A 72089-nucleotide genomic window follows, 5' to 3' on the forward strand; every position below is an offset into this window, starting at 1 on the left:
AAACCAGCGCACCCCCAAAACCGGCCTGAGCCCTTAACACCACCCATTGATCTAGTGATAAATGCTCAAGCGCTACACACGCGGTGACTGGTCAGCATGCACCAAGTGCCGATTACCGCCAGAACCAGTACGCATAGGTGGAAATAAATAATTTATCCACATGTTATGGGCACGCACCAAATCTGAAATTGCCGCCAAGAGGGCGCACTGGCCTGTGCGGTAGTCTCATTTAAGTGCGTGCTGCACATACGTAGAGCCTACCACAGCTTAGTAAAAGGGATCCCTAAATTGTACAAGTTCCTTCAATATAAATAGAATTTCTCAGGGATAGAAGGGATCCCATATTTACTTACAGATTCTTTCAGTTCCATCAGCTTTACACCACAGCATTCAAAGACAACTTCCAACCAATGATATTTTGGAATTTTTTAATAAAATCAATCTACACAAGAAAGTGCCACAAACAAACAAAACCTTTGAATAATTATTGTATACACACAGTTTCATTTATACAAAGGTATTTATGAAAGGACCTCACAAGGGCTATGTATTAATCCTTCCCTCCCAGCAGCGACTGGCAAGAAGTAACATCAAAAGCGTTCAAATCATCTTATGTATAAGCAAAACTGTCAACTAGAGAGCAAAATTACTAATGTAACAACCATAATAAACCAACCTTTTGTTCAAAAAACTGTTAGCGAAGGCACTATACCAAAAAATGAATTAAATAATTAAACAAAGGAGCCTCAATTGTCTAGGGAGAAGTCATGGACTTTTTAATAAACCCCAATTGGGCTAACTATCATAGCCTTCAATATTAGACTGTAAAAACAGTAGTGGAAAAGAACTCCCTGTCAAGGAAGAAAAAGCCACTACTGAAAAAAACAGTCACCATTCATTTAAATAACACAAAGGTAAAGGTAACTTCTCAACTCAGCTTTTCATGAATGATCAAAAATTACTGTTCCACAGGACCGAGCCCAGCATGTATTACTTTGTGCATTTCATCATTTAGGGGCTTTTGCCCTTCCCCAATCTAGAAGTACTGCTGGACTACCACAGGAGCCCAGCGTAGTTCTCACCCCCAGTGCGCACCATTTCTGGCGCTACAGTAATTTTTAGATTTTAATAGTGCCGGAACTTAACCGGTGGTAATCACTGCCCGGTTACTACCGGGTTAGTGCAGGAGCCCTTACCACCATCTCAGTGGGTGGTGGTAAGGGATCCCCACCAAAATGGCCAGCCTTTTACCCGCAGTGGCAAAAGGGGGCCTCAGCGCACGTCAAAAACATGCTAACCTTAGCGCAAGCCCACTTTTACAGCTGCTTAATAAAATGACCCCTTAGCTTGTAAAGGGGTCACTCCAGTTTAGCATGTTGCTGGTCTTTTCTTAATACTTTCACAAATTCAACCAGCAACTCAAGTCCTATACCCAGCTGCTTCAGGAGGAGGAGCGCCACAACAGAACGATAGCCCCAACACGGCGATGAGCTGAACACAAACAACAAAACTCAAATGTCCAAACTACCATGAGATGCCCGAGTGCACCCTGCAAGGTGTTTTTTAATCTGCAGTAAGCACGCATTAGTGTTTACCACAGCTTAGTAAAAGGGCCCCTAAATCTAGAACCAAAATATAATGATCAAACAAAAATATGTACTTAATTTCACAGATCCAGACAGCACTTAAATAATTTGCAGCCATTTTTTTTCTATTGCGAATCAAGGAAACCCAGTTCAGTTCTTGGGCGAGTCATTTAATCCACTGTTGCCTCAGGTACAAACTTGGGGCCCTGTTTACTAGGCCATGCTGTAGTATTTTTAGTGCATGCTAAAAATTAGCACATGCTAATGCTAGAGACACCCATATATTCCTATGGGTGTCTCTAGCATTAACGCACACTAATTTTTAGCATGTGCTAAAAACACTAGTGCACCTTAGTAAACAGGGCCCCTGGATTGTAAGCCCTCTGGGGACAGGGACTTACCTACTATAGCAAAATGTACTCACCTCGAGCTAATACTGAAAATGACATAAGCTAAATCCAAAATTCCCCTATTTTAGAATGACAACATTTATAAAATAAGCTCCCAGAACCAGCCACTGTAGCGTGTAAATGCCACTGCTCACATGCATTTGTGTAATCTGCCCAGACTATGCCCCAGGAACACTTACGCACAGATATACTTCTAGCCACCTATACTGTGAAGCGATTGAGCTTGCTGTCCCTCAACATCCCTACTCGTTCCCTCTATTCGCTGACACATCAACATTTGTTCGTCCCCACAATTAAAGAAGTTGCTCATGCTAAAAAAAGGCATTGTATCTTTTCAATACAAAGCCCCAAGCTCTGGAACCAGCTCCTGGAGCATTTCTGATCTCAACCATCCCTTGACCGGTTTAAGATAGACCTGAAAACTCACCTTTTTCAAGAAGCATTGTGCTGAAACCCGATGCAAGTGCCACATGGCTCTGGATTTGTTCCCCTACCTAGTATGTGCCCATTGCCCCCGCTTTCCTATCATGATTATTGTAGTTCACCCCCCCCCCCCCTTACCCATCTAGGCTATCTTTTCCCTGCTTTCTTTTCAATTTTTTTCTCTATTACTATATAGTCTGCAAGCCGTCAACTTGAAACTTGACCTTGTTTGCATGTAAAACAGCCTTGACATGTGGAAAGCCCTTTGTAAAATTATTCACAAGATAAGCCAAATGCTTTATGTAGCTTCCAGCTTCTGTTTTTATGGGACTGTACATTCACCCTCTCCCATCCCCGAAGCTGCAGCTGCTGCCTACTCTTTCCCTGAAGCAAGCAATGCTAATTCAGGCTGTTGTATCACTTTATCACGCTGCCACCCAAGCTAAGTCACTTCATATTACTTCTTCATGTGTATGACTAAAGACAACATTTATTTAAAGAGTCAACACTGATAAAATGGAAACAAATGAGCTTGGTTTTCAGTCGTGCCATGGCAGCGAAAATATGCAGGCCGAAGCACAAAGAATCAACTAAATCTCTTCCAGAGGGTCCCATTGTTGCAAGCTGCAGATCTAGGCTGCGGTATCAAAGACAAATGAAAGGCAAGTGGAGGAGTCAAGCAGAGACGTACGGTACAAAGGCCCTTTTATAAAAATGATGTTTCAATAAATGTTGTTTTTAATTGAAATCAGTTTGTCATTTTTGCAAGCTTTTCTGCTGTGCTGTTGCAGCACAGGAGGAAAATTAAAGTTAACAGGCCTGGTCCGCCCTGCTGAGCTCCACTAATTCTCTGCAACTGTGCAGAAACATCAGTCATTGTTGTGTGTGCCACACTAATCCGAGTGACAAAGAATACACTTCTCTGCCTATCGGGGAAACTCACTAATCATCCGCAAAAGATGCAATTTAACCAGAGTTGCTTCCACCCTGCATGACTATTTATTACTTATTATTTATTAGAATTTACTCATCATCTTTTTGAAGAGATTCACCCAAGGCACTGTACAGCAAGTGTAACCCAGCAATAAATATTCCAATAACAGTACACGTTACAGCATAGAATGCTACTTATTATGTCAACAGAAAGCATAATAAAAAATTCTAATAGACAGCAAAGGGAGCAAGGCGAAGTAGAACATATAGACGCATAGCGCTAGCTCAAGGGATTGTGGCGCCCTGAACCAACTTACTTTGGTCCTCCCTCCCTCCCCTACTCCCTCCAGTTTCTCTTCCCTTCTTCCCTCAATCCCTGGTTCAATCTCTCTCCCCCCTCTGCTGTCCCCCTCCCCATGGGTCCAGTACCATTCCCTCTCTCCCCCCCACATAGTCCTGTAAGCTGTTTGTGGGATGCCAGTAGCAGCTGCATGAAGGTAGGCTGCCTTTGGCCAAACCCTGGGTCTTCCCTCTGCCCTCTGACACAGCAGAGGGAAGATCCAGGGGCTGGTCATAAGCATTCTGTGTTCATGCTGCTGCTGGCAACCCACGTAACGTTTACAGGACCATGGTGGGGGGGGGAGAGAGAGGAGAGGGAGTGATGCTGGACCAGCGTGGAGCGAGGGCAGAGGAAGGAGAGAGAGACCATACTGGGGGATAGGGAGAGAAGGGGAGAGAGACTGGACTGAAGGAGAGGGGTTGAGAAGGTTGAATCATTAGACCAGCTGAGGCCCTGGCAATGATGTCAGAAGCTGGAGATTTTGGCATCCTTTATCACTGGTGCCCTGAGCCAGTGCTTAACTGGTCCAATAGTTAAGCCAGCCTGGTAGACAGATAAAATAGAGAAACATAGGTTAGGTAGTTTATAGTTTATTTAGACTTTCTATACCGCCCATACTGACATGTAGAACAGGGTGGCGTAGAATTTGTAAATAAAAATGTATATAGAAAAAGAAAGGAAAAGAAACTACAATAATTATAGAACAGAAAAGAACATTCTTACTAAAGATAAAGAACAGTCAATAACCAAATAGAATGCATTTTTAAAGCATCAGTTTAAGGAAACCTGTCAGGGATGGTCAGCCAGTAGAGAGAAAGTGACAATTATTACCAGCCATCTATGGATCAAAGGCATGCTCGAATAGCCATGTTTTTATAGTTCACTTGAATTCTTTAATGGTAGTAACAGTGCGAATACATAACAGTAAATCCTTCCATGAAGCAGAGGCAGTGAAATAGAAAGCACTTTTCCTAATAGTCTCAAGGCGAGCCTGTTTTGGTCCTGGAAGGATCAATCGGTAGTCATTGATAGAGTGTAAAACTCTTGTTGGGTTGTATGGGATTGTAAGAGATGCTAAATAATCTGGGGCATCCAGCTTAAATGCCTTAAAAGTAAGTAGTAATAATTAGTAAATGGGTAACCAATGCTTTTCTTTAAACATAAGTAGTAGTAGTAGTAGTAACATGATCAGATTTTTTTTTAGGATATAATAACTTTATAGCAATATTTTGAATCAATTGCAGTTTCTTTAACTGTGAAAGAGGTAGACCTGAATACATGATGTTACAGTAATCAAGTTTGGCAATAAGTAAGGACAAGATGAGACTATGAAATATATCTTGGTCAAAGAGGTGCCTGAATGAACGCAATTGGCACAATGTGAAAAAAAGCTCTTGCATAATTGAGAGATTTGCAAGGCAAATGGTAATTTGGAGTCTAACCAAACCCCTGGATACTTGAACGAGTCGACTGGAGTAACAACACTACCAAAAAGTGAAATAGTAATGGATGGCTTAGAGAGATGACCAGTAATCCAGGACACTACTGTTTGCCTTTGTTTAGTACCAATCTATGCTCGAATAACCACGCACCAACAGCGTCTAATGAATCTTGAAGAGGTCCGATGGAGGGAGTAAGGGTTTGTAGGATAGATCATAAGAATGTCATCTGCATAGAAATATGTAGATACTAGTAAAAAAGGCCCGTTTCCGAAACCAATGAAACGGGCGCTAGCATGTGGTTTTTTTGTGTGTGTGTATGTGTCACAGAGTTATTTTGTGTGTGTGTGTGTGTGTGTGTGTGTGTGTGTGTGTGTGTGTGAGGGTGGGGTGTGTGTGCAGGTTGTTGATGTGTGTCTTTTTTTTGTTTTGTTTTTTTGCTTGGGGGGTTGGGGGATGTGCTGTGCTGGCAAAGTGGGATGGATTGGTGTGTGGCTTTGAGGGTTTGTGTCTGTTGTATTGTGTGTGTGTGGTTTTGTCTGTCAAGGAGGTTTGTGGAGGGGGGTCTTTCTGTTGGTGAAATGTAAATGTGGTTGTAGGGGGGTCAGCCTTTGCTGAGTGGTGGATTGTTTTTTCCGTTTTTTTCTTTTTGTGTTGTGCTGAGGCAGCAGTGTTGTTTTAGATGGGCGGAAGGTAGAGGAGCACTTTCTTGGTCTGTCGGTATTTTTTGACCTTTTCAGGGCTGCTGTAGGGGAACACTGGAAGAGAAATGTGCTGTGGGAAGCATTTCCGTTGGGCTGGGGTTCTGGGCATCCTGGAGGTGGGAGATGACTTGCCTGAGGACGGGGATGGTTGTTTTAAGTTGGCGGAAGGGAGAGGAGCACGGTCTCGGGCCATCGGGTGGTGATCCGGTATGTTCGGTCCATTTCAGGCCGGCTGCAGGGGAATGCTGGAACATGCGCTGCGGGAAGCTGCGCCGTCTTTTTCCGGGTACTCGGGGAATCCCCGAGGTGGGAGACGGCTTGCCTGAGGCTGGGGATGGTTGGGCACGGCCGCTTTGGCAAAAGGGGAAGAGGAAGGGGGTGGGGAGTTACCTGTAGCTGCGTGAGAAACCATGTATTCTTTGTTTGTTTTGTATTATTAGTTTGCATTTCTGTTAAAGAAAGAGTGGATGCCTTTTGAATGATGGAGGTGGTGCGTCGGTGTGCGGTTGTATCGTTAGTTTGGCAGCCAGTCTCCAGCGATTCCTAGGCAGGGAAGGAGTACTCCTCCCCCTTCCTTGGTCGCTGTTTGCTGCTGGCTGGGTCGTGGGTAATCCTTCCAGCTGGACCACAGCTTGTCCTGTTCGCCCACGTCTCAGATGGTGACGGGCACGTTGTTTTCCGGCTCCTCTGACTCCATGTCAAGCGATCCCAAATATAGTCTTTGCTATGGGCCTTCTGGCACTCTTCAGTACTGGCATTAGGCATTTAAAAATTTCTCCCCCCCCCCCCCCCCCCGGTCTATTTTTGCACATACCCACAGCAGGAATATTCTTCTCTCGTTCCAGCGGTGGTTCTGTGCTCTCCGTGCTGCACAGATAATGAGCCATTCTGCTGGTGAATGCTCCTCCCTTATTGTCACGTAGTTTCCTCTGATTGGGCCGTCTTACGTTGCCTAGTGTTGCCTGGGAACGGTGTTGTGATGGTCCTTTGTGTTTCAGAATGTTGAGGGTGTTTTTTCTGATTGGTCCATCATGCGAGGGCGGGGCAGAGAGACATGGTCAGTGTTGTGGTTTCACCACCATGAATCCATGAACCCTTCAGGGAGTGACTGAGTGACTTCAGAACATTGTCTTAGGAACGTTGAGGGTGAGTTTTATTATAGTAGATGCCTCTTGATGTTATGAAGGCAACCAAAGGGCTCACAAACAGATTAAACAGGAAGGGGAGTGGAGTATGGATCCCTGAGGGACTCCACAAGGTAGTGACTGTACATCTGAGGTAGTTTGTGACGAGGCTACTTTAATGTTCGATTTGACAGGAACGAAGAAAATCAAGATAATGCCTTCCCTAAGATCCCTAATGAAGACAGTTGTGAAAGCAACAAACTAGGCCAACTAAGTCAAAGGCGGCTAATATGACACCACCAAAACTACACTATGTATGTAGTGAATTTCACTCAGTATTGCAGTGGTACTATGGTACTATGATGCAGTCAGAAATCGGACTGCTTAGGATGGAGGGCTAATGTATTTTCAGTATAGGAAGTGAATTGCGTACAAACATTTCTTTCTAAGATTTTTGATAGGAAACATAGGTTAGAGACTGGATGGTAATGAGCCGGAATTGTTGGGTTGAATGTAGATTTTTTTCAAAATGGGGTGGACCAGAACGGTTTTCCAAAGTTTAGGTATCTGACCAGTAGTAAGACTATGCGGTCCTTTTACTAAGGTGTGCTGAAAATGGCTTGCGGTAGTGTAGGCGCGGGTTTTGGGCACGCGCCAATCCATTTTTCAGCATGCCTGTAAAAAATTCCTTTTTTATTTTTGCCGAAAATGGACATGCGGCAAAATCAAAATTGCCACGCGTCCATTTTAGGTCTGCGACCTTACTGCCAGCCATTGACCTAGTGGTAAAGTCTTATGCGGTAACCGGGTGGTAATGACCTACGTGCATCAAATGCCACTTGGTGCGCGTCTGAAAAGAAAAATTATTTTTCAGCCACGCGTATCGGACGCACGCCAAAAATGAAATTACCACAAGAGCCACGCAGTAACTGGGCGGTAACTCCAGCATCTCGAATGAGAGGAGCTGGAGAGTGGAAGTAGAGCTGAGGCACCAGTCACTGCATGGTACAGTGAAAGCAAGGGAGAGGCTTTTTTGAGGGAGGGAGCAGGCACCAATGCAACAGGGACCTCCTTTGGTGAAATTGAGTGACATCAAGAGATGGCTGAGGGGAGATATGATAGAGATCTGTAAAATACTGAGTGTAATGCAACAGGTAGATGTGAATAGCGTGTTTACTGTTTCCAAAAAATACAAGGACTAGGGGCATGCAATGAAGCTACTTAGTAGTAAACTTAAAACAAAATCGGAGAAACTATTTCTTCACACAACATGTAATTAAACTCTGGAATTCATTTTCAGAGAATGTGGTAAAAGTAGTTTAGCAGGGTTTAAAAAAGGGTTTGGACACGTTCCTAGAATAAAAGTCCATAAGCCATTATTAAGATGGACTTGAGAAAATCCACTGCTTATTCCTGGGATAAGCAAAATAAAATCTGTTTTACTCTTTTGGGATCTTGCCAGGTATTTGTGACCTGGTTTGGGCACTGTTGGAAACAAGATACTGGGCTTGACGGACCGTCGGTCTGTCCTAGTATGGCAACGCTTATATTCTTGAGTTGTTATCATGGTAGTAGCCTGGTACTAGCTGGTCAAACATCTAGGCCCCAGTGTGCCTAACACCAACCCTGGTACTTCCTGTCCTTAACCGTCCTACTGGTATATACAGTATCATTTCTATAGCTCTGCTTGATGTATGCACATCATTTTGCATCAGCTTAAGAACTCTATTCTAAATATACAGTGCATCAAAGTGGAAAGCACAGAGCTGGGCATTGGCAGTGGATCAGAGAGGCACAGATAAGACTAGTTTGCCCGGTGATCAGAATTCATAAGGAGAGGTATACAGAAAGCAATAAGAGAGGAAAGGTAGTGAAGGGAATGTTGCTACCTTCCCCCCTCCTCCTGTCTTCCTGGTTCATGGGTTGTCTGCTAAGTAGGAGTTGGAGAAAACAAGAAGGGGCAATGGGTTCTGGGGGCAGAGAGAAGGCCTGGGTGGAAGAATCATGGACCTTGGGATGGAAAGCAAAACATGGAGATGGAAGGCTGAGAACCAGTGAAGAAGGGTTCAGACTGCAGGGGCATAGCCACGGATGAGCCTGGGCCCACACAATTTCATCCCGGGCTCACCCAGCAGCAGCTGGCCTGACAAAACAAAAACCCAGCCACTTTTGTTTTACGTGCCAGTTTTTGGAAGACCACCAAACAGAGGTCGCACTCCCTCCTGACCTCCTCCCTCTTCCACTACTGTCGCGATGTGCATCTGGCTGCCTGAGGGCCTGCAGCAATGATGTAATCCTTAGAAAGCAACACGGGACCTCCTAACCACATCGTGCTGACGGCTGTACAGCGTTCCACCCCACTAAGTTACAGACTTCCTGTTCTTGTGAGGGTGGGATGCTGCGGAGTCATCAGCATGGTGCACCTGAGAGGTCCCACACTGTCTTCTAAAGATTACCTCATTGCTGTATCATCAGATGATCCGATAGCAATTGTGAGTAAGGGGCTGATGGGAGCTGCAAGGGAGGGAGCTGCCACAGGGGAAGATTTTGGGAACAAGAAGGGGGAAGACAGAGAAATAAAGAGGTGGGGTGGAGGATATAGGGAATGAATGCTGGACAAGAGAGAAGAAATGGGGGGAGGAGGAATGGATTCTGGACACAGGGAGGAATAGGAACAGGATATAGAGAGGGCATGCTGATTATGAAGGAAGGATATCCGAAATGACTGCTCACAGGGGTTGCTGGATAAGGGAAGGCATAGGGGGAAATTTCAGACCAGGGGAGGGACAGGATACAGGGCAAGCTGGACATGAGGGAAGGAATGGGAGGGAAAGAATGGATGCAGGGAAGGACTGGACACAGAGAGGGGATGATGGATATGAGGGGAAGAATGGGAGAAGATTCTGGACAGGAAAAAACAGGATGCAGGGTATGTTGTACATGAGGGAAGGAATTGGGGGGGGGGGGTAGTTTCTGGACTCAGGGAAGAATAAGAGCAGGGTCACAAAGGTGAGGTTCTAGACACAGGGGGAGGATAAGAGCAAGGACACAGAGGTGAGATGCTGTACATAGGGGAGGATAAGGACAGGGACACAGAAGGGAGATGGATGGCGGACATGGAGAGAGAAGATATGTCAAATGAACAGCTGATACAGGGAAAAAAAAGTTGAGAGAAGACAGAGGAATGCAGAAACCAGAGACTGAGACAACATTAGAAAAATAAAATGATCAGACAACAAAGGTAGAAAGAATTTTGTTTTCTATTTAGTGATTCACTAGAATGTGTCACTTTTTGGAATGTACAAAGCTAGTGTTAGACTGGGCCAGGGCTAAAGTCAGAAATTTGGGAGGGGACCCCTGTTCTCTGTGGCCTGAAGGTCCAGAGCAATTGCCCTGATAGGAACTCTCCCCTCCCCCTCCCCCTAAAGTGCTGGCCCTGACATCTGCTATCTTTACACCAGTACAAGGGGAATTTCTGGTGTTGTTCTGCATTCAAGAGTTTGGATTTGTGGAGATTCAGTTAAATTTTGTCTACATATTTCTATTAATTTATGGCTACCTAGTTTGTATTTGATGAAGTTCTGTCTGGGTTTTGTGTGAGTGACTGAGGCCAGCAGAGTTTCTGTGTAAAGATCTGTGGTAATCTGGCTTGCTCAGTGTTCCCAATAGGTGTACTGATGTTCTAGGGCCCACTGCATATTTATGGTGCTTCCTTTCCCTAGGTCCTTGTTATGTGAGTTTTAGAAGTTATGCCACAATGGTAGATTTGTTCTAGGTCTTAAGTGAATCATGATATGCTGACAAGGTTTATGTTGCTATTACTGAGACTGTATTAGAAACCAATATTTGTACAGCATGTTTTATGGGGGAATGTCCTAGCTCTGCAGTATAACAATTGTTGGAGGAGAGGCCAAGTGATTTTATGAATGCAGAATATATTTTTGGATTTAATACTGTATGGAGAAAGCATTTGTATGTTGAGAGACCAGGGGCGTAGCCAGACACCCAATTTTGGGTGGGCCTGGGCCCAAGATGGGTGAGCAGAACTCCGCCTTGTCCCACAAGTGACTTGGTCACTCCCTCTCTCACCTGCATACCATATGGTCTCTCAAACATCCCCCCCCCCCACATACCTTTTAAATAGATTTTCACCGGCAGTGAGCAGCAACTAATACACACTGCTCATGTTGACCCTACAGCACATATCAGTCGCTACTTGCTGCAGGTGAAGATCTATTTACAAGGTATGCAGGAGGGACAGTTGTTGGGAGTTTTCAGCTGGTGGGGCTTGGGAAGAATGCCTGCCAGCCACATCATAGGTGTGCTGCTACTGGATGGGCCTGGGCCCACCCTTGGCTACGCCACTGTGAGAGACTGTGGACGGAGCTATTGTTCTTTGGGGGCTGAAAAGTGCAAACTGTTGTACTATCCCCTTCCAGCCCTCAATGTGGTCTGTAGGTGCTGAATCCCATACTACTGCCCTCACTTCAGTTATTTGTTGGGAGTGGGCTGGGATGCGACAAGGGGCGGAACAGTGGTGGAGCAGGGTGTTGGCAGGTGCTGGGTTTTATCTTGGAAAACGTCAGCAACACTAGATGAATCTTTCACACAACTGGCGGGGATCTCCAAGCCCCCACCAACTGAAGACATCTGAAGTCCGTCAAACCCTCTGTCAGAAAGCCATGGCACTCAGCGGTGGTGCTCCAAACCGCTAATAGCAGCACCGAAGCATGCATGAGAACTGAAAATGTCTATGGTACTGGTGTCAGTGGCTTGGAGCGCTGCTTTTGACTGCTGTGTTTTTTAAACATGGGTTGGCAGGCTAGAGATCTTCACCAGCTAAAGTATTTAATTTTTAAAGCTCATGGTGGGGGTGGGGGAGGGAAGAGGAAATGCATGCTCACCCAACCCACCCATTGGCCCACCCACAAATTGCCTTCTGGCTATGCCAGTGGTTCAGAGGTATCAACGTGGGAAATGGAAAGATGGGTGAAAAAGAGAGGAAAAATGAAAGAGGGTTGAAGTGTAATCGTTGAAGGGAGAGAGAATTGAAGAAATAACAGAAAGAGACACGAGATTAAAGGAAGATATCTAAGAAAGAGATGTTATGAACTGAGATTGTGAGCCTTCTAGGGACATGGAAGTAGCTACAGTACCTGAATGTAACTCACTGTGAGCTATAAATGAAAAGGTGTGAACTAAATCAAGAAATTAGACGAAGAAAAGAGGCGACAAACAAAGGATAAATGATGAAATGAAAAGAAGATCGAGGAAACAAAGCTAGAAGACACAATGACCCCTGCTTACAAAACCGCTAGTGGCTGGCGGTGCGGTACTGCCGACACAGCCCATTCACTTTGTAAACAGGCGTGAAAGTGATGGTAGAGAAGAGATTGGAATGGGGGATTAATTAATTAATTTATAATTCAGGGTTTCAATCAGTATTTATCTTGATCTGCATATTTCTTGCATAAGATCCCAAAGAAGAGTGCTGTAAATCAGGGGTGGGCAACCACAGATCTTAAGGGCCACAACCTGGTCGGGTTTTCAAAATTTCTGTCATGAATATGCATGAGATTGATTTGCTTGTACTGCTTCCATTGCATTTTCATTGTTGAAATCTTGAATGATTATGCTTGGTTGCCCAACCCTGCTGTAAATAATTCCTAGCCTGTAGTATCTGTAAATAAACTGCTCTGCAAATGCAGGATAAGACCATAGTCCTTCCTTAACTGTCTGAGTATGTTTCACTTATACATTGTGCAGTGCAGATTTTCAATGAAGGTTAGTAAATCTCTCTCACATAACTAATAATTTCTAATAATATGCGGCGAGTAGGGCAGAGAACACATATAGAGGTCCTGTTACTAAGCCACGGTAAAAAGTAGCCTGCGGTAGTGTAGGCGTGTGTATTGGGCAAGCGCGGGCCAGTTTTTACCACATTAATGGGACGGGAAAGCGCCTGCGGTAAAAATGAAACCAGCGCACGCCCAAAACCAGCCTGAGCCCTTAATGCCACCCATTGATCTAGCGGTAAAGGCTCAAGTGCTACATGTGCGGTGACCAGTTGGCACAAACCAAGTGCTGAGTACCGCCAGAACCGGCGCATGTATGAGTAAATAAATAAATAATTCATCCAGGCATCATGGGCATGCGCCAAATCTGAAATTATCACCAGGAGGGCGCGCTGGCCTCATTTTGGCGCACACTGCATGCACGTAGAGCCTACCGCAGCTTAGGAAAAGAGCCCCATAATATTCCTCCCTCACATCTCCTTTATTGTGCAAAGTGGACTTGCGCAGTCTGATAAAATTCCACCTACCCCCAGCCTCCCCACACACAAACTGCAGATCCTTCCATTCCCGCTTTCACTTCTAAATGGTGCCAATTTGTTGGAAAGAGACAATAAAGCGCCACACGCCTTCCACTTACCTCAACACTGCAACTCCAGCATCACTTCCTGCTAGTTTCAGTTTGAATTTGCATAGTAACATAGTAAATGATGGCAGTTGAAGACCTGAACGGTCCATCCAGTCTGCCCAACAAGATAAACTCATTTTACATAGTATGTGATATTTTATATTTATACCCGAGTTTGATTTGTCCTTGCCATTCTCAGGGCACAGACCAAAGAAGTCTGCCCAGCACTGTTCTTGTACTAAAAGTTCTGACGCTAACATAGAAGCCCCTTAAAATTTACACTCCAGCCCACTATATCTATTCAGTTATGATCAGGGTGTAGACCGTAGAAGTCTGCCCAGCACCGGTTTTGCCTCCCAATTACGGGCGTCGCCACCCAATCGCCGCTAAGATTCCGTAGATCCATTTCTTCTAAACAGGATTCCTTTGTGTTTATCCTACGCATGTTTGAATTCCATTACCGTTTTCATCTCCACCACCTCCATTCCATTACCTTTTTCATCTCCATCATTTCTGTAGTGTCAGCATCTAGTGTCTGAGGCTATTATTTATTTTTATTTTATTTATTTATGCATTCTTGTATCCCACTATTTATCCAAAAACAAGTTTCGGTTCAAAGTGCCATACAATGTACATTTTGGTCGAGTTACAATAGTGCTTTAACAATTTGGAGAGGACATCTGAAGTTACCAGCACAACTGTCACACCAAAGGGTAAAAATAGTTTTTGCTGTGAATTCTGAATTCTTTCAAGTATGAAGGTACACTAGACAAATTAAATTTTTGAAATGGTAGGGCAGTCATGAAAGGTTGAGAACCACTGTCATAGCCAATAAAAGCTACAAATAATAGAGAAAAGAAACAGAGAATCAACATTTGAATGTTGCATTTTCAGTCAAAATTCATGGTTGCTTTTTACCGCTAGGCGCTACACCAAACTGTGCATAGTTTCATTTTGAAGTTTGCTGTTGGGTTTGGCATGCACACAGATGGTTGCTTCTACATTATTGCAGATATTTTTTTTGTCACAAAAAATAGTGCCTGTAGATTTATCAAGTACAGTTATAATGTGCTCTTTTCCTCCCCAACCAAAACCTGCTTCCTTTTAATGTGGCTCAGAGTACAGCAATACTTTGAGCAGTATCAAGGGAGAGCTAGTTTCGACAACCAGATTATGTGCAGAGTTGGTCCATCTATTAAGCATTACTAGGCAGTTGCCTAGAGCATCAGTTGGGGGGGGGGGGCAAAAAGCAGGTGCAGACAAAGCAAAACAGGTCATGGCAGCTAAACAAACTCAAACAACAATCAGCTGTAGTTTTATCTGCAGGAAATGGGATAGACAATTTTCAAATAGCCCATTTAGGGGGCTACTGTTAAGACATGTTATTTACCACTAACTTTTGCTATTTTAGCACAGGTCTCATTTTATCCAATGAGATCTAATTTCTAAATAACTGGGTGTGATAATGCGTGAACCGAGTTGGGTAGGAGGCCCTCATAAACATGCAGCCAGACCAAGAGGAAGTGAAACTAAACTCATTTATTAAATCATTACTGCAACCTGTTATCCCACAGTCTCTACACGTATACATATCCACTTGCCATGTTTTACCACATGGGTCTGCTTCCCACCAGACCTCACTAACAGTGTCCTTAGGAAGCTTAAAACTTAACCTAGCCTGTATCAGGTTGGGTAGCTTCTCCACACTCCAGGGCGGCTTCTCTCCTCCCAGGCCTCCCTGAACTGTTCTGGCTCAGGGAATTTAATGCCCTTCTGGCCTGAGCCCCGCCCCTCTGAGGCTCAGCCTCAGCCTCTGCAGACTAGCACCACCTACTGCAAGGTGGTTGAACTGTATCAACAGAGAGGGAGTACTCTTCCCTATACCATCCACTCCCTCACACTGGGGTTGACAGTAAAATAACATATCTTAATGGTAGCCCATATTGATAACTTCCTCCCTTACTTGGGAAAATGACTTTTGAAAATTGCCCTTACTATTTGTATGGGTGTGACATACATACACAAAACACAACAAAGTTTAATATTTAAAAGCATGGTGTACTTCTGGTGGGGCAGATTAGGGCTCTGAGAGTTAATTGGGTTGGAGGGCCTAGAATACCGAGTACCCTTCTACCAGCACTGGTTACGTGTATAAATCACTATTTGCAAAATTATATTTGCAAGGCATAGAGACCAATTTATACACTAAACATGAAACCCCTGCCCAAAGAAAACTGGACCTATATAAGTATTTGATTTTGTCTGGCCACTCTGAGGATCCTGAAAATACCAAACGAGCCATCTGTCTCACATTTCGCCTAAGAGGGATTTCTCTAAAAGTCGCTGCAACCAGCCTCTTTACAAATCTCTGTTGCCTTCTCCTGAGAATGTGAACTTGTAACAATAGATTTCTCACCTTCTTCACCTTAGTTCTTGTTTTACCAAGAGGACGGTTCTCATTACACATTTCTGTGGCAGAAATGAATGCTGCCAGGCATGGCATAGGCATAATCCTAGCAATCTCTGGAATTATAAGTAATAAATTATTCAATCTCATTAATAAAGCATGGATCCGATGCGGAGTATTGATGCAGATAATTGGACAGTGTGCAGAATATCTCAGGGGCAGCCCAGGCAGCTGTGAAAGAGTCGTGCACTTATTAAAGAAAATGATTCTTATTGATTTCTTTTTAACCAAAGCACTAAAAACTACAGACTAATGGCATATGTTCAAAATGCCAAAGAAACGGCAAATATTTTTGGTGTGTTTCAGAATGGGATGCTAAACACCAAGACAAATAAAAGAAGGCTTTTTTTTTTTTCTTAATACAGTATATGGCTTCAGGACAGATAGTTTCATATAGTTTAGTACTATAGGGATCAATGCAATTTGAAGCCAGAGAGGAGACTGACACAAACAGCTATATGAGACTATATGAGAAGATCAGGCAGAGAAAAGCACTGATTTGATTTTATTTATTGATGTGAATGTACTACTCAACATAGCTAGGGTTCTAAAGTGATTTACAATATTAAAGTTACAGTACAAGTCCAAAAACCCAGACTGCTCAGGGATTTTCTGGATTCTCAGGCAGTACTTTTAAAATTAAAATCCAGCGTCTCTTCCCCATCCAGCATCACTCTTTGTCTCTCCTCCCCAAAGGAGGAGGCCCAGGTCCCCAAGACCCCCCCCCCCCCCCGTGACTATGCCTCCCTCACCCCCCTGCACAGTCAAGCATCTCTCCTTCCCCTCCCGGTCCTGCTCATGGCTCTCTCTCACTCCCCCATTGTACAATACCTTTTCAGAAGTCTTCTGTGCTGCAGCTGCAGCACCAGCAGCAGCGATTCTCACAGGTTGCTTCTGGCCTGCACTGGGTCTTTCCCTCTGACCTGTCCCGCCCCTTCTGATACAACTTCCTGTTTTCAGAAGGGCAGGACAGGTCAGACGGAAAGGCCCGGTACAGGCTGGAGGCAGCCTGTGGGTAAGGCTGCCACTGGTACTGCAGCAGGAAGACTTCTGAAAAGGTATTATGCATCGGGAAGTGAGAGAGAACCATGGGTGTACAGCATTTGTAGTCTGGATTCTCCTGGCATCCGGACTTCTACTGTGCAACAAACAATATTAAAATGTAACATAATTACAATTCAAGAATAAATAGCAAATCCAGACTATAACCTAGTAATAGTTTCGCTGTTCAATGTATAACTATTCTTTTGTTTCCTTGGACCGACCACTATCTCATTTCTTTTTTTATATAACACTAATACTATATTACCCAACCACCCTTGTCCAACTTTGCATACCTTTACAAATCTCTCCAAACTAGATACCACGATATTCCTATCTCATTGTGGTCACCTATTAGATAGCGTCTCCTCTTTATCACTGGACAACCAAGTTTCTGTCTGGAACACTCTTACAATCAGCTTTGGACCACATCAGATCATCATCGTTCTCAGCCTTCTATTTGCGTGCACTTCTCCTCATGATCCCCCCCCCCCCCCCCCAATATGTTTTATAAAACACACTTGCCCCACTTATTTGAAGGCTTTCAATCAGGCAGCTTGGATATACAGAGAAACAATCAACGATGCTGGAAAGGAATATTATTCCAAATGTCTTCAGAAACTCAAGAACGCTGCCACTGACTGCCAGACTTGGCAGCAGGGAGTTCTGAGCACCTTTGGAGGAGGTGTTCAGTTGGCAGGACTTTGGTATCCCCACCAACTCAGATATTCATATTTTAAATTGAGTTGGGGGAGGTGGTGAGTGGTAAGAACATTTCATGCCCACCCATTTTTCTGTAGGTCCATCAATATATGCCGTTTGGCTACAGTACTGGTTCACATGCACTTAAAACAGTGTTAAAAGTCAAGCATTACATTATCTGCTGTAGTCTGGATGCCAAGCCTTGAGGCAGTTCCACATTATCCCCATGAGTCAGTCTACAAGTCTGCAGACACGCAAACCCAGAGGGAATGGGGATACCAAAACCAACCTTGGCCAGGAGAGTCATTTTCTCCAGTGACTATCCTGTTTACAGAGGCACGTTTTGGTTGAGAGTGGGAAAGCCTGTACACTGTATTTTTAGCTCTGTTATTTTCCATGAAAACGCAGGTATAAATGTCCCTGTGCACTTTTTTTTCCACAGTAATTTTTAAAGCAAGTCTGCATGTGTTTTCACTTTGGAACTAGAAGCAAAATCCAAGGGTAAAAGTGTCTACGAACTTCATTGCAAAAATGATCATTTGAAAATGGCTCCTTTAGACAATGCTGAGTCGATTCTTCTTGAGGGAAACATAAATGTGAAATATTAATTTCCTACATAGACAATAGGAGCTCTTTTTGAGGTTGCGGTTCAGTAATAAATGGTTCACCTTCTATATGGTGGAACCTGAGCTGTGTGGTCGCTTACATCTGAAAGCTTGAAGCAGGTGGGCCCAGTTCCTGATCTGATATGCTTCATGAGTTTTGCAGATGTCAAAGGGCCTAATGCTGCAGAATTTACCCTTTCTCCAAATATAATTCCTGGAAAATCCCATAATCATGTCTGTAGTACTAAACTGTGCTAAGAAATAGGTCTAGTGTGCCCTTACACAGGCCTTTCCCGTGCATTAAGCTCGTTACTGGGAGAAACTTGACAAGCCAGGTTGTTAATGTAAGTTCTAGTGTTACCATTGAAGATGCCTGTTTTACACAATCTCCAGTTTTGTCTTTTGGCGAATGGCTAGTACCTATAACAGAGACAAAAGTTAGAGGATTATTCTGGCCCCTGTCAGATTAAGATTTACCAGCAACTCAATCTGAAGCTCTTGGTGATCCAGAGTCTCTATTGCCAACCAGCAAAGTAGGCCATGTATGCACAGTAGACAAAATAGAAAGAGTGAAGGGAAAGAGGAGCTGAGAATCTGTCAGATTAAACAAATTTAATACATTCAAGGAACTCATGAGAGCAGACCAGAGTCTGAAATGGAAATTATAATACATATCAGGCCACTCTCAGATCTCAGCCATCCTTCATAACCACCTTAGAATTTACTTTTTGCTTATAGTGGACAATCTAAAATTCCACGGCACTGTAAACATTTGATCTAATTGTTTCTACAGTCCTCATGTGCCTGGGGGATCTGAGTGCAACATGTGTGCAGTCAATGAGGCCTATGACCAAGGAGAAGCGGTCTATGGTGTCAAACTGAGCCATGTTGTTCTGGAGTTGCCTAGGCAGTAGTGGGGAAGGTAATATAGTGTGTGAGGTGTGGGTGAGGAAGGCATCGCGGAACTGGGCAAGACAGTTGAAGATGGTGAGCTGAGTGAGGCCTGCATTGACTGCTAGCACTGACTGGAAAATGCCAGTGGCCAGAAAAGTGAGGAAGGCAGTGACCTTCAGGTGTCCTGGGCTGGAGGACGGTTTGTAGCTGGTTACAGAGGTGCTGTATGGCAGCCCTGTTAAATCAGAACCTAGTAAGGCATTCCTGGTCAGTGTGGTCCAGGAAGCAGGTGTGGGGCCTGAAGACTCTCTGATAGGGGTACTTGTTCGAGGCCTCCCCTCCAAACTCTCATCCTCCTCCAGCAAGGCATGAGCCATCAAAGCATTCAGCGCATCCATGATTGACATGCACGTGTCCCAGCACCACAGGTGCAACCCACTGACCCCTGAAACACCACAGTGCACACCTCCACTTACTGCACCTCGTAAAACCCAGCACACATTCACACCAGCTGTCCAAAACACTCACTCTCCCACAGTGGCGTAGGAAGGGGCGGGGAGGCAGGAGGGGCGGTTCGCCCCGGGTGCACGCGGTCGGGGGGGGGGGGGTGCCGGCCCCGCTGGTCCCCTGCTCTCTCTGCCCCGGAACAGGTTACTTCCTGTTCCGGGGCAGAGAGAGCAGGGAACCAGCGGGGCCCACGCAGCTCCAAGTGACGTGCACTCGGGGCGGATCGGCCCTCCCGCAGGTAAGAATGTGGTCCGGGGGGAGGGGGTTGCAGTCCGGGTGGGTGCGCCGCAGAGGGGGGGGGGTCACGCCGTGCTGCACCCAGGGGGGTGCACAGCGGCGACCCTCCCTGGGTGCCATTAGTCCTCGCTACGGCACTGCTCTCCAACCACCAACAAACAGTCCACGCACACAGAGCACAGTGACAAACTGGGAGTGGACAAACATAAGAACAATAAGAGACAGGACAAACAGGTAGGGAGGTATAATGGGAGGTGTGGGGGGTTTGGGTACAGTGAGAGTTTGGAGAGAGAAGGGGGCAAGATACAGAGGAAGGGATGGGTGTGGCTGGGCAGAGGAAGGGATGGGTGTGGCTGGGGGAATAGCAGGTGTAGGCAAGGAGTTGAGGAAGTGAGACACAGAAGAGACAAAGCAGGAAATGTGAGGGTCGAAAGGTTCAGACTGGGGCAAATACACAAAGCTAATAAAGCACTCAGCAAATCTCCACTATTTCTCACAAATGACCACTTACACCTCTCCATATTCCAGCTCTGCAAAATCACAAATGGGTCTAAAGACAGGTTTAGCCTTACCCTAGACGCTTTTAAAGCAGGTCTAATTCCAGACATTTTTCTTTCCGCCCTCCAGGAAGTTGTGTTGCTATCCGTTATTGGCAAAAAATGTTCATCAAACAACACTGCCCATGTCAACGCCCACAAAACACCCCCTCTGGGAATGTCTTTTTTTTGGCGACCAACAGACTTGGATGGTTTTTTCTTTGATTATGCGCTTTAGACAATTTTTTTCTGTGAGAAATGCGTATATCTGCCTATTATGACATTTTTTGGATGTTATTCTGTTTTGAAAATGAGCCCCTAAATCTCATTGGCTACCAGTTAAGGCAAGAATAGATTTACAAATTTTAACTTTTATTTTATATGGGCTGGCACCAGGAGTTTTGGGGCATGTTGTTAGTGTTTATAGACCCAGGCATAATTTAAGATCTGAGTCTGATTTAAAATTGGTGATCCCTGTATGCATGAACTTGATTTGCATACACTGCCTCCATTATATGCAGATCTCTTTCATGCATATTCATTGTGGATATCCTGAAAACCTGTCTGGCAAGGGGAACACCAGAGCCGGATTTGGGAAACACTGGTCTAGTAGGATGGGGCAGGAGCAGTCCCTTCCACTCCCAACCCATCTGGTTCTGAGTTCAAAATGGCAGTGCTGACTCCCTAGCAGTAGTACCACTAAAGGGGACACACTTCAATTGGGCTACAAAAATTTTAAGAATTTAAGTGGGTCCCCTTTTTCAAACATTTGAAGAATGATCAAGGGTCTGGCAGCAGTGGCGTAGCAAGGGGGGCTGCCACCCGGGGCGGTTCGCCGTTGCACCCCCCCCCCCCCCGGTGCAGCACGATGACACCCTCCCCCGATCCAGTGGCTACCCTCCTCAACTCCGTCCAACCAGCTCCCGTACCCTACCTTTAAAGAAATCTCAGAAGCCGTGGCGAGGCGCAGCGCTTCACACCTGCATGTAAAAGAAGTGTGGATCGTCTCATCAGGCCTTCCCTCACTCTGTCTGTCCCGCCCTTGCGGAAATAGGAAGTTGCATCAGTGGAGGGCGGGACAGACAGAGTGAGGGAAGGCCCGATGAGACGATCCACATTTCTTTTACATGCAGGTGCAAGGCGCTGCTCCTCGCCACGGCTTCCGAGATTTCTTTAAAGGTAGGGTGCGGGAGCTGGTTGGACGGAGCTGAGGGTAGGCACTGGGACTGGGTGTGTTGATGCGCCGAGGGGGGGTGTCATCGTGCTGCACCCGGCAAGGGAAGCTGGCAGGGAGCACCCCCCTTGAGCTGACACCTGGGGCGGACCGCCCCCCCCCCCCCCCCTTGCTACACCACTGTCTGGCAGTTAAAGTTTAATCTCACTATATTAAACTTGGGTTCAAAATAATTTATATAATGGGTGTAAACGGTATGGTCTGAGCACATTTAAAATAATTTAAAACACTTTATAGTATTTTTTTAAAGTGCATACATAAAAATAAAAAAAGATAAATTATTTTGAACCCAAGTTTAATATAGTGAGTTTAAGGTTTAACTTGGTTTGTGGATTTGTTCTTCCTGATTTTTTGTGATTAGTTAAAGTTTAATGCCAAGAAGTGCAGAGTTATGCACTTGAGGTGCAGAAATCCAAAAGAGATGTACCAGATAAGAGGGGAGAGATTGATCAGCTCAGCTCAGGAAAGGGACCTGGGGGAGATGGGGTCCGAGGATCTCAAGGTGATGAAACAATGCGATAAGGTGGCGGCTGTGGCCAGAAGGATGCTAGGCTGCATACAGAAGGGAGAGGGGAGGTCAGAAGAAAGGAGGTGTTGATGTTTCTGTACAAGTCGTTGGTGAGGCCCCACTTGGAGTATTGTGTTCAGTTTTGATGGCTGTATTTTGCTAAGGATGTAAAAAGACTTGAAGCGGTTCAGAGAATTGTGACAAAAATGGTATAGGGTTTGCATAGCAAGATGTATGAGGAGAGACTTACTGACCTCAACATGTATACCCTGGAGGAAAGGAGAAACTGGAGTGATATGATACCGACGTTCAAATATTTGAAAGGTATAAATCCTCAGACAAACATTTTCCACAGACTGGAAGGTGGTAGAACTAGAGGACATGAATTGAGGTTGAAAGAGGGCTGACTCAGGAATCATGTCAGGAAGCACTTTTTCAGTGAGATAGTGGTAGGTACCTGGAATGCCCTTCCATGGAAGGTGGTGGAGATGCAAACGGTAAGAGAATTCAAAAATGCTTGGGATAAACGCAAAGAAATCCTGTCTGGAAGGAATGGATCCAAAGAAGCTTAGCTGGGATTAAGTAGCAACACCACTAATTGGGAAGCAAAGCCAGTGCTGGGCAAGAGTTCTACAGTCTGTGCCCTGATCATGGCTGAATAGATTTGGAAGGGCTGCAATGGAGCTTTGCAGGGGCTTCGACAACTTCAGAAATTTAGAACAAGGGCAGTGCCAGGCTGTGCCCTGAAAATAGCAAGGAGAAATCAGGATCAGGTATACATATGAAGTATCACATCATATGTAATGAGTTTATATTGTTGGGCAGACTGGATGGACTGTACAGGTCTTTATCTGTCGTCATCTACTATGTTACTAATCATTCCCCCCTAAGTTGCTATTCTATAAACATAGTGGTCAAAATCTGTAGGGCATAATTGCAAGGGGGCATGCATGTGGGAGGGGCATGGGTGGATCAGGGCATGCCAAACGTTTACACACTTATCCCTGGATTCTTTATATGGCAATCAAAATTATGCATGCAAATTTAGGCATGTGTCCAATTTATGCATGCAATTTAATTGAGTAACGAGACAATTAGTGCCGCACCTCGATTAGTGCCACACCTCGAATATTGTGCTCAATTCTGGTCGCCGCATCTCAAAAAAGATATAGTGGAATTAGAAAAGGTGCAGAGAAGGGCAACGAAAATGATAAAGTGGATGGACGACTTCCCTATGAGGAAAGGCTAAAGCGGCTAGGGCTCTTCAGCTTGGAGAAAAGGCAGCTGAGGGGAGATATGATAGAGGTCTATAAAATAATGAGTGGAGTTGAATGGGTAGATGTGAAGCGTCTGTTCACGCTTTCCAAAAATACTAGGACTAGGGGGCATGCGATGAAGCTACAATGTAGTAAATTTAAAACGAATTGGAGAAAAATTTTCTTCACTCAACGTGTAATTAAACTCTGGAATTCGTTGCCAGAGAATGTGGTAAAGGCGGTTAGCTTAGTGGAGTTTAAACAAGGTTTGGACGGCTTCCTAAAGGAAAAGTCCATAGACTGTTATTAAATGGACTTGGGAAAATCCACTATTTCTGGGATAAGCAGTATAAAATGTTTTGTACATTTTTGGGATCTTGCCAGGTATTTGTGACCTGGATTGGCCACTGTTGGAAACAGGATGCTGGGCTCGATGGACCTTTGATCTTTCCCAGTATGGCAATACTTATGTACTTATAATAATTGGATGCTAATAATTATTGATGTTAATCGACAACCATTTGGATTTACACATGCATCTTGCTAAGTGCTATTCTATAAAAGACGCACGCATAAATCTCTTAGTGTGCAGCTGAAAATGGGACGAGGCCATGGGTGGGTCTGGGACATTCACTTAAAGGTGCATGCAGTATTACAGAACTCAGGGGATCCATGCCTAATTTAAATACATGGAGTTACACCAGGTTTCAGTTGGTGTAAATCCTCGGGCGCGGATCCCAGCAGTAGGCGTTATTCTATAAACAGCACCCAACACAGAGCACCATTTATAGAACAGCACTCAGTTCTCATTTTTTTCAGCACCCAAATTTGGGCGCCTTACATAGAATGTAGCCCTAAGCTTCTAGAATCATCTCAGTTATGCATGTAATGGCAACATTTATTCGTGGACATTTACACCAGCCATCGACATGGTGTAAGTGCCTGCACCTAAAACGTTGGTACATAAATGCCAACTTACATTAGTATTCTATAACGGTAAGTCCGTGCTTTTAATTCCTAATATAGAATTCAACGCTTAGGGCCAGATCTATATAAGGTGCCTGAAAAATCCAAACGGAAAACTTTTCTGCCTAAGCGTATTCTATAAGCAACACCTAGGCTTAGATACGGTATATATAGAATATGCTTAGTTGATATCCTAGTGCCTACAGCTGTGCGCATACATTTATACCAACGAAAACATGGCATAAATCTCAGCACGTAGACTTAGGTGCAGTGGGCCATATTCGATAACAGTGCATGTAAAGTTCAGAACACCCATGAAATACCCATTTCCCCACCCATAACCACGCCCCTTTTGCCTGCGCGCATTAAAATTTAGGCGCAGTGCATTACAGAATATGCTTAGGGAGTTGTGACCGTAAATTCTAATATTTATTTATTTATTTTTAACATTTGTATCCCACATTTTCCCGCCTATTTGCAGGCTCAATGTGGCTTACATAATTCGGTAAATGGTGATTACCAGTTCCAGATAGGAGAAATACATAGTTGAAGTAAAGGGACAGATAGCTAGAGGTGATAGGTTAAACTTCATTCATGACAAAAATAGCTTGAACAATTGGGATCATTAAACTTGAAATCAAGATAATTAGCAAAAACAGTTGAGATATAGAGAATACATGTTGTATAGTTGTGTTTTGTTAATTTGCATTTAGGATGAGTTCTTATTGTATGCTTTCTTAAATATTGCCAAGTAGTGCTCATTATTGCTTGTTAAGTGCTGTTAACAACACTGATTGGGTTATTAACAGGCTTATTTTCGAAAGAGAAGGGCACCCATCTTTCAACACAAATCGGGAGATGGGCGTCCTTCTCACAGGGTCGCCCAAATCTGCATAATCGAAAGCCGATTTTGGGCGTCTTCAACTGCTTTCCGTCGCGGGGACGACCAAAGTTCACGGGGGCGTGTTGGAAGCGTAGCGAAGGCGGGACTGGGGCATGCTTAACACATGGACGTCCTCGACCGATAATGGAAAAAAGAAGGGCATCCCTGATGAGCACTTGGGCGACTTTACTTGGTCCATTTTTTATTATGACCAAGCCTCAAAAAGGTGCCTGAACTGACCAGATGACCACCGGAGGGAATTGGGAATGACCTCCCCTTACTCCCCCAGTGGTCACCAACCCCCTCCCACCCTAAAAAAATTTTAAATATTTTTTGCCAGCCTCTCTGCAAGCCTCAAATGTCATACCCAGCTCCATGACAGCAGTATGCAGGTCCCTGGAGCAGTTTTAGTGGATGCAGTGCATTTCAGGCAGGTGGACCCAGGCCCATCCCCCCCTACCTGTTACACTTGTGGTGGTAAATGTGAGCCCTTCAAAACCCACCAGAAACCCACTGTACCCACATGTAGATGCCCCCCTTCACCCATAAGGGCTATGGTAGTGGTGTACAGTTGTGGGGAGTGGGTTTTGGTGGGCTCAGCACACAAGGTAAGGGAGCTATGCATCTGCGAGCAATTTGTGAAGTCCACTGCAGTGCCCCCCTAGGGTACCCGGTTGGTGTCCTGGCATGTGATGGGGACCAGTGCACTACGCATGCTGGCTCCTCCCACGACCAAAGGGCTTGGATTTGGTCGTTTCTGAGATGGGCGTCCTCGATTTCCATTATCGCCAAAAATCAGGGACGACCATCTCTAAGGTCGACCTAAATTTCGCAATTTGGGCATCCCCGACTGTACTATCGAAACGAAAGATGGACGCCCATCTTGTTTCGATAATACGGGTTTCCCCGCCCCTTAACGGGGATGTCTTGTGAGGGCATCCTTAGGAAAACTTGGGCACCCCTTTTGTTTATGCCCCTCTAAGCCAATTAAGTTACGTGTGTTGTTATAGAATATGCTTGGATTTCGGCACAGAATGCTAGGCACGCTATATAGAACACTAGCACCTAATTTTAGCCAACCTGTACAGAATTTACTCCACAGGAAATACTTAGACTTCTAAAAGATGCCGGTGGTGGGAGGTGAGGATAGTGCTGGGCAGACTTATACAGTCTGTGCCCTGAAGAACACAGGTACAAATCAAAGTAGGGTATACACAAAATTAGCACATATGAGTTATCTTGTTGGGCAGACTGGATGGACCGTGCAGGTCTTTTTCTGCCGTCATCTACTATGTTACTATGTATGATATTTGGAAGGAGGTATTGAGAACAAAATACAGTGCTGAAAATTGGAATGAAATCTGAACCCCAGAACCGTAACCTCCAATGTAAGTATACAGTCCATTGTGTAACGTAACTGAATACTGAATATCTTCTCTGAGAGTGTGTTTTCTAATATGCAGTTTCATAGTGATACATTTTAACAGTGGTAATGATGATTCAATTAGATTTGCTTAAGTTCATTTATTTTCCCCAGGTGAGGATTCATTGGCTTTGTTTGTAGCTAAGGCATGGTGATGAACTAGAAAGATGTTTTTCACTAAACACTCAAGAGTTCATTTGCTTTGATCATCATATTAAATCTAAATTATGCATCACAGGAGCTGAAAAGGCTGTGGGCTTTGCAGAAAATGAAGTTCACCTCGGTGATTCCCTTAGTGACCATCCACAGATGAGCCAGGTGCGTATACCAAGCTGCTCTGTTATCTGCAGACCAACTGCAGTGTATTGAATTCAGCACCATTGGGCATATCTATCAGCACTGCCACACTGAAAACATTTTCTTAGTGCAGTTGAGTAATTGGGCAGTCTGGCTCTGACTTTGTGATTAGCCACTGCTCAAGAAATACATGAACAATAAAAGTTATGATATGCGAGACGAAGAGGAAATAGAAACATAACGGCAGATAAAGGCCAAATGGCCCATCCAGTCTGCCCGTCCTCTATAACCCCTAACTCTTCCTTTTCCTAAGCGATCCCACGCTTTTTTTTTTAATAAATCTGTTTATTGAAGCCAGAACAAGTGACATCATACAAATTTAAACCAGCTGATTGAATATAAGCTGGCTAATTTTAATATACCTATCTTCAGTTACCCCCCTCCTCCTCCCCCAGTCCCCTCCCCTCCCCTTCCTTACCCCCTACCATCCCTCCCATCCAGTGGTGTGCTGGAGCAGGCTCTCACAGGCTCACAAGAGCCGGTTGTTAAGTTTTTAAGAATTTTGGGAGCCGGTTGTTAAAGTAGGGGCCTCCATGGCTACTTTAACAACTGGCTCCCAAAATGTGGGCTTGGGCCCCCTGCTGAATTCTGGTGGGGATGCTGAGCCCTGCCAGCCAAGTAAATAGACTGCTGCTGCTCCCCACTCTTTGTTTCCAGCTCTGAGCAGCAGGCTGGGACTTCTCGAGCATGTGAAAGAAGTTCCAGCATGCTGCTCAGAGCAAGATGTTGGGAGTGGTGGAAGTCCATTTATTGGCTGCCAGCAAAGGTATGCCTAGCGTGCCCGCATGAAGGGAGGGAGGAGAGATAGGCACGTTTTGCTCTCCACCCCCCCCCCCCCCCCCGGCCACCCCTGGCCCTTCCAACTGCAGAGCTGGCTAGAAAGAGCCTGTTAAAAATTTACCAGCACACCCCTGCTCCCATCCCATAATTAACAATTCAAAATTTTACTTCTGGCTATTGGAGTGAGAGTGTCCCAGAACGGAGACCAAGATTTACAAAACATGTCGCCTCTCTTGGAAGCTAAGTCTCTGATTCCTCTCTTCTCCAACAAGCAACATTCATCCCACACTTTTTTAAACTGACAGTCCTTGACTCCACAACCTCCACTGGGAGGCCATTCCACGCTTCCATCACCCTTTCCGTGAAATAATGCTTAGATTACTCCTAAGCATATTTCCTTTTAACTTCATCGTATGCCCCCTCGTTCCAGAGTTTGCCTTCAGTTGAAAAAGGCTCACTTCTGTACATTAATGCCCTTGAGATATTTAAATAACTTTATCATATCTGCTCTCTCCCTCTTGTGATCTTGCTACATCAAGGCCAATGTCACAGCACTGTGACATAGACTGCAAAACTTAGAATCCTTAGCACAGCTCAGTTTCTTTCACGGTATCTTGGTGCCCTTGTCACCAACCAGGAAGAGATGTGCAGCAAAATTCACGGGAATGTGCCGAGGACTGAGACATGAATAATTCTGCTGTGATCCCTAAAACTAGGCTGAGACCACTGATTCATTCCACACAGGCCACCTTTTCAAATCCCTACTGACCTGATTTGAATTTGAACAAGTAACCCAGCCCAGTGGCTATAAGAAAATTGTCATCTAACTTACCTGTGTCCCAGCTGGGATTAGAAGAATTTATGGACAGGCTCTCATAACCATTTTCATTTACAGTGAAATGTGCTTTATATGCCACCTAAAAAAAACACACAAGTAATATGCATTGTTATTATTTGATCAGAGACAAAAAAAATAAAGTATAGAGAAGATAATGCAGAAAGTGGCATACAAAAGGCTGTGCTGAAAAAAAAGGGAGACGATTTGGGATTTAGCTCAAGATCAGTTACATTCAAGCACAGTAGATACTTCCCTGTCCCTAAAGGGCTCACAATCTAACCCCCCTCCCCCTTTTACAAAGCCACACTAGTGGCTGCCGCACAGCAATGCCGACACAGCCTATTCAAAGTGAATGGGCTATGTCGGCATTACCGCACCAACAGCCACTAGTGTGGCTTTGTAAACGGGGGGGGAGAGGGGGGGCTAAGTTTGTACCTGATATAATGGATGGTTAAGTGACTTGCCTGGGATCACATAGTAGTGGCGTAGCTACATGGGGCCACGGGGGTCTGGGCCCCCGTAGATTTGGCCCTGGACCCCCTGCCAACGACCCTCTCGACCCGCCGCCAAACCTACCCTGCCGCCGTTGCCATCCGCTAACTTTGCTGGTGGGGGACCCCAACTCCTGCCAGCCGAGGTCCTCTTCTTCTGGCGCAAGGCTTCGTTCTGTTTCTGTGAGTCTGACGTCCTGCACGTACACGTACGCGTGCAGGACGTCAGACTCACAGAAACAGAACGAAGCCTTGCGCCGGAAGAAGAGTACCTTGGCTGGCGGGGGTTGGGGCTCCCTCGCCATCAAAGGTAGGCGACGGCAGGGGAGGGTTGGCAGCGGGGGGGGGGGGGTCGAGAGGGTCGTTGGCAGGGGGGGTCAAAGTTGGTGGTGGTGGCGGCAGGGATGGGGCGCCAGGGGGGCTAAAATGTGCCCCTTACCTCGGGCTCTAGACCCCCCTCCCGCCGAAGTCTGGCTTCATCCCTGTCACACAGAACTGCAGTGGGATTTGAACTGGGTGTCCCTGCTTCTTGGCCTGCTGCTCTAACCATTAAACATTCACAGGAGATATTTTACCAGCATAGAATGGTGTGACTACATTAAAAAATATCCACATTTTCTGAAATGACAACCAGGCAAATGAAGGCTCTTACTGCAGCTAAATCTTTTCATATGCCCAAAGAAATGCTGCAAGAAAAAAAATCCATGCAAAAGAACTTGGTGGAATCTTGGCATACATTTTGCCATTTCCTGTTCACTTTTTCTGTGCTGGTCCCTTGGTAGGTATGATTTCTGCTCACATCTGTTTACCCAGAAACAAAGGCCTTGTCCCCTGCAGGATCTCCAGTTCCTTTCTCTAATGGTGCTTGTGAGACTCCCTGTGCCCCCTGGGACCACTGCACAGGCTCCAGCAGGAACAACAAAACAAATGTAAGCTTGTCCTACCTGCCAACCATTAGGAGGAAGGAGGGGTAAACAACATTCTGAAGTCTTTACACTTTAAGACTCTGGCACAGAACACAATATAAAGGTTTTCTCTGTTCCCATGTCAGCGCATCTATATTGTATTGTTAACCTCTAGCACTGTTTTCATTTGATAGTGTGAATTACAAAACCAATTAAGTGCAGCATTCACTGTGCTGGGCATTTGTGGTTTTCACATGGGCACTGACATGCGCTTCTGCAGAACTATCAGCTGGGATTAATAGTATCTTTGCATTATTGTCTAATACTCTTATATGCACAGTAAACACACTCATTAGGCACTTTTGGGAAATTTAAAACATCTACTTCTAAAAGAAAGTTAAACTGTATAATATTATAGTACTTTGTTTAGAGACAGGTATCACTTCATGGCGCCAATCTGGCACAAAAAATGCAGACTGTTTTAATTTTATGACAACTGCTTATTATTCTCTTCTTGCCAAAGGCTGCGGCAAGCAATGACAGAACAGGTGCAGAAGGATCAAAGTTGCACTTAATAGCTGAAGACATGTGAACCAGTAAAGTATTCTGCCTTATGCTATCCATGATGGGTACATGTGTCTCTAAGAAAACATTTGGACTCACTCCCTAATTCTATAAACTTGTGTGCTGTGATAAGTATAGGTAATGCTCCACAATGAAGAGGCCACCAGAGGGAGCTTTCACTGTGAAAGGCCTGTGTAATTATAAGAAAGGGCCAATAGAGGGAGCTTTGGTGATAAACGGACCTGGTTAGCCAGGAAGGGCCATTAGAGGGAACTCTACCTCACTGCCTGTCTTATTTTAGAGTGGCCACTAGAGGGAGCTCTGCTTCCCGGTCAGCCAAAAGCCAGGAAGCTATAGACTGGTGAGAGCCCATAGCAGAGGAAAGAAGATGGTTCCCCTTTAAGAAGTGAGCAGAATTGAGAAAGTTCTGGATCTTTCCAGAAGCAGGAGGAGGAGCCCAGAAGGGGTGGGATGGGTTATTAGCAACACCATAAAAGGCACTTTTTAGGAGGAGGAGGAAGAAGGATGGCAGGTGAGTAGGGGGGGGGGGGGAAGGCAAGGCAAGGCAAGGCAAGGCAAGGCAAGGCAAGGCAAGGCAGCTGAGGCTGAGGCTGAGGCTGAGGAGAAAGAAACCCTAAGGAGAAGCATCTGCCATATCCAAGCGCAGGGACTCTATAATTGAGAAGAAGATACTTACCTTAATACTATACTAAACAGGACTATTACAACTGTTTTGGATCCCAGTGTGAGGCAACATTAAGTCTTTTGAGCTGGGACTAACAGCCAGGGGTGGAGGACAGGACTGTAAGGTTATGGTGAAAGTTAAAGTCCTGTCCAAGGGGAGGTGGCTGTTTAACTGAGAGCCCAATTCTCTTTAAGGAGAGCTCAGTTGTAAGATTGCTTTTTGAATTATCTGTTTTGAAGAATTCTCCCCCCATCCCCCAACAGAGTGGTTGTAGAGGGCTAGATGGAACTAATCTGCATAATGGTAATGAAGGCTGCCTCATTTGCATATCATTTGAAGCCTGCTAACCTATTATGTTAATTTATATGAAAAGAGCCAGAGGGCATATGAGAAGTACCAGAACTGTTGTTTGATCCATGAAAACCCTTCCAAGAGGTATTTGGACTGGATGACCAGAGATGTGGAAAAGTAACCCTAAGTAGAAAGGGGTCACCTACCCAAGACCTTGACAGTACTAGGGGCTATAAGAGGGTCCTGTTTCTGAATAATCTCTTAGAGACAAAAGCACTAGTTAGAACTGGAGGATCTTTAGGGTTTTCTAGGTTACTATCACAATAGTTAAGCTAGCTGGCAAAGACTAAAACTCCATTGCCTCTGAAGCTGGCTAAAACACTAATTAATTTATTTATTTGTTACATTTGTATCTCACATTTTCCCACCTATTTGGAGGCTCAATGTGGCTTACATAGTACCAGAGAGGCCTTTGCAGGCTCTGGTGTGAACAAATACACGGTGATGTTGTGGTAAGATCAACTTCATGTGGCACAGCCACATTAGGGAATTGGAGAACGGAAGAGTTGTGTTATGTCCATTACATGCTTTAGTTTGGTTGTGTTGCAGAGATTAGGCATTTAAGTTGTGTCGCGCCTCTCGCGCTCGCCGCGCTCTCGAGGACCTTGGCATACCTTCAGGCTTCTTCCCCGGGAGCGCGGGGTTTGTGAGTCCTTAAGGCAAAATCACCCTCCAGGTAGACAGGAGAAAAGACTGGACCGGAACTCCGGACTGGAGTTGTACACCGGAACACTCGGAACTGGAACGCACCGGACTTGTGCGCACTGGAAGGGGGCCCACTGGACTGGACACACTGGAGTGGCCCCACTGGACTGAAACGTACAGGAGTGAAACCCGCTGGACTGGAACACACTGGAGCGGAACCCGCGGAACTGGAACACCCTGGATCTAGGCTTCACCTACACTTGACTGCCTTCTCCCTCGGGTTGAGCCCTCAGGTTCTGGCAGCCGGTAGGACTTACAGGAACAGCAGGAATGAAGATCCAGGAGTGCCCCCTGGCACCTAGGCGAAGGCAAGGCAGACAAACAGGAACTGTCCGGGTTCTGGCAGTCGGCAGGAATCAACACAATGACTAGTAGACTGTACCCGGGCTAATAGAAACACTATACCCAGGCCCACCAGTCATACACAAGAACATACACAGAGCAGACTCAGGAGACTTGGAAAGCTATACACCAGCTAACAACTAAGCTGTGCCCCAACTAACAAGTCATGCCCTGGGCCCAAACGCAGAAGACTAGCAAGGCTTGACACAGGCTACAAGCCAGCGGGGCCTAAGCTGGCTAGTCTACACTAAGAACAAACACAGTCTTGGACTAGTGGCTAGCAAGGGCGGCTAGGCTCACTCTAGGAACAAACACAATCTCGGAATAGTGGCTAGCAAGGGCGGCTAGTCTAACAATAGAAACAAACACAGACTTGGAAATGGCTAGCAGGACGGCTAGCTGACACGAGGAACAAACATGGTCTTGGAAATAGCTTAGCCGGACGGCTAGCTGACACGAGGAACAAACATGGTCTTGGAAATAGCGGCTAGCAGGGGTGGCTAGGCTCACTCTAGAAACAAGCATAGGAAACTAGCAGAGCTAGACACAGACCACAAGCCAGTCAGTGCCTAAGCTAACTAGTCATACCTTGGAAACAAACATAGAGCACTAGTAAAGCTATGCACAGGCAACAAACCAGACGGTGCCTAAGCTAACTAGTCCCACCTTAGAAACAAACATAGAGAACTAGTAAAGCTATGCACAGGCAACAAGCCAGACGGTGCCTAAGCTAACTAGTCATACCTTGGAAACAAACACATAGAACTAGTAAAGCTATGCACAGGCAACAAGCCAGACAGTGCCTAAGCTAACTAGTCATATCTTGGAAACAAACATAGAGAACTAGTACAGCTATGCACAGGCAACAAGCCAGACGGTGCCTAAGCTAACTAGTCTGAACAAACATAAAACACTAGCAAAGCTATACACAGCCTATAAGCTACACGGTGCCTAAGCTAGCTAGTCAAACAAACATAGAACACTCACACAGAGCAAACACTGACGCTGGGTACAGCACTCTATACTCCAGGACCTTTGCATGAGATTAGATGAGGTGAGTAGATACAAAGGCCAAGGCTCTAGTCTTCAGGTGACTAATAAAGCCCATCAACACCAGAGCCACAGGTGCAGCAATCACCTTGCAACCAAACAGAGGCTTGACACTCAGAGCAGGCATCCCATAGAAAGTAACAGCGGGAGCCATCTTGGATACTGGCAGAGACGAAGAGGCGGCAGCCATCTTGGAAGAGGCAAAGCCCACACAGGTGAGGTTCAGTAGGGCAATCAGCACACAGAGCCAGAGAGAACCTAAGACAGACACAGACACAGAGACAAGCAGGAGCCAGCACAGACACTGACTCCCAGAAACAGGGTAAGTCTGAAGGGTGGCACGGCCACCAACGGGACAGTATCCCTTCCTCAAGACCCCCCTCTCGGTCTCCCGGAGGTGGTCGGGTATCCAGGGGTAACTATGATGAAACTTCCTGATAGGTCTCAAAAGCCAGACATAGATCACTGGGCTGGAAGTCACAAGGAAGATCAAAACTGGCAAACAAAAATAGAACTTGGGACCAGGAAGCTCCTTCGAGTCACCATGGGGCAACCTCAGGAACATGGATACATCAAAAGGAACACAATTCAAAAGTAACCCTCCCCTGAGGGAACCCACAATGTCCTGACCCTCTTGGCAAATCCATGAAATGACAGGAACAGGACTGGAGTCACTACCCCAGCTGACATCAGAAGCTGGGCTGAGGCTCAAGGTGGCATTCCCATCTTGGCAGGAGCTAGAAGTCTGAACAGAAATGAATCTGAACCTAGCACCTGGGTTGGCCTCAACCCCTTGACTGGAACTGAATTCAGGAGCCTGACTGGAACGAGAACTCAACAGAAAGTCAGCCTCCTGACGGACACTGGACCTTAGGACGACCTCAACATCTTGGTCGGACGTGGAACTAGACACGGACTCAGCCTCCTGGCTGGAACTAGAACTCGGAACAGGCTTAGCATCTTGGTTAGAACTGGAACTTGGAAGAGATTCAGCTGCAGGGCTGGACGCCCCTCTCTGGCCGGACTGGGACGTCTCTCTAACCTTAGCTTCGGGCGGCCTCTGCCGAGCAGGGTTCAAGAGGAGACGGCCCTGGTATCCCCAGCGCATGCTAGCAGGCTGAAATGCTGAAAATGTGTTTCTCCGGGCTCCAAGCCGTTGAACACACCCTCTCTCAGCTATAGCCTCGGAGATCTTCTCCCAGGCTGAATCAACACAAGGTCTATCACAGTCCTCTGGGAACATCATCTCTTCCTCAATAGCAGACTCAATATCGTGGCTGACCTCTGCACTCGGTGCAGATTCAGCATCTTGAATGGACTTGCAACTCGATCCAGGCTCAGCATCTTGACTGGACTTGCAACTCGGTCCAGGCTCAGCATCTTGACTGGACTTGCAACTCGATCCAGACTCAGCATCTTGACCGGACTTGCAACTCGATCCAGGCTCAGCATCTTGACTGGACTTGCCACTCGATCCAGACTCAGCATCTTGACTGGACTTGCAACTCGAGACGCCCTCTGCCTCCTGGCAGGGACGGAACTTTAACTGAGGCTTGGCCGAACACACCCTTAGGGCAGGGATCGGCGGCTCAATCTGAAGCGCCCCTTGAACTGGGGTTCGGAGCTTGCTTGGAGGTGCCCTCAAGACTGGAAGCGGTGGTGCCACCTGAACCACCCTGTGGACTGGCACCGGAGGCTTGGTTAGAAGCCCCCCTCGAACTGGACTCAGTGGCTTGACTGGACGGGTCACTTGAACAAGAACCGGAGACTTGACCCGAAGCGCCACTTGCACAGGAATCTGAGGCTCCATCGAAGGCTTCCCTCGGACTGGACTCGGAAGCTTCCAAGGACGTGCCACTTGAATGAAGACTGGAGGCTCGACCTGGAGCGCCATTTGCATAGAAATCTGAGGCTCCATCGAAGGCCTCCCTCGGACTGGACTCGGAGACTTCAAAGGGCGTGCCATTTGAAGAAGGACTGGAGGCTCGACCTGGAGCGCCACTTGTACAGGGACCTGAGGCTCCATCGAAAACCTTCCTTGGACTGGACTCGGAGACTTCAAAGGGCGTGCCATCTGAAGGAGGACTGGAGGCTCGACCTGGAGCGCCACTTGCACAGGAACCTGAGGCTCCATCGAATACCTTCCTTGGACTGGCCTCGGAGCCTTAAACCTCCTCGTTACTTGGACTGGAATGGGAGGTTCAGTATGAAGCATCCCCTGAACTGGACTCAGGCTCCTAGGTGGCGTCACTACTGGAACTGGAGTCAGAGACTTAGTCCGATGCCTCACTTGGCCTGACCTGTGAGGCTGCTGCAGAGCCTCGGGCGGAGGCATCCCACGGCGCCTTCTTTCGGCCCTAGCCTCAGGAGTATACCGCAGAGCTGGCCTCCCGCAAAGTTGGGAGCGGTAAAAGAAGAGCCTGGTGGAGGGATCCATAGCCGAAACTGGGTCTTCAACAGACCGTCGCTCTGAAACACGCTCTCTCTCCAGGGCTGCCTCAGGAGTATCTTCCAGGGCTGGATCAGACAACAGTTTTACCCGGTATTCCTGGAGAGTCATCATCATATCCAAACTAGAAACTGGGTTGTCAAGGTCATCGTAAGAATCCGGAGTTACTCTACCAGGGTACCACCGGCTACTCGGCCTCGGTGGTTGAAAAGACCCGGGCGGAGAACATTCCCGGCGGCTTCTCTCGATCTCCGACTCCGGAGTATTCCGCAGAGCAGGGTCTTCCCGAAGTCTGAGGCGGTACTCACGGAGCGTGATGGCAGAATTCATGTCCGAAACTGGGTCATAGTGGCCAAAAACTGGGTGATAGTGGCCCAGACTCCGGTAGATACGCCTTTTCTCCGCTGCTGCTTCAGGCGTATCCGTAAAGGCTGGATTCGACAGAAGTTCCTCTCGGTATTCCTCCAGGCTTAAATCGGGATCCAAAGTAGAAACTGGACTGTCTTGGGAATCAAAAAAATTTTCAGAAGTTCCCCCCGGGTTGTCCGTGGGGCATGAACTTATGGGCATGAAGCCCACCTGGACTGATGATCTCGCCGAACTCATGGCCTTTGTATTCTGTCGCGCCTCTCGCGCTCGCCGCGCTCTCGAGGACCTTGGCATACCTTCAGGCTTCTTCCCCGGGAGCGCGGGGTTTGTGAGTCCTTAAGGCAAAATCACCCTCCAGGTAGACAGGAGAAAAGACTGGACCGGAACTCCGGACTGGAGTTGTACACCGGAACACTCGGAACTGGAACGCACCGGACTTGTGCGCACTGGAAGGGGGCCCACTGGACTGGACACACTGGAGTGGCCCCACTGGACTGAAACGTACAGGAGTGAAACCCGCTGGACTGGAACACACTGGAGCGGAACCCGCGGAACTGGAACACCCTGGATCTAGGCTTCACCTACACTTGACTGCCTTCTCCCTCGGGTTGAGCCCTCAGGTTCTGGCAGCCGGTAGGACTTACAGGAACAGCAGGAATGAAGATCCAGGAGTGCCCCCTGGCACCTAGGCGAAGGCAAGGCAGACAAACAGGAACTGTCCGGGTTCTGGCAGTCGGCAGGAATCAACACAATGACTAGTAGACTGTACCCGGGCTAATAGAAACACTATACCCAGGCCCACCAGTCATACACAAGAACATACACAGAGCAGACTCAGGAGACTTGGAAAGCTATACACCAGCTAACAACTAAGCTGTGCCCCAACTAACAAGTCATGCCCTGGGCCCAAACGCAGAAGACTAGCAAGGCTTGACACAGGCTACAAGCCAGCGGGGCCTAAGCTGGCTAGTCTACACTAAGAACAAACACAGTCTTGGACTAGTGGCTAGCAAGGGCGGCTAGGCTCACTCTAGGAACAAACACAATCTCGGAATAGTGGCTAGCAAGGGCGGCTAGTCTAACAATAGAAACAAACACAGACTTGGAAATGGCTAGCAGGACGGCTAGCTGACACGAGGAACAAACATGGTCTTGGAAATAGCTTAGCCGGACGGCTAGCTGACACGAGGAACAAACATGGTCTTGGAAATAGCGGCTAGCAGGGGTGGCTAGGCTCACTCTAGAAACAAGCATAGGAAACTAGCAGAGCTAGACACAGACCACAAGCCAGTCAGTGCCTAAGCTAACTAGTCATACCTTGGAAACAAACATAGAGCACTAGTAAAGCTATGCACAGGCAACAAACCAGACGGTGCCTAAGCTAACTAGTCCCACCTTAGAAACAAACATAGAGAACTAGTAAAGCTATGCACAGGCAACAAGCCAGACGGTGCCTAAGCTAACTAGTCATACCTTGGAAACAAACACATAGAACTAGTAAAGCTATGCACAGGCAACAAGCCAGACAGTGCCTAAGCTAACTAGTCATATCTTGGAAACAAACATAGAGAACTAGTACAGCTATGCACAGGCAACAAGCCAGACGGTGCCTAAGCTAACTAGTCTGAACAAACATAAAACACTAGCAAAGCTATACACAGCCTATAAGCTACACGGTGCCTAAGCTAGCTAGTCAAACAAACATAGAACACTCACACAGAGCAAACACTGACGCTGGGTACAGCACTCTATACTCCAGGACCTTTGCATGAGATTAGATGAGGTGAGTAGATACAAAGGCCAAGGCTCTAGTCTTCAGGTGACTAATAAAGCCCATCAACACCAGAGCCACAGGTGCAGCAATCACCTTGCAACCAAACAGAGGCTTGACACTCAGAGCAGGCATCCCATAGAAAGTAACAGCGGGAGCCATCTTGGATACTGGCAGAGACGAAGAGGCGGCAGCCATCTTGGAAGAGGCAAAGCCCACACAGGTGAGGTTCAGTAGGGCAATCAGCACACAGAGCCAGAGAGAACCTAAGACAGACACAGACACAGAGACAAGCAGGAGCCAGCACAGACACTGACTCCCAGAAACAGGGTAAGTCTGAAGGGTGGCACGGCCACCAACGGGACAAGTTGGATCGGTAGGGTATGTCTTTTTAAACAGGTATCTACCAGGGAAATGGCATTAATCACAATTAATATTCAGACAATGCATTTTGCTGGTCTTAAAAAATCAATATGTGTAGTTTACATATGCATTAAATGCATTTTTTCAGCTGTTCTTGTTGTTATGGTTATTTTATTAATAAATACAATATTGTTTGAAATTTTCCCAGTTTCTTGTTTTTTTTTTTTTAAATCTACTATGTTACTATGTTACTATGTTAATTGCAATTAAAAATCTTGATCAAAACGCAGCCCTACTATTTATTTGATCTGGGAATAGATTTCAAGCACACAGATAGATAAAGTGAGAAACTGTGATGGATCAGGTGCTTACAAGCATCTATTCCTTTTCAACATTTTAGTCAGTGTTCTTTCTAACTCCCTAGCTAGGCCTGGTTTTAGGGAGGAATTAATTTCCAAGAAATGCAGTCCAAGATCAAGAAAATGGTTAGTGCAGCAGGTTGCAGACTTGGGGAATTGGGTTCAATTCCCACTGCTGCCTAATGATCGGCAGTGGGAACCAGGTTCAATTCCCTCTGCAGCTCCATGTAACCCTGGGCAAGTCACTTAGCCCTCCATATCTCCAGGTGCAATATATTACTTAGAGTATGAGCCCATTAGGGACAGTACCTATAATGAAAATTGTAAACTGCTTAGGTCTCAACGGTATATAAATCCATACAATAAATAAATAAATGTGGCAGAAAGATACAAACCTATTTTCCATTGTTTTTGGTGCCACAGGCCTGATTAAAAGGAATTTTCAAACACACCTGGATAAGTTGCCAATACATGTTACATTTTATGAACGCCAGAGGAAAGCTTTCTGTAGCATTGATGCAAGTAATCTGGTGAGTGTTAGCAGTACATTTGAGAGGCTGAGGTCATACTCCACATACTCTGGCTTAGGAGTGAAGTTCATTGCTGTCATGGTATGCGCAACCCCCCCCCCCCCCCCCCCCCCACTCCCCATTTACTGGGGAATTCTGTATAGGTTGCCCAACGTTAAGTGCCGCAATGATCCACGTTAAGTGCAAATTTTATAAAGGCCATTTTGTGTGGAATAGCCTTTATAGAATACTAACTTAGCATGCATTTACAGTTTAGTTTTGTTGGATTTAATATATCGCATTACATAAAAACTATATCAAAGTGGTTTACAATAAAAATTATTAAAAAGATCACAAGAAAGGAACTACGATGGTATAGGAAAATCCACAACACACAGAGAACATCCATCCAGAGAATACTAAGAAAAATCACTAATTGTCCATGCTAGCTGCTGGAAAAGCCAATGAAAACAAATATGCTTTTAGCAATCATTTAAAACGCTACAAGTTACTTTTTGCCCTTAAAGTGGGGAAAATCTTATTGCAGAGATCAGGGATCACTGCAAAAAATGCCTACCTAGGAGTAGAGCTCAACCTGGCCTCTCTAATTCCCAGCACCATCAATTGAGAGAACTCCATAGAGAGCAAGTCCCTACTTGGGACATAGGTGTGAATCAAAGACACAATTTGCAGAGGCACCTGCTCATACCTAGCCTGATGGGTCAATACCAATATTTTAAATTGTAATCTAACCAATGGTTACCAATGATAAAGAACATAAAGTGGAGCTACATGAGCCTGACCACTAATTCTACTTAGTATGTGATTAGCAACATTTGGTTGCATTTGAAGCTTTCTCAAACAACATTGAGGCAAGCCAACTAAAATGGCATTTTCTTAGTCTAACTGTGACATAAATAAGGCAGACAAAGAATGCAACAAAGAAAGGTCTTTTCATCCATATAACCTTGGAACGCATGTAATTTGCGCAAAGTCATAAACCCCCAACTCACTAACTTATGTGCCCTGTGAAATCCAACCAACAGTTCAACCATACCCCTAGGTATTTAAATTCATCCACGACAGGGAGTATTTTCCTACCCAACTGGATAGAGGCTCCAGGCCTATCACGGCCACCCGTTATCTAACAGGACACAGTCTGCTTCATGTTCAACACCATCCGATTATTATTCAGCCATTGAAAAATAGCTTGCAAACAACTGTGGACAGGGGTTAAATCAACAACTCCAGGTGCAATATGCACCACCAACAAAAAAAATCATCAGTATAAACAAAAGGACTAATTCTATATTGTCCTATCAAATCTACCAAAGGTTTAACAAAAATGTTAAAAAGAATTGGGGATAAAGAAGATCCCTGAGGGACTCCACCAGTAAAAGCATGAGGAGAAAAGCAATCAGAGTCTTGTAATACTGAAAAAGAACGAATATACAAAAAACTCTGAAACCAGGTCCATACTACACCCTCTACCCCAATAACATTTGGCTGGGAAAATAAAAATGAACCATCAAAAGCCAAGGCTAAATCCAATGACAATACCAATCCTATATCTCCAGCATCCAAAATATTCCACAGTTCACTTAACAAGGCAACTAAAGTTGTTTCTCTGCTATACCCTTTTCGGAAAATGCTTGTCATGTATGCAATAGTGAGTCTCAACATAGTCAGTAGTCAACCATTCCAAAGAGACTGGGGTATAAGTACTCCAACTAGTCCTCTCAAGGATTACTTCATCACAGTTCACCAAGCTACAGGTAAGACCACCACCTGAACCCTGGATATTCAATGAACCATGTAACACACCCATCTAATTCACAAAAAATGATGCCATAGACTCCACTGGAGGTCTAAATTCATATCCTAACTTTGTGCATGAGCATATGGATGTACACCTGCTAAAGACTAGTATGAATAATCACACCTAACTAATGGCAGTTAGGTGCAGAAATGAAGGTATTCGATAACACCACACTGAAACTCTGGGAATGCCCCTGACCCACCCATGGCCATGCCCCTTTGGAGTTGTGTGCTATGAAAATTAGGCACACTTTATAGAATAAGGAGGAAGGCAGATCTGCACATAACTACTAATGACTGCCAATTAAGTGCTTATTAATGCCAATTTCATAAGTATTGCCATATTGGGAAAAACCAAAGGTCCATCAAGCCCAGCATCCTGTTTCCAACAGTGGCCAATCCAGGTCACAAATACCCGGCAAGATCCCCAAAATGTACAAAACATTTTAAACTGCTTATCCCAGAAATAGTGGATTTTCCCCAAGTCCATTTAATAACGGTCTATGGACTTTTCCTTTAGGAAGCCGTCCAAACCTTTTTTAAACTCCGCTATGATAATCGCATTTACCACATTCTCTGGCAATGAATTCCAGAGTTTAATTACATGTTGAGTGAAGAAAATTTTTCTCTGATTCATTTTAAATTTACTACATTGTAGCTTCATCGCATGCCCCCTAGTCCTAGTATTTTTGGAAAGCATGAACAGACGCTTCAAATCTACCCATTCAACAGAATCCCTCCTCCCCTTAGAGATAGCACTCTCCTATACTCTAAAGGGGTCATTTGACAAAGATGAATGATATCAATCAGGTAATGCTTCAGGGTGTCTGGAACTGGCTGGGACCACTTAGTTTTTGAGCTGAGTCAAATGTGTGAAATATTGGCCCTGACCCAGGATGGCCATCATTTATCGAAGACTACAACTCTCAGTTTACATTATTTTCCCTTTTCCCTTCTATTTTTTTTGTGTTGCTCTTATCTCACTGTACCAGGTTTTCGCTGGTATATAACGTATATGGTACAGCTTGTCAAACCCATTTTGGAGACCCCAGAGTCAGTTGGGTTTTCAGGATATCCACATTGAAAATGCATGATATCAGTTTGCATATACTTTGTCTCCAATGCAGACATATTATAAATCAAACTAAATAAATAAAATAAATCAATATATATGAGATTAAATTACCCTATCAAAACAGCTCAAGGTGTTAATATAAATACAATAAAATAATAGAAAACATATTTGCAATATACTTACCCCAACATAGCAGAAACCATCACCACCCCAGCATAATCAATAGCATGCAGTCATCCCCATGCTAATCACAACCACTACTCCCTACACTATAGCCATAGGTTGAGTCCATAGCCATGCCTTATCTAACTTATGAAACCATAATCATTTCTCTTCCCACACTGCTACCTGCAGCTTATTCATAAGATTGGGTCCACCACTAAAAATACCCTTATCCTTGGAAACAATAACTGTACATATCTAACAGTAGGGAGTGTCAACAAAGACTCTTGAGCTGATTGAAGATTCAAACTCAACAAATAAGCAACCAACCAGTCTGCCAGATATGTCAGCCCCATTCTCTGGGGTACAGCTTAAAAGATAGATGGACTGTGGTGAGAGGAGATACTACACCTATAATCCAGAAGTTACACTGGTTGCCAGTAGAACAAGGTTGGTTTAAAGTTCTGACTAACAGCTATATTGTGCTTATCCTGAAAACATGATTGGCTGTGGGGTTCCCAGCATTGGCATGGGAAGCCCTGGCTATAGCAGTTGCTGTGATCTGCATCTCACATTAAGCAGAATTCAGTGAAAACAAGGAGAGTCACTGTGAATGTTGTGCAGCTTCCCACAGATCACTTGTGACAATTTGCAGCTTTTTTGTGGCCAGTAACATACAATACTTTGACTGCTAAGAGTCTATGGCCCATGTTAATGAAAACACACAAGCTGGTTAACACTACCATGCCCCACTTCCACTTCTTCACCCATGACATGCCCCCAGAAAAAAATATTTTTAAAAAATAGCTAATGTGTGAGTTGGCACATGCTGACAAGCAAACTACTGCAATATGCTTTAATGTGCTTTGCAGTAAGGTAAGCTTTTTTTTTTTCCCTGTATTAAGCACACATCAGTGCTTAACAGTTTAATATAAAGGCCCCTTAGTTACTCTTTCTGGATATCCTGTGTACGTCAATCAAGACCCTTGAACAGCTTACTTTAAAACAAATTTAAAATATACATACAAACATTAATTAAAACATTCCCTTTTCCCAGATTCCTCCATCCTAAAAACCAGCTCCCCCAATTCCTCCACTCCACCATTCTCTTCATTCCTGCATCAAGGGAAAGCATTCAGGAATCCCTCAACTTGGTCTCTACATCTCACTAAACACTCATCCAAATATCCAAGCCTAAGCTAAATTCTTGAATTTTAAATAATTCCTGTCTGGACTCGGACATGTAGGTTATCAGATATCTTTATGGATGTTAATCAATAAAAAAAAGCCAAGTATGATTTGTGGATGCCATTGTAGAGAAATAACTCACAAAATATATATAGGAGAATATTTTCAGAAACACTTAAATAACGTATGTGAGGTAGGGTCTCGTACCAGCATAGATTCACCACGGGACTGATGTGAATAGTAGCCATGTTTAATCATTGACTCGTACCTCCACCATCCTATGCTTAACTCACACTACAATAAAATTAATCTACTGTAGGGTATATGGAAGACACTTAGCTTAGTGAACTTGTGCTCCTTTATAACCAGTGTGCCTGTGTGCCCCGACAGGTGCCTGTTTCGCAATGCTTCGTCAAAGGGGACTTTCACACCGTCTAGCTGTTGTGTGTCTCATCATGGCTGATCGAGGGGTGGAGGGGGAGCAGTGGTGGTGGCGACCTCGGGGGGCTGCAGGGGCGGCCTTGCCCTGGGCCCGGCCCGACCCAGTCTCTCGGTGGCCCTGCCTTTCTAACTTCCTTATTGCTAGTACTGGCACTGGAGGTACTTTCAGGCCCCTTCAGAGGGGAGCATTTATTATCCTTGTACCTGTGGCACTTGCTTTACTCTCCCTAACTGGGGCCACTTTCTGTTCCACTCAAATTCTATTTCAATGACACTCTAATGACACTACTGTGAATTATGATAAACCTATTTACAACGTGGGATTTTAAGTAAGTCAGAACACACTAAAAATGGTACTGATGACTCATGAAAAATTTATAGTAAAAAAAACCTGCTTCAATCTATTCATTGGATCACTCCTTTATCTAAAAATCACTATCAGTATGTGTGTGTGTGTGTGTGTGTGTGTGTATGTGTGTGTGTGTGTGTGTGTGTGTGTGTGTATATATAAATCTATATATATATATATCTAGCTATCTATATCTCCCTTACACACACACACTCACAAACACACTATTATGTATACAATATAGACAGCACAATCTTCTATTAGCAGCATATAAGTTTAATTAAAGAAAATAGTGAGCCGTTATGTATAATTCATATAGTCCTGAAGTTCCTACATTCCTGAAGTTTCTCACAATCTGGATTTGAGCACAGGGAAGCTAAAAGGTGGCGCACAGTGTCAAACAGAGACGGGAAAGGGGCATCAAACCAGGATCAATAACTTTCTAAGTACTAAAAAGATTAGGTATATGCAAGGGCAATAATCAATCCACTCTTTAGACTCCAAAGTTAATAAATACTGTGGAACCCAAGGCAGTATTTTAACATAAAACTCTGATCATTTACTATTACCAGACTCCAGAACCTGTTAGAAATAAGGAAGTGGTAGAAGGCAAAGTAGAGAACAAAGAGTAAGCATCTATTAATCCATCAGACAGTTCAGTGTCTGAGCTTCTTCGAGATTCCCCTGCCGTAGGGAAAACTCTATTTTACACTTGCTGCTGCGTTTGTACCCCCTGCCCTCCGCTCCATTTAGGGAATATCATCTATTCAATTCTATTTGGATTGAACTTTGCTTCACAGAGTTTTTTCACTCCAGGACCGTGCTGAAATTCAACCGAGAAAACTCTAACATTCACAGCAGGCAGCACTTGGCTTTCAGGCGGAGATTCTATGCGTTCCACATACTGGAGGCAAAACAAGCCCAGCTAGCAAGTGAATTCTCGCTGTGTAAGAAAGAGGACAGGAGGAACAGCAGTTGTACTGACGATGGTATGGGGGGTCTATACGATTGTGGTGAGAGGTGCGCACAACCTTGGGGATTGAGCTGTAAAGAGCTGTCCGTTCAGCACCACGCACCGCCAGCCAGTCGGCAACGCCAGCTCGGTCTCTCCAAACACCATGGGTGCCTTCCTACTTCCTCCCACCCTCTTTACTAACTGCCTGCTCCACGGAAAGAAGCATTTACAAGAACTCTAGCCAAAGGGGCTGAAAATCCTCGCCAAGATCTAGGAAGAGAAATTTTTCATGGGTCTGAAAACTGAAGCCAGCTGAGGTAGGAGCACGTCGCTGATGGGGGGGGGGGGGGGGGGGGGGGAACGGTACATAACATCTTCTGCAGGGAAAATGTTGAAAAGCAGAAAGGCAGAGGAGAAAGTGCCGAGGGAAGTTCCTCGGGTGGATCTCCTCCGGGGCTTTACATTTGTTCCTTCAACTAGTTGACGAAATAATACGGGAACAATGCTTCTGTTTTAGGGTGGAGGTAGTGTTGTTTGTGCGTATTTGATGGATGTGTGGGGGGGGGGGAGGGTTAAGAAGGGTGAAAAAATATCTGATTTCTGAAATGTATCACTACAATACGTTATATGAAACGCTATAGTCAGAAAAAACAAACATTGTTTACAATGTGGACATCTACACAGGTAACCCAGAGAAACAGACAAAAATACGTGAGCATCTGCATACTCATAATAGTGATCCCTTTTATAGCTTTATAGAATCATGCGCTATAATTGAAACGAAGATATACACTTATTCTAGCGGCAAACGCGGAAAATGACTATTACTGTTGCTTTTGGGAATACTAGTTGTTGAACATAATAAATAAAGAGCATACCGATATTAGCTGTGCTAAGATATCACAGAACGATTGCCTTACCATACAGTTCAAGTATAACCCACTTCCTCAGATTCAGTATTTTGTACATTATGGTAACTTAGATATTAACCTTCTGAGACCTGTTAGAAAGTTTCTTTCAGGACAAAAGATCAACATGAAATACCAAAAAGTTAAACCTTCATTTGTAGTTGAAAAAAGATAAATATTATACAATGTAAATAATTATTATGTCTATTAAATTTGAGTATTTGTCTTCTTAACAATACTAAGTGCTTTAATTTGTTTGAAGTGAGAGTGAAGCAGAAATTTCTAAGTATGCTGACATATTTTTGTAAAATAACAATTATTTGCTACAGTTGCTCAAATACTAATGTTTCTCTATTTACTTCTGTTTTGCAGGCAAATTATCTACCATTGAAAGATCACTATGACAGGTCAGAAGTTAAAACTATTATCTGAAGCTGAATTTGAAGATGATGAGATTAGTATCAATGTTGGAGGGTTTAAGAAAACGCTGAGATCCAACACACTGCTGAGATTTCCAGAAACTAGGCTGGGGAAGCTGTTGAACTGCCGATCCAAAGAGTCCATACTTGAACTCTGTGATGATTATGATGACACCAAAAATGAATTTTACTTTGACAGAAACCCTGACCTCCTCCCTTATGTGTTACATTTTTACAATACTGGCAAGCTTCATGTCATGGGAGATCTCTGCGTTTTTTCCTTCAGCCAAGAGATTGAATATTGGGGAATAAATGAATTCTTTATTGACTCGTGTTGTAGTTATAGCTATCATGGAAGAAAAGTGGAACCCGATCAAGACCAATGGGAGGACAGCAGTGAAGAAGAGAGCACCACCTCCTCTTTTGATGAGATTCTGGCATTTTACAATGATGCCTCTAAGTTTGACAAACAATCATTTGGAAACTTCAGAAGACAACTTTGGATAGCTTTAGACAACCCTGGCTACTCAGTAATGAGCAGAATTTTTAGTATCATTTCCATATTAATAGTTCTTGGATCCATTGTAACTATGTGCCTCAATAGCTTGCCAGATTTTCAAATTGTCCACAGCAATGGTAGCACAGAAGAAGATCCAAGGTTTGAAATTGTAGAACATTTTGGCATAGCTTGGTTTACATTTGAATTAGTGGTAAGATTTGCCGTAGCACCTGAATTCTCCACATTTTTCAAACTTCCATTAAATTTTATTGATCTTATTTCCATTCTTCCATTTTACATCACTCTAATTGTAAACTTGGTTGTAGAAAGTAGTCCAGCTTTAACAAATTTAGGAAGAGTTGCCCAAGTCCTGAAATTAATGAGAATCTTCCGCATCTTAAAACTTGCCAGGCATTCAACTGGCCTTAGGTCTCTTGGGTCAACCTTAAAATACAGCTACAAAGAGGTAGGGCTCCTGTTACTTTATCTCTCTGTTGGGGTCTCTATTTTTTCAGTAGTGGCTTATACCATTGAAAAAGAAGAAAATGATGGGTTAGCTACCATGCCTGCTTGCTGGTGGTGGGCTACTGTTAGTATGACCACAGTAGGATATGGAGATGTTGTCCCAGTAACCGTTGCTGGAAAACTGACTGCATCGGCTTGTATTCTTGCAGGTATCCTGGTTGTAGTGCTTCCTATTACCCTGATATTCAACAAGTTTTCTCATTTCTATAGGCGCCAAAAGTATCTAGAAAATGCCATGAGAAGTTGTGATTTTGGTGATGGGATAAAAGAGGTTCCTTTAATTAATTTAAGGGACTACTATGCCCACAAAGTAAAATCATTAATGGCAAGTCTTTCAAATATAAGCAGGACTAGTCCAAGTGAACAAAGTCTAAATGAATCAATACATTAAAATATTGTGCTTGTTACATATAAAAACTGTGTTACCTTTATCAATTGTGCTCTAAAAATGTCAGTTGCTGTTCTAAAAATACTGTTTGTTTAGTAGTTCATTTGCACTTACAAAGACAATAAAAATCTGTCCATTTTATGCTACATCAAAATGAAAGTGAATGACAATTTTCTTTATAGCTGTTATAACAAAAATCATAGAGCATACCACATTTAGCAATTTGATTGACACTAATGTGAAACCTTCAGTTTCACTTTCACATATTTTCAGAATCCTATATCAGAAAGGCAATTTCCATCTCTCTATCACATTCCCATAAAAGGAATCTATAAGTCTCTCCATGTTCTTTTTAACCAGTGGCCAAGCAAACAACCATACTGCCAGTTATCTACTGAAAGACCAAGTTTTGTTTTACTTTGAGTTGTGAAAGAAGCTTCTCATACATGTAAGTACCTCAGGGAATGACTAAGGCTGAAGCAGGTTGCTGAGGGAAGCAGTGAGTGGGATGATTGATGCTTGATGAGAAAACTAAGAGATGGGCTGATCAAGCAGGAAAGGGGAGAAAAGCCTTAGGATTTTGTAGATACACACAGATGCCTGTCTTTGAACATTTTTGTACTTTACGGTAATATACGGAGTACCCTAGTGGTTAGTGCAGTGGACTTTGATCCTGGGGAACTGAGTTCAATTCCCACTGCAGCTCCTTGTGACTCTGGGCAAGCACTCCATTGCCCCTGGTACAAAATAAGTACCTGAATATATGTAAACCGCTTTCAATGTAGTTGCAAAAACCTCAGAAAGGGGGTATATAAAGTCCCATTTCCCTTTCCCTATTTGAGATTCTACATGGAATGTTGCTACTATTGGAGATTCTAGATGGAATGTTGCTACTATTGGAGATTCTGTTGCTACTATTTGAGATTCTACATGGAATGTTGCTATTCCACTAGCAACATTCCATGTAGAAGCCTGCCCTTGCAGATCAGCAACGCGGCTGCGCAGGCTTCTGTTTCTGTGAGTCTGACGTCCTGCACGTACGTGCAGGACGTCAGACTCATAGAAGTAGAAGCCTGCATGGCCGCACTGCTGATCTGCAAGGGCAGGCTTCTATATGGACTGTTGCTAGTGGAGAAGTAGCCTAATGGTTAGTGAAGTGGACTTTGATCCTGGGGAACTGAGTTCAAGTCCCACTGCAGCTCCTTGTGACTCTGGACAAGTCACTTAACCCTCCATTGCCCCTGGTACAAAATAAGTACCTGAATATATGCAAACCGCTTTGAATGTAGTTGCAAAAACCTCAGAAAGGCGGTATATCAAGTTTCATTTCCCTTTCCAATTTTAAGAGGGGATAGGCTGCATATACACTAAAACATAAAGAAACATGCTAACATTTTTAGCCGTTAGAGACACCTATAGAAATATATGGGTGTGCTAAAAATGCTAGCACACCTTAGTAAGCAGGGCCCTTAGTTTTCAAATTTCCAATTCCTGTCATAGCTACGGACAAAGGTTATTAGCAAATGTTAATTTTGTATATCCATATGTTTGAGCTATAGCATTTTGGCACCATCATGCACCTGAAATGATGAAGAGTGTCTTAGCATAAATACAGAACATGGGGACATTGCTGAAAGCAGTCCTGAATGTAGAGTTTGCACTTAATACTTCACCCTTTCTGGTGATATTAGTAATAAATAGTGTTTTATAACAGAATTCATAACATAACTTATATGCCGCTAAAACCATGAGTTCTAAGTGGATTACAATAAGACTACATTACTAGAACAATACTAATGAGTAACATTCGCACAGAATTCCAATGTGTTTTACTAATTGTAATACTTGTGAAACATATATTTAAGTGGTTTCTTTAGAAGCCTTATCATAATTTGGATGTGTATAAAACAGCATTTAGATGTGTATATCATATACACATTTAAATTCTGATTTTAGAAAGCTGGAATATACACGTCAAGTCATGAATACGAACTAGGTTCAATTCCCACTACAGCTGCTTGTGACTCTAGGCAAGTCACTTAACCCTCCATTGCCCCAGGTACAAATAAATACCTGTATGTACTATGTAAACCGCTTTGAATGTAGTTGCAAAAACCACAGAAAGGCGGTATATCGAGTCTCATTTCCCTTTCCCTTGCACATGACAAGGGAGCGTAGTCTGGGCATGGCTTGAATGAGGCTAAACAATTCCCATGTATTCTCCATTTCAGCAGGGGAATGCACATTTATGTCCTCTGAGATCAATGTCAGGATTTACAGCTGCTCCCTGGGATGTCTAGGTTAATTAAAGGTGCTCATTTTAAATAGGGACTCTATTAGGGAAGGATTCCTCTTTAATCTTCCAGTGTTTTTTGTCCCCCCCCCTTTCCTCCGGAAAGTGATACTAGTAAATGGTATTGGGGTCTGTGACAGCTTGGGAAAACATAGACATGTAGGTTACTAAAATGGCAAACACACACCTCTATGTGTATATTCTGAAATACCTGCTTGTACATCTGTGTAGCTGTGTTCCTTCTGCTGATATTCATATTTATCTTTGTAAAATTGTTGCTCCCACCACAGGTAAAGGGTGCATACATGGCCATTCCTGCATTTATTGTAGAACAGGCTCTACACTAGCAGGTCCTGTTGTAAAATACTACTGAAACCGTACATGCCCCAACCTGGACCTTTCAATACTGATTTGTATGTTCTGTCTAAAATGGGGCCCATATGCCCACCTAGACTGGTTATTTTTGTGTCCTAGCCAAATGAAAGATTGAAAGGGATGAAAGAATGATGCTATTATTACCTGTATTTATGATTATAGTAACCAAATTTTAGTTGGATAAACACAGCTTTGAACATTTTACTTTGATGCGAGTTAATGAATTATAACAAGTTTTCTCAATGGCACTACAGGTAACAAAAGTGACTTCTGTCTGTTAGAAGAGAGATTCAGTGGGAGACAGAACACCCCCATCATTTCCGACTAGTGACTGTTCTTACTGCTTGACTACACCTTCCCCTCCTTTTGGCTGCATTGTACTTCTAGCATTTGCCAATGAACTAATATGTAGTAGTAAAAGCTTTGGAAATTGCTCATCCTTATATTTTACCTGAAATGCTCCAGTGCTGTCAATTAGAAAGGGTAGTTGTAGCATTTCCATTTTCAATGACAAGTCAAGGTTAAGATTCCATTGGAATGCATCATTGTTTCCTTCCTGCCTTGTTTACCTGTAAAGAGTATTATTACTGTAAAGGCTGCTGCTTATACAGCTGTGTGCTAATTCATTCCAAATCATTATTATGTATGATATGCTACCTGTTGTCATTCAGGGACAGCTGCAGTGGATGCCTTCATATTCATGTATTTCAGGCCACTAAACCTTTTTATCTTTGCTTAGCAAAGAAAACAAAATATAATAATTCTAACCTTTAGACAGATAATAACAGAAAGAGTATTATGGACTCAATATGAGCTGTGACAAGAGTTCCAAACACTCCTGGGCTATAAGTCTAGCTACCAAAATAGAGTAGAATAATGTACAGTATATTCAAAGCTTGATGACATGGTCTTACAGAAAGCAGGAACAGCAAACAGGAGAAACCTCTATGTCAGATCATCCAATCAGGCAAGAGCAGAGGCTGACCAAAGGACAAATCCAATGAGATGGTGTTAAACAGATGTTTTATTTGTTGATTGAAAAAAAGAGACCCGATACAGTCCGTGTTTTGGGGTCACAAGATGCAAACTCCTTTGGTGAATGCTAGTTGTCCAGTATTTTCTTTTGAGTGGATGCCTTCTGGTAATTTTGTTGGTTCAGAATACTTCTTCGATTACCATTGTGACCCCTGAGGCAGGCGTCTTGTGGCGCCAAAACACGGACCGTGTTGGGTCCCTTTCTCTCAATCAACAAATAAAACATCTGTTTAGCACCATCTCCAGCGTTGGATTTGTCCTTTGGTCAGCCTCTACTCTTACAGAAAGCAATACAACTAATGTGGACCGAACATAGGCAAATTTTAAAGCTCTGTGGCTATGTAGCTGTTTTGGGATATCCCAGCAAATGGTAGTCTGTCACACTAGCCTTTATATACAAACCTAGCATAAAATGTCCTAGAGAATAAGAGTTGTACCATGCTACTTCATGCATATTTCAAAAGAGGTACAAAACAAAATCATATGGTCAGTGAATCTAGGATCTAGCATAACTGGGTTTAAAAGGGGTTTAGATAGGTTTCTAAGGGGCAAGATCCACCAACAATTAGCCAGATAGACTTGTGAAATCCAGTGCTTATTCCTGACAGTGAGAAACAAGGAATGGATCTACTCATTGGGATCCATTCAGAAACCTGTGACCTGGATTGGCTATTGTTGGAGATAGGATGCTATGTTAGGCTTGATGAACTTTTGGCCTGACTCAGCATGGCATATATTGTATTCTTAGGTAGGCATATGTGTAACACAATAAAACATATTCTGAATATTTGGAACAGCTAAGACACGTTAGATGAGATATCTATAAACAAAATTATAGTTGTATTTGAGATGTACGTGGTGATTAGAAAAATATTGGTTGTTTAACAGCATAATTTAAGCAAATTTGGGTAATTTGCACCAAAATAAATGTCAAGCAACATTTTGCATAATTCATTGCCAGAACTTTCTGTTTACTTACTTTTTTTTACCATGCAGTAATAACATCAATGTGATGGTAAAAATGTTGTTTACTGAAGAAGACAGAGTTGTTATCAAGTTTTTGCTATAAACTAAACATTGAAGTGTGAAACAAGTTATTGCTGAATTTCCAACAAAGAACTGGACATTGGAGGGCTTAAGTAAGCTTCTGAAAAAGATTGATAAAACTGGTACAACAGAACATCGAAAGGATAGTTATTGAATGGAAGAACTTGATCAACGCATGATTGACACTGTAATATGACAGTAGCATACATGTCTTCGCGCATGTGCATCTGTATAGTGAGGACATTTTGAGCAAATTCTTTGACTGAAATTAACCTTATCATTCACTTTGATGGAGTCGCTCAATGTTTGTTACTAATAAAAAAAAGGTCACGTATGTTTTTGTTAAATGTACACTGGAGAAATGTTTGAGTCTTGTATTTTACAAAATATGGGCCTCTTTTACAAAGCCGCGCTAGCGATTCCCATGCGGCAAATGAGAAGAAGCCCCTAGGAAATGAATGGACTTTCTCTCATTTGCTGCACTGAGAATCAGTAGCATGGCTTTGTAAAAGAGGCCTTATGTGACAACAGTATTAGGGTGTATTTTATTGCCTTATTTTCAATACATTTCTGCACATTTACTGAAAATTTGATTTAAATTGTTGCACAATAACTCATGTTATAATGTAAAATGTGTGGGTTCCCTTCCCCCCCCCCCCCCCCCCCCATTTACTGTGTATATTGGTAGAGCATTGTATGTATCCAAACACACACTTTCATCCATATTTTGATAAATATAGCAGTAGCAATGGTTTGTTCCTTCTTCTATGGAATACATGTATTGTTAAAATTCTCATTGGGGGAGGGGCATAAATGCATAGGAGGCATATCTCTTTGAATTGAAAGGAAGTTCTGGGATGAGGGGGCATGGGATGAAAGTCAAACAGGAGTAATCCAAGGAAATACTTTTTTATGGAACGGGTGATGGAAGCATAGAACAGACTTCCAGTGGAGGTGGTGGAGACAAAGACTGTATCTGAATTCAAGAAAGTGTGGGACAAGCCCATAGGATCTCTAAGAGAGAGGAAGAGATAGTAGATGGTATGGATGGGCAAACTGCTGTCATTTTCTATTCAGTATGTCCATATGGGAAGGGAGCATGGTCTGGGTATGTTTTGGGTGAGGCCTGAGGGGAATGCAGGAGAGATTCAAAGTAGAGCCAGAGAAGGAAGCAGATGAGTTTTGAAGGCCTGCTTGTGGAGGAGTGGCCTAGTGGTTAGGGTGGTGGACTTTGGTCCTGGGGAACTGAGGAACTTAGTTCAATTCCCACTTCAGGCACAGGCAGCTCCTTGTGACTCTGGGCAGGTCACTTAACCCTCCATTGCCCCATGTAAGCCGCATTGAGCCTGCCATGAGTGGGAAAGCGCGGGGTACAAATGTAACAAAAAATAAATAAAATTTAGGGAGGGAAGACTGGTTTCTGTTGTGCAAAGGCAGGTCGTTCCGCAATATAGGACCTAGGTAGCAGAAGGCAGAGTCACAGTTGGAGGGAGGTGGAAGAGTGAGAAGGTTATTGTCAGCTGATCAAAGGCAATGGAGAGGAGAGAAAAATCATAATATCATAGTCCAAGGAAGAATCTCTGCGGATGAACAACCAAGTGTTCTTGTGGAACTTCTGTAGTCCTGGATTTCTTCCCTGGGTTGTCAGTCCAGTCCTCCTCACAGAGCCCTTCCATTCAGGCAAAAGAAAGCTCACACAGAATACACTAGGGACTTTCTCTCTTTCTTACTGGTTTAAGACCACTCAGCTTTCTATCCACTTACTGACAGTTTATTGGCACAGCTAGTATGGAAAGAATTTGTTGAAAATATGGAAACCAGTGATACCTGGACTTTCTTTGGCCTGCTTTTCTAATGGAAGAGCAGGACCAGGTCAGAGCATGGAAGCACTTTAAAATGCATTAAAATATCCCAACATCCAAAATCAATAATGCCACAAAAGACATTTTAAGATTCTTTTGCCCACTAACAGTTATGAGAGTAATCCTGAGAGTAGTGTGCACTGAGAACTGAAAATTATCCTTGGGTAGAAAATGGAAGTTAGTTAAGGAATTTTGGTTTCCCCATGTGTTTTGGTTTTCTTAGGAATGAGATTTCTACTGAAAAGGAGTGTTTTAGTCATGACATGCCTGTTTACCTGCAACTTACATTATATATAATAACTAATAATTCATATTAACCTTGGCAATGAATAATACATTTCATTATTCAGAGAGGCTAGACTGTTGGTGCATCATTTTCCAAGTTTGGATTACTAGACATCCATAGAAGCAGTATAACGTCTAGAATACTTTCAGGTCAATATCCAAAATGCAGTTATTCATTCAGAATTATATATAGCATGAACGGGGTGAGCTCAAACAAATACATACAAGGGGCAATTCTATACCTTGATGCCACAATTTAAGCCACCCAACAAGTGCTAATTCTATAACGACATCTGGGAGCCAAGATTCCATTCTAGGATACTAGCGTAAATCAGCATCAATATTCCTACATGTAGGTGCTTCCACTCACGCCATGTCAATAGCAGAAATAAATGGGCACACCTAAATGTGGCAGTGTATTGCCTGATATTCAAAGCAATTTAACCAATCAGGACAGACTCCTGCCCAGATAAATTGCCTGTGGCCACCTGACCACTGATATTCAGCAGCATTTAATTGGACAGTGACACTGAATATTACCACTAACCTTCCCTGCACCGTCCAGTTAGTGGAAACACTGACCGTTAATCAGTTAAGTAAACAACTAAAGTTAGGGCAGTAAAAAGGTCAGAATATTGGCCAGTGCCCGGTTAATTTCTGGGTAACGGGTTCCGAGTGCCTCCCATAGCAATCCCCCTCCCCCGAAGACAATGATAGTCCCAGCCCAAGCCCCAAACTCCCCATAGCCCCCCCCCCCCTCGGCCAACCTGGAATCTCCTGGTGGTCTAGAGGGTGGTATGGGCAGGAGGAATGCCCACAAACTCCTGCACGTTGTGGGTCCAGCCTCAAAATGGCTAGTGCAACCTCCTAGCAGTAGTCTCACGGTACTTGAAAAGATAAACTCAGTCCACTGATATTCAAAAGGGTTTAACCAGGCAGAAGAGGCTGCTGCCTGATTAAACTCTGCTGAATTGGCCATCTGCCAATATTCAGCAGCACTTAAGTAGGTAATGATCTGGGAAATTATAGACTTGTGAGCCTGAAGTCAGTGCCAGGCAAAATAGTAGACATTATTATAAAGAAATAAATTATAGAGCATATTCAAAAGCATGGATTGATGAGACAAAGCCAACATGGATTTAGTGAAGAGAAATCTTCTCACCAATCTACTACATTTCTTTGAAAGGGTGAACAAACATGTGAATAAAGGTGAACCAGTCAATATTCTGTATCTGGAGTTTGAAAAGGCATTTGAAAAAGTACCTCATGAAAGACTCCAGAAGAAATTGGAGAGTCATGGGATAGGAGGTAGTGTCCTATTGTGGATTAAAAACTGGTTAAAAGATAGAAAATAGAATAGTGTTAAATGGTCAGTATTCCCAATGGAGAAGGGTAGATAGTGGGGTTCTGCAGGGGTCTGTGCTAGACCTGCTGCTTTTTAACATATTCATAAATGATCTAGATGTGGGAATAAGTAGTGAGGTAATTACATTTGCTAATGACACAAAGTTATTCAAAGTTGTTAAATCGCAAGAGGATTGTGAAAAATTACAAGAGGACCTTAAGAGACTGGGAGACAGGGCATCCAAATGACAGGTGACGTTTAATGTGAGCAAGTGCAAAGTGATGCATGTGGGAAAGAGGAACTCAAACTATAGCTACGTGATGCAAGGTTCCACATTAGGAGTCATCAACCACGAAAAGGACCTAGGTGTTGTTATTGAAACCCTTTGCTCTGTGCGGCAGCGGCTAAGAAAGCAAATAGAATGTTAGGTATTATTAGGAAAGAAATGGAAAACAAAAATGAGGACGTTATAATGCCTTTGTATCGCTCCATGGTGCGACCGCACCTCGAATACTGGGTGCAATTCTGGTCACCGTATCTCAAAAAAGATACAGTGGAATTAGAAAAGGTACAGAGAAGGAGAATGAAAATGATAAAGGGGATAGGACAACTCTCCTAGAAGGAAAGACTAAAGCAACTAGGGCTCTTCAGCTTGGAGAAAAGACAGCTGAGGGGAGATATGATAGAGGTCTATAAAATAATGAGTGGAGTGGAACGGGTAGACATGAATCACTTGTTTCTAGGTTAAGCAACATAAAATGTGTTGTACTGTTTTGGGATCTTACAAGGTATTTGTAACCTAGATTGGCCACTGTTGGAAACAAGATGCTGGGCTTGATGGACCTTTGGTCTGTCTTAGTATGTCAACACTTAAGTGCTTATGTTTACTCTTTCCAAATATACTAGGACTAGGGGGCACGCAATGAAGCTACAAAGTAGTAAATTTAAAACAAATCGGAGAAAATATTTCTCCACTCAACTTGCAATTAAACTCTGGAATTCTTTGCCAGAGAACATGGTAAAAGCAGTTAGCTTAGCGCGGTTTTAAAAAAGTTTGGATAACTTCCTAAAAGAAAAGTCCATAAGCCATTATTAAAATGGGGAAACTCAATATTAAACTCAATATAACACAATATTAAATTTATATTGTGTTATATATACAATGTAATGAAAAGAGTAATATTTGACTAACTGAAAGGTCACATAGGTTGGTAATTATAGGGATATTGTAGGCGCATACACAGTTAATGCTTGTACATGGTTAATGCACGTTAAAAATGTTAATGTGCCTATAACGTGGGTTAGTAAACAGGGCCCTTAATTTTCAATTACGTCCATTAAGAGCTTGCCAGGTGCCCTTGGCCTGGATTGGCCGCTGTCGTGGACAGGATGCTGGGCTCGATGGACCCTTGATCTTTTCCTAGTGTGGCATTACTTATGTACTTATGTACTTAAGAGCTATCTGATCGAACCTAAGTGCCTACAGCTTTTGAAGTATAGCACAAGCGGTCTTGCTGCCACATATTGACTACTATAACTCACTTTATGGGGGCTTAACATCTAAATTATTACAAAGATTGCAGTTGCTTCAGAATACGGCCACAAAACTGATTTCAAGAGTTGGTAGATTTGAAAGAATGACTCCTCTTTTTAGAAAGTTGCACTGGCTTCCAGTTAATTTATGAATTAAGTTTAAAGTGATTTGTATGGTTTTTAAAGCTTTGGTTGGTCAAAATTCTGTTAGTCTTTCAAAGTATTTGAGGTTATTATCTACCAGATGTACTTCAATACTAATCTTTTGTTGTTTCCTTCTTTTAAAGATGTTAAACTTAAAAAGATTTTGACAAATTCGTTCCAATATTTGCCAGTTAAAACTTGGAATGATTTGCCATACCAACTTAGATCTATATGGCCTTATTTTGTTTTTAGAAAACAACTGAAGGCTTTATTGCTTACAGATTTAGAATCCATGTAGTTTGAAACAATTTTTTTTTGTAATTCCATCTGAATAAGATGCTGTCTTCTTTGTAGTCTGCAATGAATCCTATGGAGATATAGCAGAATATAAGACATGTATGGTATGGTATGAACTGGCCAATGTTGTGAAACACAACACAAGTTCTTGAAGTGCAGAACTGCACAGCCAGGAAGTTCTCTACTTTTTCGTGACTGGACATGAAGAATCAGCAGGCAGAAACTGCTTATGTAAGAGAAGATCCATTGTACCAGCCTCACCTGTTGTCAGCAGCATCTCACCAGCATAGTCTAGCCCCATCCTTTCCCGGGAAGTAGCCACTGTCTCTTCTTCTCACTTCCCTCTGCCCTCTGGGCTTGTCTACCTTGGTCCCACTAGTTATATCACCAGGGCAGTAGGGGTGAAGAGCCTTGGGCCTTCATCCCTCCAGTGACAACACTGACATAGTTGGGGGTAAAAGGTAGGGACTGGATACTGGGGGCACCTATACCAGTAGGCATCAGTGCAGTGCTGGCACACTAAAGGAGTGCAAGAAGATTTGCATTCAAGAGCTGTTTGTCTACAATCCACAATATGAGTTTTCTTCAGGACCTGAAAATTTCAGTAGCTACAGGCCTAATGTGAAGTTGGCTGTAATGTAATGTTGAGAGAGCAGTCGCAGTTTCCAGGACCCAACTGATCTGATTTGGATATTATTTCCTGATTCAAAGGCTCATGAGGATTTCTGTCTAAGGCTTGAGGGTTGCACTGGCTTTTGGGATAGCAGAGGAGAGACAAGCAAAGAAGGGTTCAGAGCTCCTACCCAAGAGGAGAGAAAGGAAGCAGAAAGCATGTGGAGTGGAGTAGCCTAGTGGTTAGTGCAGCAGACTTTGAGGGGAACTGGGTTCGATTCCCACTGCCGCTTATTGTGACTCTGGGCAAGTCACTTAATCCTCCACTGCCCCAGGTACAAATAAGTACCTGTATATACAATGTAAACTGCTTTGAATGTAGTTGCAAAAAAACCACAGAAAGGCAATATATTAAGTCTCATTTCCCTTCCCCCTTCTGTCTAGACAGATGCCATGGAGACTTTCAGGTATGCTATTCCAAGAGAAAGAATTAGAAATAAAATTACAGCATGCTGTGAACCATTTGTAAATGTGTGATGTGAAATGCACACCTCCGCCATGTTCCTTCTGTCTACAGATCATTAAAAAAACAAAAGAAAACATGGACAGAGTGAGAGATACTGAATAACTCTGTGTGAAGAGAACAAAGATTCCCAACAGAGATGTGAACTAAAAGTGGTGAGTGAATGAGTAAAAGGCATTTGTATCCTTTGAGCTGACAGAGAAAGTACCTATACTACATCTATGCCTAATCTAGAGCTGTGTTTGTGGTTTCTATCAAATACTGGGGTTATTTTACCATGTCAAGAGCATCAGGCTTCTTCCTAGCAAAATAACCAATCCAAGCCATTGGTCAATTTTGTAACCCAGAAGAATGTAACTTTTCTTTTCATATATCCCATCTTCCCTATACCTTACCCCTCCCATCTCCTTTCCTTCTCTTTATCCTATCGTCATTTACCTTCCCATTTCCAATTAATATATTCTCAAAGCCTTACTATTATTATGTTCATTACAGTTTGTATTATTTTCCTTACAAGACATGGAGGCATATTTTCAAAGCACTTAGCCTTCCAAAGTTCCATAGAAACCTATGGAACTTTGGAAGGCTAAGTGCTTTGAAAATGAGCCTCTCTGTAATTATATTTACTATGTAAGCCGCATTGAACCTGCTGTGTGTGGGAAAGCGCAGGGTACAAATGTAATAAATAAATATATCTACCTTATAACTATATTATATTTTTATCAATATAAAGTGCTTTGACAGCTCGTTCAGAAACGCAGTATATCAAATAAAATATAAAACTGACACTGCGGCCCGGTTGTTTCCTAAATATGGATAGCGCATTGGGCTGAGAACCAGGGAAATCAGATATAAATCCCACTGTAATGCCTTGTGATCTTGGGAAAGAGACTTAACTCTCTGAGAGGCTGATGCAGAAAATGCAGTGCATTAGAGCCATTTGCTGAAGGCTTCTGGCATAAAGAGAAAGTTTCCCTGTTGATGCACTAAGCTAACCATATGCAAATTTAGCATGCAAAACGTGTGCCCTAATCAGGGTAAGGCTGCTGGATGCATGCACACAAGGTTCTGTGCTTCAGGCACATTTCTGAACATATTAAAAGTGTCAGCACACATCTGCCGGAAGGTTATTCTGCTGATAACATTTTTGTGATGTGGATATTTATGCCCCGCTTAGGAGGTCATTTTAGAAGCATCTACAAGTGGAAATAGGGATTTTTGGATTTAGCTCATGTCTTTTTCACTAGTCGCTCAAGCAGTCGTGGCCTGATACTTCCAGTGAGCAAAATAATGCAGCTTGCAAGGTTGATCCTAAGTTGCATTATTCATATGTTGTGGTACTTACTAATCTGCAGTATTAAGGTAGTACAGAGTAGTGACTCCCACGGTAAACTAAGCTGCAGTAAAATGTGATATTTTACTCTAGCATAGTAACTAGCCTCCTTAATGTATTATCTGAACTCTGATGGCTGGGTAGGTATTTTATTTATTTGGATTTTGCTCACACCTTTTTCAGTAGTGGCTCAAGGTGAGCTACATTCAGGCATTCTGGATGTTTCTCTGTCCCAGGTGGGCTCACAATCTAAGTTTGTACCTGAGACAATGGAGGGTTAAGTGACTTGCCCAAGATCACAAGGAGCAGCAGTGGGATTTGAGCTGGCCACCTCTAACCACTAGGTCACTCCTCCACTCCATTAAGTTTTGAGGGCACATTCAGGTTGAGTCCCAAGACAGAGTCTTGTTGCATATTGTTTCTCCCTATCAAATATAGGAACGTGTACACACTATTCCCCACCAGAGTTGATATAAGGTAGTATAGAATTATGGTTGAATTCCTCCTCTTGCCCTTTACACCTGTTTCATAGATATTCAGAACAGCAGCCAAAATTCTAAGCTGCATATTGTTCAAAAGATCAGATCAGAAATAATTTAAGCAGTTTTCTTAAAGTAAGGCTGCCAAATGGATCCAGATTTGTAGGACAGGGTTAATCTAGTCCTGGGTTTACCCCAGTGCATGCTGGTACATGTAGTCTTGCCTTTCTTAGGGAATGCAGTAGGGAAATCAGAACTACAAGTCCCTGCATGCAATGGGGCAAACCCAGGACTGGATCAACCCTGTCCTGCAAATCTGGATCCAGTTGGCAGCCTTACCTTAAAGGCCATTTGTGTGCATAAAACAGAGGTAAAAATGACTTGTTATAAAATTGCGTATACTGTATGCAAGTATTGCCATTTGTTACCCATATAGAATTTTAGATAGAACAGGATACAAATGTTTTAAGTAAATAAAGAACCCATACCCAGTGGCGTTCCTAGGGGGGGCTGACACCTGGGGCGGATCGCTGATGTGCAGCGCCCCCCCCCCCGGGTGCAGCGCGACTCCCCCAGCAAAAGGAACCCACCCGGGTGCACGCCGCTGGGGGGGGTGCTGCGCGCCTGTCCGCTTTGTTCGTTTCCATGCTCCCTCTGCCCCGGAACAGGAAGTAACCTGTTCCGGGGCAAAGGGAGCACAGAACGAACGTAGCGGACAGGCGCGCGGCACCCCCCCCAGCGGCGTGCACTCGGGGCGGACTGCACCCACCGCCCCCCCCCCCAGGAATGCCACTGCATATATACCTGCAGAGCTTCCAATTTACCCATTCTGGGAGGGAGATTTTATGCCAGTCCTGGATTTCTGCCAACCTCATCCTGATGCATTATGGGATCCGTAGCACTGATTTCAGAGAGTATATAAGTATTGCCATACTGGGAAAGACCAAAGGTCCATCAAGCCCAGCATCCTGTTTCCAACAGTGGCCAATCCAGGTCACAAATACCTGGCAAAATCCCAAAAAAGTACAAAACATTTTATACTGCTTATCCCAGAGAGAGTGGATATTCCCAAGTCCATTTAATAACGGTCTATGGACTTTTCCTTTAGGAAGCCGTCCAAACCTTTTTAAAACTCTGCTAAGCTAACCAGAGTAGAATTAGGTTCTGCAAATACCACACTGTTTTGGGATATGTGTAAAACAAGGACTGGCCCAAAAGTCTCCCTTCTGGAATTGGATATCTTGGCAGCTCTGTACCTGGGACATTTTGATGGGTGAGTTGAAGCAAGGCTTGGACTCGCATGCATATCTTAATAAGGCATAGAGGAGTATAACAGGGCACAGAGAGGACAACGGGACACAGAGTGGTGTAAGCTGCATGGAGCAGCAGGCACAAGTGCAAGTACGTTATTGGGCAGACTGGATGACCAATACAGGTCTTTATCTGCCATTATTTATAATGTTACTATGATTTTCAAACGTATGTGCCTACATTTCTGTATAATAAATAGCAGGTATAAATATATGCATGTAGTTTCACTGGGGCTATTTTCAAATGGAAGCTATGTGTACACTTTCCCTTTAAAAACTGGTGTAATGCTGATATGCATGCTTGCTGCACAACCTAGGCAGTCTGTTACAAGATAACCCTCTTAATTGCTAATAGGCTTCAAGAAATACTGGGAAAGCAGAGACAGACACAGCTGGGTGCAGATGTATGTCAGGCAGTCAATGAGCGGAACAGCAGAATTGCTTGTGCAATTGATTCTATTGTGACAACCCTCAAACTCCTGGTGTACTGAGAGCCGATGGGATTTAAACAGAGAAGATAAAATTGGAAATGAAATGGAGAAAAGACATGCAGCTTTGATTTAAAATTGCTTGTAAATGATACCTTAAATTTTATTAGACTGCTATTAAGGAATCAAAAATCTTATTTCAGAACAAATTAGGAAAACTCATAATTGACTAAGGAGCTGTTTAAAACACTAAATCATTAAAGGAAAACTCCTATGGATCTGCAGGAAGAATAGAAAATTATCCAATCAACTGCTAGTTTTGCTGATTTTTTTTCCAGTCAAAAATACAAAAGGTCAATATCAAGAATTCACCCACTACATCAGACATGTTACCCCTTCCAGTTATACCTAATCAGCCCCTAAAATATGATTTATTAGCAAATAAGAAGTTAAAGGCATACATAAATAGGTTAATCACTCAAGTTGTCAGCTGGATTTGAACCTCAGCCCTACTTATTAGAGGTGATTCCCTACCAATTGTTATGAACTTACCTTTACAGACTAGTATTATGCCTTCAACACTGAAAGAGGCAACTATCCATCATAGATTTAAAAAGCCCACCTTAACAGCCTTGGCCAAAAATCATTATCCAACCCTTTCTACAAAAAACTATTGAGTGAGTAGCTGAGCTTTAGCTTCAACATTTATCATAGAAGACTGACTTCCTTAATGATTTTCAGTCAGGCTTTAGAGAACGTTTCAGTACAGAGATCGCTATGCAGAGCCCCTAGCCTGCAGCCCTTCCCCCTGACTTTGATAATTAAATTCAACAATCATGATCATCACATAAACATCCTATAAAAATGCAGGTTAGCCTATGTGGTGATTGTTCTTGGAGTGTGTGTGGCTGTCAGGGGACTAATTGTTTTGATTTGACTGAAGTGGCTCTTTGCTGCCCCCCAAGCAGCTGCTGCCCTAGGTGGCCGCCTGACCCTAAGCTTTGCTAACACTGCTTGATGATCTGCATAGATCTGGGGTAGGCAACTCCGGTCCTCGAGAGCCGCAGGCAGGTCAGGTTTTCAGGATATCCACAATGAATATGCAGGAGATAGATTTGCAAGCACTGCCTCCATGGTATGCAAATCTATCTCCTGCATATTCATTGTGGATATCCTGAAAACCTGACCTGCCTGCGGCTCTCGCGGACCGGAGTTGCCTATCCCTGGCATAGATCAAGGGTTCTCAACCCAGTCCTCAAGACACACCAAGCCGGCCAGGTTTTTGGGATACCTACAATGAATATGCATGGATAGATTCACATTCAATGGAGGCAGTACATGCAAATTTATCTCATGCATATTCATTGTGGATATCTTAAAAAATATACTGGCTTGATGTGTCACGAGGACTGAGTTGAGAACCCCTGGCGTAGAACATTAAAGAAGAACCAGGACTGGGCTAGTATTCTTGATTTAATAGCTACTTTCATCACTGTGATCGCAGCATCTCATTATCCAGGCTGGAGGTTCTCGATGTTGTGGGTGCAGGGTTGGTCTAGTTGAGGTCCTACACAATAAGACCCAGTGGGGGCAAGTTTATAAAGTCTTCATCACATGTATGGGGTCACATATCCTCATAAAAGGTTTTTTATAAAATATCTGCACGCCATGTCAAAAAGGTACATAATTTGCCAGTAGCTGGAGCCGCGAGCTCAGTGTGGGAGGAGCAAGGGCGGAGTTTACATAGATGCACATTGATTATAAAATACTTTAATCAATGCACAAATTCTTGCTGACCTCCTGCCAGTCTGCTCTTTTACTTGCCAAACAGGACTATTACATCCAGTTAACAAATTCTCTTGGCTCAAACCCTCAACGTCTCTTTGCCACACTGAACTCTCTCCTCAAAGTGTCTTCATCTCCAACCCCCCGTTCACTTTCTTCCCAGACTCTGGCTGAGTTCTTTCATGATAAGGTTCACAAGATTAAACTTGAATTCTCAACCAGGTCACCTCCACCTCTCCTTTCCTTAGTCCATTCTCTCAACCCTCCAACCCCTGCCTCCTTTTCTTCCTTTTCTGAAATCACTGAAGAGGAAACTACACATCTTATTTCCTCCTCGAAACTAACTACCTGTTCCTCTGATCCTATTCCCACCCATCTACTTTACACTATCTCTCCTACTGTAATCCCTTTTATCTGTCATATCCTCAATCTTTCACTGTCCACTGCGACTGTTCCTGATGCCTTCAAACATGCAGTAGTCACACCACTCCTTAAAAAAACCTTCATTGGACCCTATCTGTCCTTCCAACTATCGCCCCATCTCCCTCCTCCATTTCCTATCCAAGGTACTTGAATGTGCTGTTCACCGCCATTGCCTTGACTTTCTTTCATCTTAAGCTATTCTTGATCCACTTCAATCTGGCTTTCGCCCCCTTCATTCAACCGAAACAGCGCTTGCTAAAGTCTCCAATGATCTGTTCCTGGCCAGATCCAAAGGTCTCTATTCTATCCTCATCCTTCTCGATCTATCTGCTGCTTTTGACACTGTTGATCACAGCCTACTCCTTGATACGCTGTCCTAGGGTTACCATATGGCTCCAGAAAAAGGAGGACGGATTGAGCTAGCCGGGTTTTACTTCCATTGCTTTCCATTGAAAGCAATGGAAGTAAAACCCGGCTGGCTAAATCCGTCCTCCTTTTTCTGGAGCCATATGGTAACCTTAAGCTGTCCTCACTTGGATTTCAGGGCTCTGTTCTTTCCTGGTTTTCTTCTTATCTCTCCCAGCGTACCTTTACTGTATACTCTTGTGGATCCTCCTCTACTTCTATCCCACTGTCAGTTGGTGTACCTCAGCGATCTGTCCTGGGACCTCTTCTTTTCTCCATCTACACTTCTTCCCTTGGTACTCTGATCTCAACCCATGATTTTCAATATCAAATTTTATGCTGATGACTCCCAGATCTACATCTCCACATCAGAAATTTCAGCAGAAATCCAGGCCAAAGTATCAGCCTGCCTGTCCGACATTGCTGCCTGGATGTCTCACCGCCATCTGAAACTAATCATGACCAAGACTCAGCTTCTTATCTTTCCCCCTAAACAACCTCTCCTCTTCCCCCATTCTCTATCTCTGTGGATAACACTCTCATCCTCCCTGTCTCTATCTATGTGGATAACACTTTAATCCTCCCTGTCTCATTAGCTCGTAACCTTGGTGTCATCTTCAACTCCTCTCTGTCCTTCTCTGCACATATTCAACAGACTACTAAAACCTGTCGTTTCTTTCTCCATAGTATCACCAAAATTCATCCTTTCCTTTCTGATGACGCTACCAGAACCCTTATCACCTCTCGTTTAGACTATTGCAACTTGCTTCTCACAGGTCTCCCACTAAGCCATCTCTCTCCCATTCAAAATTTTGCTGCATGACTTATATTCCGCCAGTGTCACTATGCTATTAGCCCTCTCCTCAAGTCACTTCATTGGCTCCCTATTTGTTTCTACATACAGTTCAAACTCCTCTTATTGACTTGCAAGTGCATTCACTCTGCAGCTCCTCAGTACCTCTCCACTCTTCTCTCTCCATACACTCTTCCCCTGGAACTCCGTTCACTGGGTAAATCTCTCTTATCTGCACCCTTCTCCTCCACTGCTAACTCCAGACTCCGTTCCTTTTATCTTGCTGCACCATATGCCTGGAATAGACTTCCTGAGCCAGTATGTCAAGCTCCATCTCTTTGCGACTTCACATCTAGGCTAAAAGGCCACCTTTTTGATGCTGCCTTTAACTCCTACCCTTTACTCACTTGTTCAGTACCCATGTTTTATCATTCCCACCTTAGTAATTCCCTTACCCCTTATTTGTCCTGTTTGTCTGTCCTAATTAGATTGTAAGCTCTGTCAAGCAGGGACTGTCTCTTCCTGCGTACATCTAGTAGCACCATAGTAGTAGTAGAAAAGAGGGGAGGCTGAAAGCATGTTTTGTTCCTGGACCCCATGGTGGCCAGTCATCTTCTCTCCCTGAGTGGGCCTCTTCCTGTGTGACCAGAAGCATGTGCTAATAGGGAGATGACCCAGAGGTGAAAAACAGCTTTTTATGTGTTCCCATGACTGTGAAAGTAACCTGTAGACAGCTGGATTGTTAGTAAGATACTGCTGATATTTCAGTAAATCCCTTACTAAACCTCTGGCAGAGTCATTTTATTACTGTGTTCCTCTATCCTGAAAGCAGAACAAGACGTATGTGACAGCAGAGAACCATTAAGGGGGGGGGGGGGGGGGGGTATCAAGCTTCAGTAAAAGACAAGCATTTACTGCACCTTAAGTTACCATGGAATTCAGTAACCTGCACTATTTCAGTACTGTAGGATTTTTTAATCCCAAGGTAAAAGAAGGCAGCTGCTTGCTCCCAGGCCTGATCTTAAAGCCTTCCCTGAATCTCCCCCAAGCCCCTCCCCCCTTCATCAAGGGCCTCGGGGCCCTTACGTTTTAGTCCAGTAGATGATGGGCAGGAGCAATCCCCTTTCGCTCCTGCCCAGCCATTGCAAGGGGTTATATTTCCATATATGAAATATGACCCTTAGTGGTATTAGCAAAGACTACTGCTAGGGGTGCCATTTTGGAGGCAGTGGCACCAGCCAGGTAGGAGCAAAGGAGGATTGCTCCTGTCCGTCATCCACTGGATCAACAAGTAAGGGCCCTGAGGCCCTTCCAGAAAAAGCGGGGGGTCGGGTGGAGCTTTGATGGGGTTTGGATTGGGGGAAGCTTGGGGAGGGTTGGATTGAGGTGGTGGGATGGGGGAGTTAGCAGCAACCCTGCAGCCTCTTTAAGATCAGGTCTGCGGGGGGGGGGGGGCGTGTCAAGATGGCGGCACGCTGAGGTTCGATGGCTGAGCTCTTCTCTTGAAGTTTGTTGATTAGACTTTTCCCCGATTTCTAAGATGCCCCATAAAAAACATAAGGGGATAGTTAAAGCAGTTTCCTCGACTGCTAGAGAGTCCTCCCCACACCTACAAACTATCAAGCGGTTCACCACGAGGCCACCTATCCTACTCATCGAGAGGGGCCCTGCTGTCTCCATGGATGAGGAGATACCGGGAGACTTGGGGCTAGAAGTGTCACTCTCTCCTCCAGAGATTCATCCGCCGCCTCTGTCCCAAGACCGTCTCCTTAGGCGGGTCCCGTCTGATTCGGAAGTCGGCCCCTTCGATCGGGGACCGAACGAGACGAGTTCTAAAGGAGGCCTGGAATCTGGGGAGCCCCAGGCTGAGCGTTTAGCTCCACTACAAAAGCCAGCGGCGGTGACTCTTGAGAGCATTTGGGAAGCTCTCCAGAGGGTGGATATGACAGTTGCCAGATCAGCTAGAGAAATCACGGAGCTTGTGAGTACGGTTGATAATCTTACTCTCTCCTTTAACACTACTAAACAAGAAACTAATTAACAAATAAATGCTCTTAAACAAGATGTCTCTCAACTTCAAGGAATTTCAACCTCGGTGATAAAAGACAATCTTTCAATGCAATGTAGACTTGAACAGATAGAAAATTATAACCGAAGGTTGAACCTAAGGTTTTTTTAATTTTCCTAAAACTATGGGGATAGAGCCATTTGAAGCTTTCAAGATATACCTTCAAGAAGTATTAAACTTTACCCCAGAAACTATTCCTCCATTAAACAAAATATATTATATACAAAGTAAAACAAACTTTGGAAAATTCTTTGGAAGCTTCTCCTCGAGAAAATAGAGAAGAAGAGTTAAATATCTCTGAAATATTGGAAACAACTTTAAGTAACGCTTATAGTTTCATTTATTTTCCAACAGGACTAAGCTGTTAAACGTATCTACTTCAAAAAATTGCACTCTTTGTTCCGAGGAAAGAAAGTATGGATGTATCCGGACATTACTAAATAGACACAAGAAAGAAGGAAATTATTCCTCTTAATGAGAACAGAAACATTAGCATTAGGGACTTCTTACTATCTCAATTACCCATGCAAATGTGTTGTTAAGTACTTGGGCTTAAAATATATTTTTTATCAACCAGAGCAGCTAAAGGCATTTATAAGTTTGAAGAAAATGGGGTAACCGTTAATTTCCAATGTGGACCATAATTTGTATTTAGGATAAGGGAAGTGCTCTGAGCCTTATTTCATTAACAAATTATACCTTATTGTAAATTTTTTTTCTAAAGACTGATCCCCTTCTAAGTCTGTGGTCTAAAGAAGTGTAACTGTTACTAATCGTAATTTTTCCCCCCTCTTATTTATTGTTGTTTATCTGTATTTCCTGTGAAGTGGAATACTTGTCTAAAGAAAGAAAATGAATAAAAAAAAAAAAAGATCAGGTCTGGGAGCTTTAGGTCACTGCTTTGAAGCCCGATGATCCCGGTATGGTAAAATAACCCATTTTTGACTGGGATTATTTTACCATGATTTTGAGACCCTAATGCGACTTGCACACCACAAGTCATCACATTATAGTTTTTGCATAGTAATGAACTACTTCATTACTACTTTACATGCTGGTGCATGTTTTACATCTCATTACTATGTAAACCCACAGTGACCTAATCACCGCAGCACAAACTGCCAAGCTGCATTGGGGCCCTTTATATCTCGTTAAGGGACAATTAATGTGACTTCAAGACCCAAAGCAGTTTTGGCCATAGCAGCAGCAGTGTCAGTGCCGTGAAGAAGTGAAGGGAAGAGTTAGAACTGGGAGTGATCAGCAGATGGCAGAAAACCAACACTTAGCTGTTTTTCTTTTGTCCTGCCAGCGGCCAGCCTCCATTTCCCAAAACCAGTCAGGCCATTCAAAAACAACCTGCTTGGCAACCCTATCATGGTACCTATCTCCCTCTCTCCCCTACCCGTGCCATCCCCCATGGTTCAGCATCTCTCTTTCTCCCTCTTGTTCTCCACCCCCCACAGGTCTAGCATTTTCTTCCCTCTCTTCCTCCATCCCCTATGGTCTGGCATTTTTCTGTCTTTTCTTTTGCTCCTCCTGAGTCCAGCATCTCTCCCACTTTGGGCACAGGCCCATCCACAGCGCATACCTGTGATGTGGCTGGCAGGGATCCTCAAGCCCCGCCAGCTGAAGACTCTTGGCATTTTCCCCCTCCACAGGTGATCTAGCATCTCTCAAAACCCCCAACCCCACACTTGCATACCTTTTAGGCACTTCAGTTCTTCGCCAGCAGCAAATCATACATGCTGATGCACTGGTCCCATAGCCTTGTTGTGTTAAAGGGAAGGCTCTGAAGCAGGCACAGCAGTTGGTATTAGTCACTGCTGGCAAGGAACTGAAGTGTTTAAAAGGTATACAAAGGTGGGGGGTTGAGAGCTGTTGCATTGCTTGCGGGGGGGGGGGGGGGGGGGGGGTTGGGCTCAAAACCACCCAAAATTGGGTGTCTGTCTATGCCACTGCTTCTGTGGACCCTCTCTCTTCTCCATTCCCTGTGGTCCACCATTTGTCTCTCTCTTGCAGTGGCATATTTATACAAGGTGCATGTGTTGCACATGCACCCCCTATCAAACCCAGCCCTCTCCCTCCCCCTCCCAGCCATGCATTAAAATCATCTCCACCCCAGTCTTCACCAGGGCAGCAGCACTCGTAGACTGCCGGCAGCCTGCACCAAGACTTTCTCTCTGAACCGTCCCACTTCTTCTGATGCAAGTTCCTGTTTTGTGAATGGTGGAACGGTTCAGAGAGAAAGTCCCGGTGCCTAGGTGAAGAGATGATTTTAAGGTAGGTACTGGGGGGGGGGGGGGGGGGGGGATGGGAGATGCACCCCATTAAAAATTCTTGGCAATGCTACTACTCTCTTGCTCTCCCCCCAACTGTTGGTCCAGCATCTCTCCCTCTCCTTGCTTCCTGCCCCCCTGTGGTTCTTCAAACCTGCCTTCTGCAGTTATTATCAGTGACAGTAACAATTAATTCACACTGCCTCCATCCAGCCCGGGGCCTTCCCTCTGCCACCTTCTATATCCTCTCAATCCACTTCCTGCTTCTGTGGGGTGGTATGTGGCAGAGGGAAGGCCCAGGTCTCCTGTCCCCTCTGACTCAACTTTTTGTTTTCATATAGGCAGAACATGACAAAGGGGAAGGTCATGGACTGGCTGGAGACAGTATGCATTAATCCCTACCACTGCTGATCACTTCAAATAAAGGCAGGTTTGAAGGACTGCAGTGGGGGAGGGGAGGGAAAGGAAGAGATGCTGAATTCATGGGAGGTGGGGGAGAGCAAGAGAGACAAATTGTAGAGAAGGAACAGAAGGAAGGGGAGGAGAAGTTGGACCCAGGTGGGGTGGGAGGAAGAGGAAGAGAGAGAGAGATAAAGATGTCTTTGGGGAAAAAACAGATGGTATCACATCAGAGCTGGAGCTTCACAACCTCTTGAAGACCCTGACCACATGCCACTGCCTCCTGACAAACTCTTAAATTTGCTGAAAGTGATCCACCCAGATGCTCACTGGGCAAGCAAGGGATACACGCCTTTACTCCTTACTTGGTGAAAGCCTCTTTGCAGCAATAGCAGCCATGAATCAGTTAAGATAAGTGTCTACCAATTTTGCATTGCAAGATGGTGCAGTTTTTGTCCATTTGTCTTGGCAGAGTAGCTGATGCTCTTTCAGTTTGATCTGGGATTATCTGTGGACTACAACGTCTTCCCACAAATTTTCTATTGGAATCATGTCTGGACTTGTCAAGGACATTCACTTTCTAATTGCTGAGCCACTTCATCTTTGCTTTCGTTTTGTGCTTAGGATCCCTGTCCTGCTGATAGGTGAGTTTTCTACTTAGTACAAGTCTATTACAAACTAGATACCACAAAGAACAAAAGAATCTCCAGACAAAAGGTGAAACCAGATTCTATGATCCTTAAAATGCACACGCTGAACCTTTTAGATACCAAAAAATGTTTAGAA

General features: G+C 44.0%; 1 protein-coding gene and 1 long non-coding RNA gene across 2 annotated transcripts; both read left to right on the forward strand.

The window, feature by feature from the left end:
* The first annotated feature begins 12938 nt into the window (after nucleotides 1-12938).
* Nucleotides 12939-39109, forward strand: LOC115460414. Its single transcript, XR_003940482.1, has 3 exons — nucleotides 12939-13025; nucleotides 36124-36129; nucleotides 39099-39109. It is a non-coding gene; the product is annotated as an uncharacterized LOC115460414 (long non-coding RNA).
* A 7713-nt stretch (nucleotides 39110-46822) lies between these two features.
* KCNS2 (potassium voltage-gated channel modifier subfamily S member 2) lies at nucleotides 46823-48256 on the forward strand. Its single transcript, XM_030190191.1, has one exon. The coding sequence runs from the start codon at nucleotides 46823-46825 to the stop codon at nucleotides 48254-48256; it is 1434 nt and encodes a 477-aa protein (XP_030046051.1).
* The last annotated feature ends 23833 nt before the right edge of the window (nucleotides 48257-72089 follow it).

Source organism: Microcaecilia unicolor, chromosome 1, assembly GCF_901765095.1.
Source record: "Microcaecilia unicolor chromosome 1, aMicUni1.1, whole genome shotgun sequence".
In the NCBI taxonomy this organism is placed as follows: domain Eukaryota; kingdom Metazoa; phylum Chordata; class Amphibia; order Gymnophiona; family Siphonopidae; genus Microcaecilia; species Microcaecilia unicolor.

Coding starts and splice junctions, on each gene's coding strand:
- KCNS2 (XM_030190191.1), top strand. CDS start 46,823: ATGACAGGTCAGAAGTTAAAACTATTATCTGAAGCTGAATTTGAAGAT.